Here is a 72,089-nt window from a genome sequence, read left to right as displayed (position 1 = left end):
GCTTTGATCTCAACAGTGTGTTGATGGTGTGGCGTGGTGGGTTGTGACAAGTCTCAACCCCCTCCTTAGACTTGGTGGTGGATTTCTCTACCGGTGGGCTCACAAGCCTTGATGAAGCCATGCTGCCCTTACTAAAAGCTGTGATTATTTGTACATTACTGATAGCAAGGTGAATATGCTGTGAGTCATAGTTGACATTACAATGTGCTTGCTTTTGAAAGAGCATCCTAACAGCGATTCTTGACCAGCATCCTTTGCATTCGGTAGCACATAAAAGATTATGGGCATGCTTTCAAACTCGATAGAGGCTATGAATTTGCACTTTCCTAGAAGGGCATACGATCGACATCCAAATAGGCTAAGTTTGGCATTGGTAGGTTGTAGTTGTGGGCGGCCAATTTGAGTCCAATGATCGTGAGTTAAGATATTGAAATCAGCTCCCTCATTGATCAATGTGTCAAAGGTATATGTCTGTTGGGTAGTGGCTATTATGCACATGTAAGCGGGTGCTACTGCCTCTTCATCTTCCTCCTCAATTTCTATTATTGTGGCGACTTTGAATTTTACAAGGGACTGTAGCATGGGAGGCTTGTGTAGTGGATGCGTGGGAGGGTAGTATTTCTTTATGCGACTCTTGTTGAAGAAGTCTATGCCCTCTCCATCCAGGGTCTCAAGCTCTGCATTGCCGGTTGATAGTGTGGACTTGAAAAGGCCCTAATCCCCTAAACTTCATCTTCTATTTATGGCCTTTTATTGAGTACAACAATACTAAGTCACCTTGTTCAAATTCTTGCTGCTTGATGTGCTTATCAAACCAACTCTTGCAGCGTGCCTTTTCGCAAATCAGTGCATGGGTGGCTAGAAGTCGAGTCTCTGATAAGCATTCTAGCTCAATTAGGCAGTGCAAACCTTGTAGGCTATCGTGCCACTAAAGTGTCCCCGTAAAATTCCTCTATGTGCTTCTGCAAGTGCGTCATGCATCTCATGTTCACATACGTATCTACGTAGCAAGCCGTCATGCCCTAGCCTATAGAGTTGTCCTTCTATCAACAACTGATAGGGTTGTATTTTAAGGATGATTAGCCTAAGTCAGGCCTCCTCGATGGATCTTTCAAGTAGTCCATGCTCAAGCACTTGGACTATGTTGTCTACCCAGTATGGCATCAAGTCAGCTCTAAACAAGTCCCTTTTGTTGGATAGGTTAAACAGATGCACGTCAGGCAAGTCGTCTGTGATGCCTTGTCTAGTGGCTTCTCCTATGGATATGCAAGACATATGGTCGGCCATGTAGTGTTGCTTCCTTTGCATACAACCACAGAGAAGTCAAACTCGAGAAGCAGAAGTAACCATCAAGCCATGCGTCCCGTAGCACAAGGTTTGTTAACAAGATAAAGCAAGGCTTAATGGTTAACAAAGAAGACAAAAGGTGTGGCCAAAAGGTAATGTTGACATTTTCTTACAACAAATACCATGGCTAACCCTTCCCTCTCCATGGTGGAGTAGTTCATCTTAGTATCCGTGAGTTGTCTACTAGCAAAGCTCAATGGATAGTCTAAATTGTGTTCTACTTGTTGAGATATCGAGCTCCACTCATGATATGCCAGGGTGACCGTTGTGCATTTATGTCACCGACTTGTTAGCTGCAGATGCGGTTGGTACACCGCCCATGAATAATAGCTCGATGACAGCTATCCTTATCTACTCTAGTTCATGGCTCAGTTAGTATGCCACCTTAGTTAGTTGAGTTTGGTTTGAGACCCATATATAGGGTTCTTCCATTTTCTATGTACTAGAGTTCTTTTTGGCTTACACAACTAAGAAGAGGAAAACTGTTTTCAGCCTCCACCTGTGTGTGTATTCCCCCATTGTGCAAGCAAGAAAGCTACAAGTGAGGCTCCTTTCTTCTCTCCCACAATCTTGACATGGTATCAGAGCCTGGTTCGTGGTAAGGAGCTCAAGAAAGCAAGCCAAGTACGCAGTGTTCTGGTAAGAGGACTAGTGTTGCTTTCATTTTTCGAGTTTGGGAGCAAGTCTCTGCAGGTAGCACAGTCGAAAAGTGCAAGAGTGCATTGTCTCAAATTGAGACGCCCTTCGCGGTGAAGCAAGAGGGCAGTATATGCTACGTGCAAGGGGCTTTAGCCCTCAGATACCCTGTTTTTTTAATTTGAGGCCATTTCGGGGCCTGTTTTGGAGGCGAAAGTTTTCTGCAAGTACTCAAGAAAAGGTCCTGTTTTTTGCTGTGCGACCATTGTTCTACAGGTCGGTGAAAAGTTACTGTAGAAATTTCATCATATGCCTATGCTCAGAGACATTGGGAGTTACAGAATCATCCTTGTTGCCTGTTGATGCAAAATCGTCACTAGGAAGTGACTGTGTGGTCAAATATCACTTTCGTCATTTTTGCAGATTTGTCCTTGTGAGGCTGAAGCTGTGTTTTTTGCAGTGATAGAATTTTTTGCAGTGTTCTGTAATGGTGTCTGATTCTCTTTCACAGATTGTCACTGAAAAGCTTGACAAGAACAACTTCCAAGAATGGAAGTTTAGGATGACGAATTTCCTTATGGAAAAAGGATATTGGGAATTTGTTGCAGGAAATGAAGAAGAATCAGTTCTTCCTGATGTTCCCAATCAACAGCAAATGCAGGCATTTAAAGGATGGCGAGAGAGCCAAAAAAGTTATGTATTGGTTGTCTATCAGTATTTCAGACTCTATGATTGTGCATATTCAGGATGCAAGTATGCTAAAGGAGGCATGGGATACTTTGTCAAAAATGTATAGCACAAATACGCAAGTCAGGAAAATGCAGCTCAAGCAAGAGTTGCACAATGTGCAAAGAGAAAGTATGAGCATCAATGACTACCACATGAAGGTGAAGAAGATTGCAGATGCACTTGCTTCCATTGGGTCACCAGTGGAAGATGATGATTTAGTTTCTGTGACATTGAATGGTCTAGGAAAGGATTATGCACAGTTTCGAACATCCATTTTCGTCCGTGAAAGATTTCCTGATTTTGAGGAGTTGATTGCTCTTCTAATTTTTGAGGAGCAGAGAAATGGTGGTGCATCTTCTTCAGGAGGAACTTCAAAAGAAGCTGTCTTCTACTCAAATGCTAGAAGAGGTAGAGGCAGAGGTAGAGGAGGTTGATCTGGAGGCCGTGGTAGAAATCAGAATATGCAGCAAACTCAAGAAAACCAGTCCTATGGAGGAGGACGTGGTAACTCTAGAGGCAGGGGGAGCCAAAGAGGTCGTGGTGGATGGCAAAGAGGCCAAAATGCAAACAACAATGTTGAATGCTACTACTATGGTAAAATGGGTCATATGGCTAAAGACTGCTATAAAAAGCAGAATGACATTATGAATGGAAAATTGCAATAAGGTAATTATGCAACTTCTAGTAGACAGGGTGATGACAGAAATGAGCACTTGTTTATGGTGCAGCACATGACGAATTCTATGACAAGTGCAGAAGAAAGCAATGATATGTGGTACGTTGACTCAGGTGCATCAAACCACATGACAGGTCATGTATAATGGATGCAGGATGCAAGGAAAATGGAAAAACAAGGATTTGTGGAGACTGGTGATGATATTGCACATCCTATTGTGCAGATTGAAAATATTCCTTTGTCTATGCAGGATAGGAAAAAGAAATACGTGTTGGATGTATTTCATGTCCCAAATATCACAAAGAACCTGGTTTATGTTGGTCAAATGGTTGAGCAGGGCTTGCAAGTCAGATTTAATTCCCATGGATGCTTTGTTGAGGATATGAAAAATAAAGGTCGCTTGATAGCAAAAGGAAAGAAGAAGGGCAGAATGTTGTGGGAGAGGGTCTTACTAGGTCTTATTGATCTAGTTTATGTCAGCACAGAGGATCAGGTAGTTGACGTATTCACGAAGGCATTGGGCGTAGAGAAGCTGCGCAATTTTAGAGACCTGCTTGGTGTGCAGGAATTGGGATTGAGCTCGAGGGGGAGTGTTGAGATATCGAGCTCCACTCATGATATGCCAGGGTGACCATTGTGCATTTATGTCACCAACTTGTTAGCTGCAGATGCGGTTGGTACACCGCCCATGAATAATAGCTAGATGACAGCTATCCTTATCTACTCTAGTTCGTGGCTCAGTTAGTATGCCACCTTAGTTAGTTGAGTTTGGTTTGAGACCCATATATAGGGTTCTTCTATTTTCTATGTACTAGAGTTCTTTTTGGCTTACACAACTAAGAAGAGGAAAACTGTTTTCAGCCTCCACTTGTGTGTGTATTCTCCCATTGTGCAAGCAAAGAAAGCTACAAGTGAGGCTCCTTCCTTCTCTCCCACAATCTTGACACTACTGTGCTCGGAGCTTGCCCTAGGTGTGCCTTCCAATTAGAGTGGACACATAAATCATCATCAAATACCTCTAACTCTTGCCTAAGCATGTCCTTGAAAATGGCACACATGAGCCTTTGAAATGTGGTTGGTGCGTTTGTCAACCCAAAGGGTATGACTACGTAGGCAAAGATGCCCCACTTGGTGGTGCGCAGATCGGTCGCAGAATGCTCACGTAGTGAATCCCTGAAGGTCCCCAAGAACAATGAACTCTACCTTTTTGCACAAAAAACAATGTAAAAGCATGAACGACAAGAGGCAAGAGACAAATTGGGTTCAATCTCCCCCATGCCTTGTGTGAGCGCTTCACAAAGCATGTATTTTATGTATATTTCAATCTTCATGCTCAATAATAGCCCAATTTACAAAAATATGACAAGCTTTTAGCTTTTGAGTTTGCTTTCTACAAAAATAGGAAAATAAAGCTAATGGACGGTGCCCATAGAGTCTGGCACACCCAATCTCAATGTCCAAATAGAAATAACATATCCGTGCCCGTAGGCACATACAAAATAATAATAAATAATCGATGTCTCAATAGACATAACCAAAATATAGGCGTGGCGCCTATCAAAATATAATCCAAAAGTTGAATACTCGCTAAACTCCAATGCTTTCCTTCGCCACTGCTGCTATCTCTACACATCAACTGAAGCATTCACAATCGTTAGTAAAATAATACAATTAAACCGACAAAAGTGAATACCTAGCAGTCTTCAGCTACATAAATAAATCAACTGACTAGAAATAAATCCTAACCTTAATTTATTACGAATGCGCACTCTAAACTCATAAACGTTTATTAATTTAATATGCATTTTGCGGAATCACCCGCTATGGAATCACCCATGTACACACTAAATTAATGAAACGCCCGAAAAGGACAGGCGTCCCCATCAACTTCTCGCACAAAGAATCCTCTTTGTGTATGAGCCCCGATCATCTAAGTTTACGGAATCCACCGTAAAACCTCACGGAATCCACCGTGGAATATGCCTCCTGGCATCACTTGGTAGCAAATGCAGTTCTGTGCCTATCATTTGGATACACTTGCACTTGATTGTATCCAGAGAAGCCATCCACGAAATTGTAGGCCTCTTTACTTACCACACTCCCAAGCATATGTTCAGTGTATGATAGTGGATAATTGTCTCTGTTTATGGCAGCATTGACTTTCTTAAAATTGATACACACTCTGATCTTTCCATTCTTCTTCATTACAATCACTATGGGTGACACCCAGTCTGTGTGCTCGATTTCATAAATGAATCCTACTCTTAGCAACTTATCGATTTTCTCTTTGATAGCATGAGCATGCTTGGGATTCATCAAATATAGTCACTACTGCTTGATCGGCATTGCATCGGGTGTCATCGGGATGCTATGAGTCACTACACTCGGATCTATCCCTTTTAGCTCATTGAGGGACCAAATGAACATGTCTATGTACTCTCACAAGAGAGAAATAAGGGTTTCCTCCTCTTCCTCAGTCAAGTCGTCGACCATAAAAATAGGTCAGGTCGTCTCCTCGTCCTCAACTAGATTGACCTCCTTGACTTTGGTGGGTCCTTCTATAGGCTTGCTTGCTTGCCCTCATCTTTTAGCTCCTAGAAAGGCCACTACCCTCTCGCATTTCTTAAACCTCATGAATCATTTTGGCAGGTCTTGTGGTTTCCTCTGCTCCTCATCTTGTAGATCCCTAGGTCGTTTCCTCTTTTCCTCCTTCAATCTTCGGTGCCTTAGGTGGACTGGTAGGTCTCCCCTGGTGCGTTTGGTCTTAGGTGGTTGGGGTATCTCAGGATCATTGCTTGAGCTTACTTCTCACTTATAATTGAACTCTCCATCTTTGCTAGAATGGTGATTTCATTTTGAATAATGGTGCTACACTTGATTGGGCAAGACCTGCTCCTTCATAATCAATCACTCCTATGTCCTCCAACCAGGTGTGATCGCAACCCATTTGCATGATTTCTTTCTCGATTCTGAAGATGCTCTTCTTCTATGGTTTGGAGTCTATCCATATTTGTTCAATCTCATGCCCCTTAGTGTCGTACTCTATCATGTTGATCTCTTCTTTACTCTCATCATTGAAGGAACGGTAGTCTTCATACTCATCATTGGAATCGTCCACATCTGACTGCTCATCATCTCCTAAGTGCGGCTCCTTATCATCATCGGAATTGTCCCCATCTGACTGCTCATCATCTCCTAAGTGTGGCTCCTTTTCATTGGGGCCAAGGCCCAATTGTACATCAAGTTTAGGTCATGCACCTTGGTCCATTGCCACTTGGGTTCATCTAAGAGATCCTTGAGCAGTTTAAGAATTGCAGTTGGGTTACCAGGTAATTTGTCCGTTAGGTGCTCTAGGATCTCGTGGAGTTCTCGTTTGTTGTTTGGGATGTGGAATGTGATAGAGTCGGGTTGCCCATGTGAGCTCCTAGTAGCCATCATGCAAATTGGTACTAAGGGTGTGTCTCTAGGCTTACCAACTGCTTTAGCAGCTTACTCGTATTCCTCATTATCTGAGAATGGTAGATCAATTGTGGTTAGCACATGCATCCAATCTCGCTCATCCTCAGGGCAAGGGATATACTTAGTTAATGGACTGTAAGATTTCCTGATTTGAGCATTGCCCTTCAACATGGCTAAGATGGTGTCTAGGTCAACTGGTGTAGTCTTCCAAGTATCCATCTCCACTCTTACCGCTTTCGTTTGATTGCCTAGGAAGATCAAACTATTGCCCCAGTCTTCTATGACTCATGTGTTATGCATCCATGGTCAACCTAATAGGATATCGTAGTCCACTCCTTTCATGACTATAAAGTCCATAGAGAACCAGACTCCTATGATCTTCAATGGCCAATTTTTCAGCACTCTAGATGGCTTCACCTTTGTTTCATTAGCCAACGGCATGACGTTAAACCTAGCATCCTTGATAGGTGGGTTACCCCAAGCCTAGATTACTACATAGCTAAGTATATTAACTCACGCCCCCGTGTCTACAATCCCTTTCCTCGTGGTATCACCTAGAGCTAGGACTGGCAAAGACTTGGGTACTAAATGTAGTGTCAGGCTCAATATTTGTGTTACTGCATCGTAGTCTTACAAGTCAATGGCAGCTTGCTTCATCGATCCCTCCACCAATTGCTTTAGCTCCTGCCATAGCGTTGGATACTGCCTCTCCTAGGCTTAAAGTTACAAGGGTGGCCAGTAGCATTGTGAGAAGATTGCTAGTTGCTTGCTTGTTTCATAATTCTGTGCTTCTTGGCCAATGGCCTTGATTGGTTTACTGGCCCATGGCATTCAAGCTCTGTCTAGACAGCATGATTTGAGGTGCAAACATATCTCTCGGTCGTGTGGGAGAGATTGGTGTGCTCACACTAGAGAGATCATCGATCTCATCCTCCAAGATGGACTTAGTATCCTTTAGGTGTTCCTAGGCTTCTCTCACCCACTTCTATGGCTTTGAGTTGGCGCTTCGGGTTGGGGTACTCCCCTACCTTAGCACTCCTTTTCTCAATAGTCTTTGGAGCATATGTTTTTGCCTCAATGCCAGTGACTTTCTTTGCGAGATAAGCAGTGTCGTTGCACTTTTGGTTTTCAATGTGACCTTTGCTTTGCTTTTCTTCTTTCTTCGCATACAACTTTTATTTCCAATTGAGGCTGCATCCATGTTACTAGGCTGCATCATCTGCGTACGGGTCATAACATGCAATGGGATGGGCATGGCCTCCTCGTCGAGTGTCTCGATACTAAACATTCCCAATGGAACTGATGGTACCATTGCCAAACTAGAGGATGGTCTCTACATAGGGCAATCAGAAAAAAGGTGGGTGATTCCACACTCAACACATTTGAGATCAGCCTTATCTCGATTGGCTTGCTCCCTCTTGGGGCATCGCGTGAAGAGATGTATCCTGGGTGACCACAAGTCCAATAAGAAATTGGCTCTTGGGTTTTCCCTCCTAAGCCTCTGCCTCTCCCTCTTCCTAATTCCATCATCAACACTAGTTGATAGTCCATGAGAACTAGATTGCCCTCTTTGTTGTATGAGATGTAGGGGTTCACGTAAGGCTCCTCATCGTTTGGTTCCTCCATGGATTGGAGCGTCACTCGGTGGATGGGTTACATAAGGTCCATGCAACCTAGGTATGCTTGTGGGATTGATTTCCATCCTAGGGATGGTTGGCTTTGCATCGTTAGGTGCCAAAAGGGCCAACAAGGCTCCTCTCCCAAAGAAATTTGAAGGCCTATTCCTTAGGTAAGGCTCGTTGTAAGGCTATGAGTATGGGAGTCTCCTCGACAGTTTGCAATGCATGGCATTGTGGCTGATGATCCTACTGCAACTGGTGCAAGGTCGGGACCTAGGGTCCTGACACTCAGTTGGAAGGTGGTTTTTGCCACAATACACACATTGGACATGTGACCATGTAGATATTATCATAATCTCTTGTAGTCTGGCCAACTCCATTTTCATCTCTACTAGCTCCGAGCTTGGGTCATTACCCTTCCCTTTATCTTGGTTGCTTGGGCATGATCGTTTGCTCAATGTTATTTTCCTTTTTGGGATTCTAGAGTCGGCTTCATCTCAATTTGAAGAGCTCCTAGAGCTTCTCTACTTAAGGTAGTTGTCCACTCGTATGGCCTCTTCAAAGGCCCTAGCTAGTGCGTCTCTCTACAAGCTTGAGTTGCCTGCCAAGGCCTTGTAGAGTTCCTCACTGCATATTTTGTTGATGAACATGGCTGCTCTCTTAGTGGGTCATTCGTTAGTGGGGATTCTCTTATAGAGACTTTGCACGTGAGTAATGTAGTCCCTAATGTCCTCTTTGTCCCCCTGCTTGACATTCATCGGCCACACTATAAGATTATCGGAGTACCCGGCCTTCGAGAATCTCTTAATGAAGAGGCTCTTGAGGTCATTGAAATTGTTGCACTCCACTGTATCTAAGCTTGTGTACCACATCCTATCCTTATCGCCTAAGCATAGGTCAAAAGCTTGTGAGCACTGAGCGAGATCTATGAGGCCATTAGCCTCATAGATCTTCTCAAACTGTTCTACAAAAATGTACTACTCAACTAGAACTTGTCGTTGCTCAGCTGGTACAAAAATGTGCAGGTCATTGCTCAGCTGGCACTTCTCTAGCTGTTTCGCAACTGCGGGGATCCTCAATTCTTTCGTGCCTTTGTATTTACAGAAAACATACTTTCAAGTATGGTCCAAGCTGCATATGCATTCTCTGCATTTCTAATGTGTCCCAACATATTATTGTCAATTACTACAGATAACCAATACATGACCTTCTTGTCTTTTGCATTCCATTCCTTTCGTGTCTTTGTCTCTTCTGCAGTTGGAGGATCACTCACCTCCGGCTCCTTTTCTTCACTTGAAAGGAACTCGTAGAGGCCTTTTCCAATAAGGAAGTTCGTGACACGGGACTTCCATGAAGGGTAGTTGTTCTTGTCGAGATTATCAATGATGGGGCTTCCAATATTCTCTGCCATTATCACAAGAATAATACCAAACAGCAAGCAAATCTTCTGCAACCCTCGACCTGTAGTGCACAGCAATACACTAGAAAGCCTTTTTCACTGTCTGCTCAATAATACATGCAATCTGCAACCTGTTTGCAGATAAATCTTGTGTTTACTCACTGGTAAACACCTTTGAACTTACAAATCTGAAATATGTAACCTACGCACCCACGTTCGGTCAATACAGTCGAAGTCACAGTGTACCCTGAAACTGCTGTCCGCAACCTTGTGGCTCCAAAACGGGCCCTGAAACGGCCTCAGATGCCCAAAATCTCTACGAGAAAGCCCTAAATGACTTATTCGCAGAATACACAACGCTCTTTGTGCACACCAAATCTCACTGCAATTTGAGATTTTTGCTCTGCCCTGCTTCTGGTGCCTCCACAGGCACTATCCAAGAGAAGGAGTGGAAGAATGGGAGAGATTCTTACCCGTAGCTTACTTGCTCAATCCTTGCTTCTTCTCCTTCAATTCAGCCTTCAAAATCAGCCTCTCTTAGTGGCGCGGCTCTGATACCATGTCAAGAATCGCGTGGTAGGGGGAATTGCTCAAGATGCTGCGCCGAACACACACAGAATGCACAAGGAGAAGCTCACTCAAGAGACAAGAAGAGAGATGGAGGCCAAAACGTTTTCTTGCTTATTTCTTCTTCTTCTTCCACCTACTTTTACAATGTACACAAAGTATAGATAAGATACAACATAAAATGAAAGTGGCCTACTAAGTTAAACAATGCATAACTGACTACACTAGTCGACTGGCGCTATAACTATGCCAGCTGTAAATAGGTGTAACAACCTGAATATAATAAGTAATGAGTCAGTGGCTATGTGCGAGTCATAATGATCACCGACGTGCTAAGTGTAGACGTGTGGACCCATCTAACTAGGCGGTCCATCATCAATGTCCGCATGTGTTGAGCTTGTCATCTCAACAACAACTGGCATATTTATAGTGCCAATCGATTAGTATAGTTAGTTATGCACTATTTGACTTTGTAAGCCACTTTCCTTTATGCTGTATCTTATCTATACTTTGTGTACATTGTATTTTATGTGGAAGAAGAAGAAACCAGCAAGAAAACTTTTTTGCTTCCATCTCTCTTCTTATGTTCTTGAGTGAGCTTCTTCTTGTGTGTATGGTGTGTGTTTTTGGCACATAAGATCAACCAAGTCGTCCTTCCCACTACATGATTCTTGACATGGTATCAAAATGGTACCATTGAGAGAGGCTAGTTTTGAAGGCTTAAGTAAAGGAAAAGAAGCAAGGATTTGAGTAAGAAAGCATTGTGTAAGAAACTCTCCCATTCTTCCACTCCTTCTCTTGGATAGTACCTATGGAGGCATCGGAAGCACGACAAAGTGAAAATCTCAAATTGTTGTGAGATTTGGTATACAACTAGAGCACTACGTATTCTGCATATAGATAGTTTAGGGCTTTTTCACAGGTTTTTCGGCCATCTAAGGCTGTTTTTGGCCCCATTTTGGACACGCAAGGTTGCGGATAGTAGTTTCGGGGTTTTGGCTGTGTTGGTTGAAATTGGGTGCATAGTGTGGGAGCTTTGGCTCGATCGCCAAGACCTATGGACTGCTTATTGCTTCAAGCGTTTCAAGCTGAAGCCTATGGCTACCTCTCACATAGTTGTACTATGTACTCTCAACCCTATGAGTGTAGTGATCTTACCTTAATGCTCGATTGAGTAGCCTCCTCCCTCAAACACTCCGATAGCTCCACAATCCAAGATGCGAGCTCAAGCAAGCTCAATCCTCTACCTCCAAGCTCCATCCTCCATAGCCGCACGTGAGAGACAAGAGAAGAGAAGAGAAGAGGAGAAGATGGAGAGCTTCTCCAACACAGTCCCTCACCCTCACACACTCACTCCCTCACACTCCCACACTCCCTCTCTCAAACACAAGCACAAGCACAAGCACATGTAAGGAGAAGAGAAGAAGAGAGCCGCTTTAGCCACACACCAAGAATGAGCTTCTCTATTCACTTTTTGACTTTTATACATGCCCTCATCCCTTTGGGCACCCATCCCTTTTTAACATGACCGACCATTTTAGCCAAGGTCTTCTTTCCTCATGCCTTTCTTCTTCTCACGGTTCTTTTGCATGTGCCCTTCTACCTTTACAATTCACATAGGAGGGAGTCTGGTGCTCTTTTACAAAATGAATTACATTGCGCCCTGCACTTTCTTTGGTAGAATATTTGATGCACCTTGCTAGAATATTTGGTGCACTCATTGTTGTGTACTTCTTACATTTTTTTTGAGATTTCCTTATTTTCTACCTTTCTCGTCTGGTGTCATCTTCCATTTCTGACTTGGGCTTCCTTTGTCTTCCTGTTTGGGCTGTATGGGTTGTAACATTACCCCCCTCCTTGTCGAGTGCCAGTCCCATGGCACTTGTGGGTATGGGCTTGGGTGGCTGAAGGTTTACCTTGTGGGTTAGTGATGGGCCTTTTGTGAGAATTGGACGTGGGAGAGAAGCATGTGAAAATGGTTGAGGTTGTGGAGATCAAGGGTATAGGGAATGTGGGTGCTTTGAGTGGTTGACAAGGGCCTTCGATGCTCGTGATTGGTCGCATCTACATTTACTTGAAAAGGAAAAGAAAAGTGCACTGCCTAGGGGGTATGTCTACCTTACCGTATGGTGCATTGTGTTTGTGCTAGTGGATCTGGGAGTTGGGTTTGAGCCTGGGGTGTTGTTCCACACTTGAGGACCCAGTTCATGCGTAGGGAAGGTGTGATGAGTGTATCTTAGGGAGGCAATTCTTGTTGAGATATTTGTAATCACATCTAATGTAGCCTCTTTGTATGAGATAGTTCTGGGCTTAGGACATGCAGGCAGACTGAATCCCATATGCAGAGAGAGAGAAACTGCTACCCATCTAGCAACTAAGCATTGTACTTGACTACCACGTTTTCATATATGATGAATACAATATCATGATGCTTTTCCATTTTAGTTAGTGTCTTGTTCATTGTCATTCTTATATACAAGATTGTGTTTATGAGTCCAAGTCTCAATCTTGGAATCTAATTCACTTGTGTAACAGGTCAAGTCTTTGTCTACCATCATGAGCTTAATCTTCATCTTCGATCCACCATAGCTATTGCCATGCTCTAGATCCTGCATCTTTTGACATGGTATTGGAGCTCAGCTGAGTATGGCACTGCCTCTTTGATCATCTCTGCCCAGCTCACATCCAACTCAGTTCTTCATTTTCAATTGACCTTGAGTCTGCCATAGCCAAACAACACATATCTCTGTTGGAGCTTCTTGATCTCCTCATCTAGGCCATAACTCTTGAAGCTTTCTTCTAGGAATATCTTCCCTAGGTCAAGGCACTCCTCCCTGGCCCATCAAAGCTTGACATTACTCATCGTTGAGCCCAGCATTGCGCGAATTCCAGCTCGCAGTTCTGTTTTGCACCGCCTATAGTTCGTACATCCTAGCTCCCTGTACGCAGTGTGATCTGGTCTGTGACCATAGGGCTTTTGAAGCCCATGAGACAAGCTTCATTCCCATATAAAAAGTTTTAAAAATGATCAAGTATCCATCTCACACACAGAACAAAAAACCAGGGCTGCCCAAAAACCCTAACTGCAGACTCCATAGTTAGTGGAACTCAATCTTCAATTTTCTTCATTTTCTCACTCCTCTTGGTACACTGAAGTTACTACCTCTCTGATTTGAAGATTCCAACAAGGATTGATAGAAGACATTGAGAATGGCCAAAAAGAGTTGTGTAGTTTTGGAATTGCATTATCCAAAGGCTTCATTGCACTTCTAATCTCCTTTAGGCATCTAACATGTTGTGACATCATCAAAGGAGACTGTGCCTGCAGCCCATTTTTTTACAGAAGCTATATCTTGCTATAGAAATGGATTTTGGAGAAATGACCTGCGATTCTTAACCGTTTCAACTTGGTCTACAACTTTGCAGAAGAAAGTTTTTCAAATTCTTCACAAATTTTGAGATATTTAGCACAAACCTATATAGAATGGTTGTTTACTGCAGTAAACAGCAGGTGGTTCCAAGGCATTGGTGGCTTTCATCCTAACAATGTATATGCCCTTATTCTCATGCATTTGAGCATGGTTGTGGAGTGTTAAATGCTCAGTTTTGGAGCTTATTTGCAAGCTAGAAACAGTGAACTAGTTGATGTCCTGAATTTGGAAACAGTATACATATAGGCTTGAAGTATATGTGATGCTTATTTGCTACTGATGACAAATGCTTGAATCATACCACTTGAGTGGTAGATGCTTTTTAGGATACTGTGAGTGTTGAAAGCCCAAATTTTGGACTGATTTGTTGCTGGTTATACCGGGGCATTGATTGGTTATTGTTTGTAGGAAGGATACTTATCATCTTCACTTAACATACATGCAGTCTATTTTGACCAGTTGGACATGTATCAACTCTTGCATAGAGTGGCAACAACTAAATGAGATGTTTTGGGGTTGTTTTGAGATCTGAATACTCTTGTTTTAGCAGAGAAAATATTGCTACTTATAGTAGTGGACTAGCTATAAACAACATGTGGTTCAAGTATTTGGTACTGCTACTTGCATACAATACAAACATTGCTGCTTGTTTGGTCACATATTGAATCCCCAATGTACTGGGACATGTATATGGTGGTTTGAGGACATTTTTGAACTGAAAATACCTTGATTATTGCAGAGTTTATGCTGCTGGTCATAACAAGCTGCTTGCTTGTCATAGACTATGGGAAAGTCTAGTGAATGGACATGTTAGCATAAGTTCTATGCATCTATTGATGCTTTATGGACATAGTTTGTTGCTGGGATGTTTTGCCACTACCATAGAATATTTTGAACTAATTTGAGCTTGATTTATGCTCAGTTGATTGTGTTTTTTCATTGTTGGAATACAGTTTATAGCAAGTAGGTTGTCAGGAAACTCTACTTGAAGAATTGTAGGAAACTGGTCATGAACAATAGGAAAATGGTCCTGAACTGCAGGAAACTGGCCCTAAACTCCAGACTCTTCCTGAACTGTAGGAAGACTGTTTTTGAACTGCAAAAATTCTGTTCATGAACTACAGGAAAACTGTTCTTGAACTGCAAAAAGTCTTTTCTTGAACTACAATGAGTCAAGCACTTACATATTGTATATATCATTGAATACCTTAGTTGCAAATATGGCAAATGCTCAAGGCACTGACAATATCACTCAAATTTTAGGAGAGAAGCTTGATAACAAAAAATTCACTTTATGGAAGTTCAGGATGCAAAATTTCTTGATTGGCAGAGGTTATTGGGATTTATGTACGGGGGCTGAAGCTGAACCTAAATTTCCTGAACGGAATCCTACATAAAAATAGCCCCGGAGAGCTCACTAACAATGGTCAGAAAGAGCTAGTAAAGTACTACATTGGTTTTCTTTATGCATTTCTGATGCAATGGCTATGGAGATTACCATTTGCTATTCCCCAAAGGATGCTTGGGATGCACTCATGAAGAATTATGGTAATGTCATGCATGCAAGGAAGATATAGTTGAAGTAGTAGTTCAACAACATGTCTAGGAATGTCATGAGCATTCAAGCATACACGATGGAAACAAAGACCATAGCTGACCAATTGGCTACTATTGGATCTCATGTTTCAAAGGATGATATGATTGCAATGACATTGAATGGGTTAGGGAAGGAGTATAAGGCATTTGATACGTCCATTTCTGTGAGAGCAGAACCCCCCGATTGGGATGAGTTACTTGCATTACTGCTACATGAAGAAGTAAAGCTTGGTGTAAATACATGTTCAAGCACACCTCAGGGGTAGAGACACTATCTTTTACTCTAGTCAGCGAGCTAGAGATGGTAGAGCTCGTGGAGCTTTTCGGTGGGGTCGAGGAGATACTCGAAACACACATGGACAGCAACAACAAAATGCTTGGCATAGCTCAAATACGCAAGGACAACAAGGATCTAGATTGCCATAAAAAGCAAGCTGATATGCAAAAGGCAGGCAATATGGACATTATGCATCTTCCAATGGTACTCAAGATGACCAGGGAGATAGACTGTTTGCTATGCAACATGTATCAAAGAATATGTCTAAGCAAGGCAAAGATGAGAAATGATACATAGACTCAGGAGCATCCAATCATATGACTCCTCATGGTGAATGGTTTGATGAGTTAGTAGTAGGGTCTCATGGATTTGTATGTACTGGTGATGATACACATCATGATATTCAGCATACAGGTGTAGTTTCATTGTTCATGCCCGATGGCAGAAAGAAGACCCTACATGATGTACTACATGTACCTTCTATTACCAAGAATTTATTGTCGGTTGGACAGATGACCTACAAGTTAGATTCAATAGGGATGGTTGTTTTATTGAAGAATATAGCAATAGCTATAAATTGATTGCAAAAGGCAAGAGAGATGGCAGAAAGTTTACATTGGATGCATCTATCATGGAATTGAAGGTAGCCATGTTTGACCATGATAAGGGCATAGTTTGGGATGTAGAAATCTAGCACAAACACAACGGTCATGTTAATGTACAAAGGCTGAAAAATATGCAACAGAAAGAGGTTGTACTTGGCTTGCCACCGAAGTTCAAGTACACTGATCTTGAACATGTATGCTCTGCTTGTCAGTTTGGGAAACAACGAGATTCCCATTTATGAGACATGCCAGAAACAGTTCTCAACCTTTGCAGTTGATACATTCAGATGTATGGGGTCCTATCCACAATGCGTCTTTTGGTGGTGCCAACTATTATGTATCCTTCATTGATGATTTCAGCCGATACACATGGCTATATATTCTGAAGCACAAGGATGAGGTGCTTGATGTCTCTAAGGACTTTAAGAAGCATGCTGAAAATGAACTTGGATATTATATTTCATGTCTGAGATCTGATGGAGGTGGAGAATATGTATCTAGAGAGTTTGACATGTACCTTGCTAAATATGGCATAAAAAGGCAGCTCACATACAGTTATACACCTCAGCAAAATGGTGTAGCAGAGAGGAAAAATCGGTTGCTTATGGAAGCTGCCATGACAATGCTTAATGAAAAGAATTTGCCAAATGCTTATTGGGCTGAAGTAGTGGTTACTGCAGTTTATGTGTTGAATCGAACACCTACAGTTGGGGTTCATGATTTGACTCCGTATGAGAAATTGTATGGGCACAAGCCTGACATTAGTCACCTAAAAGTATTTGGCTTCATTGCCTACGTACATGTGCCTGATGAAAAGAGGAAGAAGTTAGACCCGAAACCTGTCAAAAGTGTTTTTCTTGGCTATGCACAAGAGAGAAAGGCTTATGAATGCTATGATCCATCCAGTCGGGAAACCCTGATCAGTAGCACGGATGTAGTTTTTGATGAGCTAGTCTCATGGTATGGTAATCCGAATGCAGTGGTCTTTGATGGACCAACTAGCCCTACTTATGCTGAAAATTACCCTTCAACTAGTAGGTCTATGAGTGGCCCAATAGGTGATGGTTCAGTCCTTGGATAGAACGACTCGCAGTCGTACTACTGTATCCACTGACACGGATATGTCAGTGAGGGGGAGATTGGATAAAGGCAAAGAAAAGATGTTTGATGATGTGACTGGCCCACTTACAGCTGGATATGAGTCACCTAGTAGTGACAATCTTGATAGTGAATTGGGCATACCATCAATTATGATGCCTTGTGCGAGGCAAAGCAAGTATGTGCCGCCTCATGAGAGGCAAGCCCAGAGTGCACCGCAGTTGAGGAGGTATGAAAGGGTTAGAAAACCAATTGATATGCTAACATACAGTGGGTATTCAGCTAGACATTATGCATATATGACTAAAGTGTCAGGCCACAGAGAACCTACGAAGTTCAGTGAGGCAGTTACATATAAGAATTGGTGTGCTGCCATGGATGAGGAATATGCAGCATTGGCTAAAAATGAGACATGGGAATTGGTCTGTTTGCCTAAAGGAAAAGTACCCATTGGCTGCAAATGGGCTTATAAAGTGAAATACAAGTCAGATGGTTTGTTGGAAAGGTATAAAGCCCGGCTGGTTGCAAAGGGATATGCATAGTAGTACGACCTAGATTATGAGGAGACTTTCAGCCTGGTTGCCAAGATGGCAATGGTGAGAACATTTATTGCATTAGCAGCTTCTAAGGGCTTGAAATTATGGCAGATGGATGTCAATAATGCATTCTTGAATGGTGACTTCCTTGAAGAGGTATATATGGAGCATATTGAGATTATGTACACCATGATTATTTGACATATGTGTGTAAGCTGAAAGAGGCCTTGTATGGGGGGCTGAAACAGGCACCAAGAGCATGGAATGCGCACATAAGCACTTATTTGCAACAGCTTGGTTTTCAGATAGGTCATATAGATCATAGTTTGTTTACAAAGAAGACAGAGCATGATTATGTTTTTTTGGTGGTTTATGTCGATGTTTTGATCATCACTGGAGATGATGATCATGGGATTGCTGAAATTAAAGCAATGTTACAAGCTGAATTCAAAGTCAAGGATCTTGGTGAGTTGAAGTACTTTCTTGGGATTGAGGTTGTATCTCCACCTCAAGGCATATGGCTATTACAAAAACAATATGCTCATGATATGTTGCTGAAATATGGCATGATGGAGTGTAAAGCCATGGAAACACCATTGGATTAGAATGTCAAACTTGCAGTTGGTATTGGGACTGAGATCGAGAATGTCACTACGTACAGACAGATGGTGGGTAGCATGATTTACCTTACTATTACCCATCCTGACTTGAGTTATGCAATGGGGGCTAATTAGCCAGTTTATGTAGAAATCTCGTAAGCCACACTTAGATACAGTTAGGAGGATTATGCGGTACGTGAAGGGTACTGTTGATTATGGGTTGTTTGATGAGCATGGGAAATCATTCGACTTGACAGGTTAGACGAATGCTGATTGGGATGGTCATCTCTATGACAAGAGGTCAACCAATGGTTATGCTTTCAGTTTGGGCATCAGTATGATCAGTTGGAGTAGTAAGAAGCAGCCGACATCTAGTACAGAGGCAAAATATAGGGGTGCAGCCTTAAAAGCATGCAAAGTAGTTTGGCTTGTGAAACTGCTACATGATTGGATAGCAAAGTCACATTGCATTGTGACAATCTCAGTAGTGTGATGCTGGCTAACAACCCTGTCTATTATGATAGATCCAAACACATAGAAGTTCATTACCATTTTATCAAGGAGATGGTACTTGCTGGAAAGATTGATCTACTCCATGTGAAGACAGAAGACCATGTAGTAGATATCTTTACCAAATCACTTGGTAAAGAGAAGTTTGTGCATTTCAGGGAGCTACTTGGAGTTAGTAGTTAGCTTGAGCTTGAGGGGGAGTGTTGAGAATCAAGCTCGTGATCAGTATCACCGATATGACCTGACCTTATCTAGACATATGTCATCTTAGCTGTCACTCTACATGTGTATTGTAATAACTAAGTCGATCAAACTCAACTACAGTTAGTGGTACAGTCACTTAGTGACCTAGTGTGTTTATTAGTTATGTGTGATTAGACTTTAGTAAGCATTATGGAAGAATGAGAAGAAGAAAACAATGGGATTCCACTACTCTTTGTTATAGATCCATGTCTTTATCTCTCTCTCTCCCTCTGAATCTTGAATAGGAAGGTATATCTCAACACTCTCCCTCAAGCTCAACTATATCTCTACAACTCCAAGTAAGCTTTGAAACTTTCGAAGCTACTCTACACCCAATGCCTTTGTGAAAATGTTAGCTATATGATCCTGTGTGCTGACATGTACCAAGTCAATCTCTCCTGCAAGTACCTTCTCTCTCACAAAGTGGTAGTGCACCTAGATGTCTTGCATGAGTCATATGGATCAATTATAATGGATGCTCAAGCAAGGACAATCCTTGCTTCATATGCAAGCTGGGACAGCAACCCCTGGTTCCATGAAGATTCTAGGAGATTCTAGAATTTTCTAGAAGATATATGCATCATCTCTTATGTCGTCTCACTGATGTTAGTATGCCATGTGCTACCATGAAGATTCTAGAATATTCTAGAAGATATCTACATCATCACTTATATAATCACTGATGTCAACATGCCATGTATCAATATGTATGCCATGCCATGTGTTGACATGCATGCCATACCATGTGGCATCCTCTTGTAATGGCATGTGTTCCCCTTAACCTCCCTTGGCTATAGTATAAATAAGAGTCATGGTCTACAAGCCCTTCAATCTTGCCAACACTAGTTCTTAGGCTCTTGCAAGGCAAGCCCTCTTCTAGTTCTTGTCTGGTTCTAGTCTTGTCTTGTATTGAGTCTTGTCTTGTAATCAAGCCATGCTCTTGTGAGCATTCTCTTGTAATCAAGTTCTCTTATAATTGGGTTATCTTGCAATCAAGTTCTAGTTCAATTTCTCTTTCAAGTTCTTCTCTTATAAGTTGTGAGAGAAATATCCTCAATCTCGGAGTTCGAAGAGCACTTATCATGCCCATAACAGTTTGGCAAGGCTCTCCTACCACAATCTTAATTAGGTGATGGATTCCATGATGAAATATACTATTGCTTCCTTACAAAGCATCCACTAGAAAATCTAAGAGCTTCAAGAAAGTAATGCAAAGCTATTATTAGATCAACCACAAGCTTTGGGATTAGCTGTGTAAGACCTACAATGACAACTTCAAGAAATTCAAGAGACCAACCTACATCAAGTCAAAGGTCTATCAGCCCTATTGGAAACCTTCATGATCGACATAAGAAAGGAGGAAAGGTCAGTCTTCTACAAAAATTTCATGGAACAATGTCAAAATTTAGAGGTCTTCTCCAACATGTACAATTGTTTATACATATGCAACCAGATCATTATCGAAATGATACTTCTCATGTCGGCCTTGTAGGAACTCTTCTTTCAAGTACAACTTTCTCTTGGTTTTTCCCCTTCCTTGAGAAGGAATCCCCATTCCTATATAATTTTAAGGCCTTCATATAAGAGTTATCTGCCACATTTGGAGAATTAGATAGAGCAAGAGTAGCTAAAACAAACATTAGAAATCTACACCAAGGGTCAAGACCCATGTCGATATATGCATCAAAATTTTGGCAACTCATATGCAATTTAACATGGCATTAAGATTAGTTTATTAGTCAATTTTGTTGGGGATTGAAAGATGATGTTAAAGATCTTTAGCTCACTATGCCAAAGGTGCATACACTTAGTGAATTTCTCTCTCAAGCAATTGAATGTGGCATTTTCACATTTGAGAGAAGATAAGAAAGATGTCGAGGAGTTGCCTCGAATTCAAGAAGGACAAATATTTTGAAGACCCAACTAGCCAAGATGACCAAGCATCTGAGGTAGAGCCTTTGCAAATTGATATGATGCAGTTCAAGCCATTGACAACTCAAGAAAAACAAATGCAATGCATTAATGGATTATGCATGTATTGTGACTAGGACACATACCTAATATTGTCCTAACAAAGGAAGTATGAGATTTCATGGCACCACTACTCCGTTGTTGGAAACGTCGACGTCTAGTCTTAGTAGAGACCATATGACTTGGAGCTCCAAGAGAAACATCAAGAAAAACGGGGAATCTATTGAAAGAAAAACTATCTTCTATCATCAACAAGCATATTCTTCATATTTTAATCAAGCAAAAAAAGGAAAACAACACCAATCTTTTCAAATCTTCACATAGCATCATATAACAATTATCCCACAGATTTATCACAACAAAACTTCAATACATTCTTCATATTCTTCATCAAAAGAACAAGAGAACACAAAGGAATGCTCCACTTTGAATGGAAATCATCACATAGTATTCATCTTCAATAGCTTCATAGTCTTCATAACCTCTCTCTTTATCTCTCATACATTGTTTTTTCATAAAAATTGGCTATCTCTCACTCTCTATCTCTCTCATATACGCTCTCTCTCAATAGTACATTGGCATAATCAAGAATAATATCCATAACCCTTCTTTGGTCCTAGGTACCCCTCCCAAGAGGTATGTCTGACATGAAGGGTCACTAGAGCCACTACATTGTCCTTTCGCAACTCAATAGTATTACTGTCACTTCAATCTTCACTTGAGTCTTTAGTAGCTGCTTCTTCCACTTCTTTGAGCTATTTTGAACTTAGATTCATCTCTTCCTAAGATTACAAAACTTCCCCAAGCTACACATTTATCCAACATAATACTTACAAATGCATACAAAGCAAAATGAGAATAAAGACAAAGGCTCTATAAAGACTCAGCAGAAGCTTAATAGAAAGCATTCAGCTCAACTAAAACCATTCAAAACCATCAAGAATCATTCAATAAGCTTTCAAACACTCTCAAACTCCATCAATCATCATTCCAACCTCTCATACAGAAAGAAAACAGAATAAAACAGAAGCTCAACAAAACCAATCAGAACCTATTATGCACTCAACATAACCTTTTAGCATATCATATCTCCACTAAAAGCATCATGAGCTTCTCAAGCCTATTCAACCTTTTCCAAAACTCTCTCAAATACTTCTAAAACAATCAATCATCATTCAAATCATACAACAATCATCCAAAAATCCAACAAAAAAACAGTAAAAAACACAATCATATCAATCCTCAACATATCCCCACACTTAATTAGGGAGAGTTCTCGTGATGTTAGAAAAAGAGAATAGAAATTCAAAATATAGCTCAGCTTGATCTTCCACAATAACTTTAGAAAACACCATCCAAGCACGTCTCTAACTTATAACTTGCATCTAATAAAGAATTGTGATGAAAGAAAAACACCTTTATTGATTAAACGAGCTTAGAAACAGAAAAGCATGACAAACTTTTAAAGGATATAAGAGGTTGCTCTTGCAATAAGCATTCATCCATTAGATAGAATCACAAACCACCATCAATCAACTTCTCGATCAACTCCATCTTCATCTTCAACTCCACGCAAGAAGGATAAAACACCACATATACATAATAGAACATACACAAAACTCAGACTGACACAAGACTATGTAGTCTAAATGGCACATGCTCCCAAAACATGGAGAGCAAAGAGAAAGATTTTCATTAAAAAGATTAGTACAACCAAAAGAGTATCCACATGCTATCCAGGATGGAGATATTTTTTCTTGAACTTCATACTCAGCTTGAGATGTTCCGGACTCTTATTCTCATCCACAAAATATAGAGACACATTCTTGAGAAACTGTAAACAACACATTCTTTTCAACAGGATAATAAACCTAGTGGGAAAAGATTATGCAAATAATATAAGACATCCATCTAGGCAACAATCACATTCTTATGATTAATCATCAAATTTGGAATACTCTTCTGAATATTGAGATAATTGTTGATGCATAAAAGCCAAATACCAACAAAAATGAGACACCAAGCGTATTGATGTATCCTCAGAACAAGCATGTGCTCTAGCAAATTGAAGATAAGAAGTAGAATATTGTGTAGAAGTGTCCCAGGACCCAACAATGATAGGCCGAAGTCCTGTCAAAGAATCGTTCAATGTCCACTGCCTCGTCGATGGAGGATATCACTATCATATACCCAAGAGTATCCATCACTGATTGTGGAGGAAAATTAATATAGTCAAATGAAGATAGCAAGGAAATAAGAGGGGAATAGTGAAGAGATGGAGATAAATCACAAAAAGAAGATATTTAAAGGGATAATCATAATGGGAAATAAGGGAAAGAAAGTAAATTTTTTTTAAGGGATTCTGCTTGAAAATCAAAGGGAATAGATGTGACAACAAGAGTAGGTTCAATAGGAGTAGGCGAAGATATATGATCAACAATAATGGGTAAGTAGTAAAAACTGAAATCTAAGGGAAAACTAGAGGGGTAAATATAAGAAAGGGATACTATTTGGATTAGAAGTGAGGATGCCAATATACAAGGGTAATCGATAAGAAATTAGGGAATAAGATAGGATATCATGAGGATCATATGGGTAGATGGAACATAAAAAATCAAAAGCTGAAAAGAAATTTTCAGTAATATGGTTCAATACTTGGGATCGCAATGGCTAAATATCTGACTTATGAAAGACACTCCGCCGATAGCAAGGTTCCAGAACATCATCCTCCAAAGGAGTATTCCAAGCATAGCCTCTACACCACAATGTCTATTGATGATAATTCTTCAGGCCATCGACCAAAGTCATTTCAACAGAGAATGCACATACATGACTGCTTGTAAAATCACATCTCCTACATAAAGATTCATGTCCTCCTCATCAGGGATGTGCAAATCTCCTTGAAGATATATAAAAGACAATAACTGGGCTTCATGAGAGATTAACTCATCAACAAATCTATTAAACACTGCTTTGACTAAATTTGCAGACCACATGTTCTGCCACCCATTCTCTGGAGGTTCGAAGTCCACATTACTCAAGGATGATGGAGGTGACACCAATTCATCATAGTAGACAAAATCTTCTTGAACACAATTTGTACGCTGCTAAAGGTGCTCTACCTTGGCAGAGAACCCATCACACAGTTTAGCTTTTTTGGTTAAGTTCTTCAATAAGCTTCTTTTGCAACTCTACAGTTTCTCGGGAATGCTGCAATTGGCCCTCACATATACCAAGCTTACAAGATGATTCTATCATTTCCTCAAGAGTTGCATTTTTCTCCTTGGTTCATGACACATTCTCTTCTTCTAAAGTGGCAACTTTGGTTTCTAACTCCTTAATTATGGCTTTCTGTGAATCCATCAAAGCTGTAGCTCCAGTCATTTGTGTATGGATATAACTCAAAGAAGCCTTCTCACAGAAGCTAAATTTTCCAAAGCCTTGCTAAGTTGACTGGTTAAAGAGTCCACTTTGTCTTGCAATGAGGTGTACACTCCTATATAGATTGTTTGAAGACAAGAAGTCATGGAGGTCTCCAAAGCAAATTGAACACTAGAAACTAGCTGTGAAAGCATAGATCCAAAAAGCATTGTTTCCAAAGAAGGAGGAATCTGTGGATCCAGTTGTCCTCTCCATTGTGCTACAAAGAGGTGGGTACACAATAAGAACAAGGGAAGGGAACTACTCGACACTTTAGGTATTAGAATCTATACCACAAGGGTTGGAACATGGAGATGATCAGGACCCTGTGTGCGGTGCTTCTTTTTCTAATGATTCTGACAAGGGTACATTTGCTAAACCTAAATTGGCTTCCATAGGTGCATTCACACGGAGGATCAGCAAAATGATAAAACAACTGAAAGGGCAAGGGAAGACCACATGAATGGGTTAGAGTAGGGTGGGTGGGTGAGGAAGGAACCTCAACAAGAAATAAGAAATTTAAAAAAATATCATATCGTGTAAGGATCAATAAGCACGGTGTTCATGAATATATGCAAACCAAGATGTGCATGGATGCATCCCCACACTTAAGACATGAATAGATCAGGTTGACTAATCAATAGGGGCCTAACATGTGACCATGACCCATATCCATACATCTCCACACTTAAAACATGACACACACATAAATGAATGCAAGAGGTAGGGTTAGAAACACTTGGCCCATTTAGTTGGTTGATGTAGATCATTGACACGTGCTAAGGAGTCAAAGTCATCCACCACAAGAGGTACCAAGGCTCGCCACAACATACTTGTGACATGGTAGGAATCATGCAGCAACACCCAAGGAGGTAGCATTGTCAATGAAGTTCTAGTAACCTGTCAATGGCGAGGTATATATCACTTAATCTCGATAATCACTCATGTTGGAATGATAGATAAGGTACTCACCCCCATAGCTCACATCACTCGAATAGAATGATTGAAATCCATATCTCACATCCGGTTTAGAAATCAATAAGAAGGATGGTTTAGAAGGAGTATGCCAACATGCACAGTTGATGGTGCATCAGTGTGTCCTAATCCATATGGCACAGGTACAAGAAGAAAGGCCAGGGAGCCTTATAGTGCAATGCATCGAACAAAGTGATATGTGTAGTAATAGGGGAAGTCCATCCCGTGTATGCAAAGGAAAATGAAAATGTACTTGACACCAATTGTCGTAATCTCCCTCAATCCTCACCTCTCAGTTGATGGAAGGAAAAGCAATCATGCTCAGCTCCTCCCTGTCCCATACTCTGTTGACGAATATAGGAGGGCAATTGAGTTTCTCACTTTGTGCATTGAGAGGCCCAACTCGTGCGTGCAACACTCCATTCACACATCTCACCTCTTTGTTGGACTTAAAAGGACAAAGGCTGGTCAATAAAGGACAAAGGCTGGTCACTCACCCTACCCTCTGTCTCACACTCGTCTTATAAATGTAGAGGGCAACCCATACTCACATCCCCATCCAGTTAGGATGAAAGCTCACATTAATCAAAGAATTGTTGATGAAGATTGGCTTCGACTAGTTGATGATGTCAACTTGTATCTGTTGATGAAGAGGCATATCCAAGGAGGTAGCCAACAAATCCGGACTTTCGATTTGCAGGTGAAAGATATCGACTGCTGTAGGAATCAGATCTGATGGAGTTGTAGGATATATCACACCAAAGGGAGGCGACTTCGGAACTACATCATGGAAGCTCGCCTAAAGAATCAATTGATCTGTACTACAGGGTGTCGCCACCTTTTTCATAGCTTCTGCTAAGGATATTTGCCACCTTTTCTTGGAACAAGGCCTATTATGACAAGGAATTTTTTCATTTTCTCACATAACATAGTGTTTATTATTATTTTTTCTTTTTCTCTCCTCCTGAGGATGTTTCCACCTTTTCTCAAAGAGTAGGTCGGCATGATAGGGATCAAAGTCTTTTTCTCCCATGACCGATATATATTTATATTTTTTGTTTTTTATTTTTTATTTTTTATTTTTTAATGTTTATTTCCAAGAGGAGAATGGCAAGAATATCATGTATCAAAACCATCCTCGCCACCTCTACTAGATCATACAAGAAGGGAGCAAAGTAGGGGTAGAAGGTGGCTGTGAGGGGCTAGAAGAATGAGGCCACCTCATCAAGATAAGCAGGAGGGCTATCAGTAGTAATAGGCAAAGCTTACCAGTTGATGCGCAAGGATGAAGGGGCTATCAATGGTGATTGTCAAGATCCCCAAGGAGGGTAATACTTCTTTAGGAAATAGACATTAATCAAGAAGGGATCATCAAAAGCATCAACAGTCTATGTTTAGATAGAGCCATTAGGGTTGACATTAAGTGCTTTGTAGGGGCCCATCTAGCATTGTTGAAGCTTTCATGTAAACTTGCCAAATCTTGAGTCATAGGCCAGGACTAAGTCATCTTCCTTAAATTCCTTATGCTTGATGAAGCTATCGTGATAGGCCTTTTGTCGAGCATGGGTGGATTCCATGCACTGTAGGGCTATTCTACGAGTCTCATCCAAACATTCCAAGTGTAGGAGATAGTGGTGCAAGGACTCATTATTTCCTAGGATATCTTTGATAGCCATGTGCAAAGAGAGTATCTCTAACTCAACAGGAAAAATGGCTTTTATACCATACATCAACTGAAAAGTACTTGTCCTGTAGTAGCCTTATGAGAGGTTCTATATGTCCAGAGGGCCTCTCTAAGTTGATCGTCCTAATCACGGTTATGTGCAACAATCATCCTTGTCAAGATCGAACAAGGATGCAATTGGTAACTTTGAATTGGCCATTGGCTCTAGGGTATTAATGCATGGACTTGCGATGGCAAATCTTGTACATTTCTATCAATTCTTCCATAATCTTATTGAGAAAGTGAGTACCTTTGTCACTTACTAGCTCTAGGGGACTACCAAAAAGGGTGATGATGTTCTCATATAGCAACAAGGCCATGTTTTTGCATTCATCCTGCTTAAGAGCATTGGCTTTACACCACTTCATCACATAGTCCGTACAAACCAAAATATATCTATTCTACTTCCTTCTAGTTGGCAGATCGATGGGGCTGATAAAGACGATTCTCCATTTCTTGAACGACTTTAGGGGAAGGATGGGTTGTAGGAACATAGCACTAGTTTTGGTAGGCTTTTCCATCTGCTAACAAGCATTATAACATTTTAAATAGTCATAGGCATCCTTGTGGAGGGTCAGTCACCAATATCCTACAAGCAGAGACTTTTTGGGTGTTGCTTCTCCTGCAAAGTATCCTCCATACAGGGCTCGTCATGGCATGCTTTTAGAACTATCCCAATCTCGTCTCTTGACATACATCTTTGCAATACTTCATCTTTTCCTCTCTTGTACAGAGCGCCACCTAACAGGTGTAAGGGTCTGATTCCAATAGAAGCTTCTTTTTCTCACAGCTAGAGATACCAGGAGGATATTGTTGAGTTTCCAAGAGGTTGCGATGTCTGCATACCATGGGGTTGTAGTTTCAACTAAAAAGAGGGAAGCATCAGGAAGGTCTGGATCATCTTGCTCCTCTTTGTTACTCTGAGGGATTCACAACAAATGATCAACCAGGACATGAGAGCAACCAGGTTTGGTAAACCACTTCAAAGTCGAACTCCTAGAATATGAGCCATCTCATCATTCTTGGTTTTTTCATCGAGAAAAGGATAGGGCATCATGGTCCACATAGAATTTGAAGTGCATCGATAGTAGGTAATGTCCAAATTTTTCCAAGGCAAGCACCATTGCTATTGCATTTGAGCTCTGTTACTGTGAAGTTTCTTTCTCGATCAGTTACTTTTCGGCTTGCATAGTAATAGATAGGTTGATCTAGCTTTGAGGAGCCTTTTTGGCATAGGATTGCTCCTAGATCTTCTACAGATGCATCAGTATATATACATGAAATTTCTTCATCCAATCAGAAGGTTATAGGATGGGTGCTTCAATCAGACACCGCTTCAAAGTGTTAAATGCATCATCACAATCAATAGTCCATGTAAACTCTTCATCTTTCCTCATAAGCTTTTGCAAGGGGGCTGCCTTTGTCACAAAGTATGCAATGAACCATCTATAACAACCGACATGGTCGAGAATCCCCTCAACTGTTTGAGGTTGGTTGGCATTGTTAAAGCTATAATCTTCTCAATCTTTGCAAGATCTGTTGCTATCCCTTGTGCAGAGGCAATGGGGCCTAGAAGAACTCCTGAAAAGACTCCAAAGATGCATTTGTTGGGGTTGAGAGAGATCCCATACTCTCAGCATCCGTCAAAGCATTGCTCTAGTTGTCCCCAATGCTCACGGATTAGGCTACAGACATAGAAGTCATTTAGGTATATCTCAATGAAATCATATAAGTGATTGTGGAATGCGGCCATTATCACTTGTTGGAAGATAGCAGGAGCATTACAGAGCCCAAACGACATTACTCTATAAGCATAGGTTTCCCATTCTATTGTGAAGGTTGTTTTGGATTGATCTTCTTTTGTGATTTGGACTTAGTTATATCCACTGAATCCATCCAAGAGGGAATAGAGTTCATGTCCAACCACTATGTCCAACAATTGGTCTGTGAAAGGGATAGGGAAATGATCTTTCTTTGTCTGCCCCTTACTATTCGGCCACTTGGCCCGAAACCCTAGTCGGCCCACCCTCGGGGCCCTCCCTCGGACCGCGAGGCAACTGTCTGAGTCAACCCACTCGGTCGTCTGAGTCAAAGCTCTTTGCCACATGGCACATCTGCCATTCGGCCCGTCGGAGCGACCCGTCCGAGTCCCAAATTCGGAACTCGACCACACCCGAGATTCGGCCCTCGACCAAGTGCCGTTCGGCCCATCCGAATTACCCTGTCCAAACCTGCCATTCGGCCCGTTTGAATAAAAACCGTTCGAGTCAAATCCAGAGATTTGGCCCTTGACCTCATGCTTCGGCTCGTCTGAGTGACCTACTTGGACCCTGCAATTCGGACCAATTGGTCCGAGTGCAACTTTTTGTCAAATCTATTAGAAATTTGACCCGACCCAGCAAATACGCATTGGCGCAACTTGTCAAAACCCTTCGGACGCTCAGAACTTGATTCTGGCACACGGGATAAGAGAAATTGTAGTACACAGCCGCTTAGCAGTTAGCAGTAGGCAGTTGAGGGACCCAAGGATTCGGATGCGAGCCGATGAACCATAAAACCTGATCGATCAAAAGCGAACAAGGCAACGTACAAGGAAACCCTAAGCCCTGACTAAATGGCTAGAAAATGGACCTACAAGCCTATCAGGCCCAAAATGAGCGAGAGTGAGTAAGACGCCGGGGAATTGCTTCCGGCACTCACATTGAATTTCCGCACTTGAAGTACACGTAAGAAAGCTAAAAGCCTGATTGGGCACAAGTGCATGAGAAACAACACACTCACCGAGTGACCCTAAATTGAGGTTTGTATTCAATAATAAAAGGAACTCACTTAGATAAATTGCTTAAGGAACCCACTAGTAGGAGAAGACCCCAAGACTTAGACAGGTGCTTGAGTGCCCTACTAGTAGGACTTGGAGAAGGCACGAAGACACGAAAAGCAACAATATAGAGGACTGGATGCTGCCGGAGCTGCTTGGATTGATTGACAACCTCGTGGAGCTAGAAGCAGAAACAATGTCGGAATCAAGAGGCGAACGAGGAGAGGACTAATTAGACTTAGGATAATTTCCAACCTCAGTCCAAGAATTGGTCCACGACTACGATCTACTCACCAAGACCGTGATCTAGGGCAGACATGTAGAGGAAGTGGTAGCTAACGTGGAAGAAGAGAGAAGAGCTATCAAGGGAGCGCTGGAAGGCATAATTGCCTATAACCATGAGCAAAGGACTAGAAGGCTGCAGCAAGATGTAGATATGTACGAGGCTAGACCTAGCTGGAGCAGCCAAATCTGGACCTAATGTAGAGCGGGAACGGGCAGCAGAGGCTGACATGACATTGAGCGAACTGGTAGCAAAGCGACTCTTGGACAACACGTCTGTTGAGCAGAGCACTACGGCCCTAGCCACCGTGCTACTATCGGGATTGGGAGTCATACAAGGGGCTAAAGGGCATGCTAGAATCCCCATAGTAGCAAAACAACTAGCTAGATACAAACCTAGCAGTGACCTGTACAGCTTCATGGAGCAGTTCGAGCAAGTCTGTGAGGCAAATGGTCTTACTAACCCTGCACAGTGAGCTCAAGCTTTCGGCTTGTTCTTAGGCGATAAGAGAAGGACCTGGTATTCTAGTCTGGATGATGCAGAACGTACGAACTTTGCTCGCCTTAAGGACCTATTCATCAAGAGGTTTTCGGAGGCTGGGTATTCGAATAACCTCATCGTTAGGTTGATGAATATCAGTCAAAGGGAGAAGGAGGACGTTAGGTATTACGTCACTCAGGTGTGTAGCCTCTACAAGAGAATCCCTGCCAATGAGCGACCTACCGAGTGGGCAGTGTCTATAGTGTTCATGAACGGGATTCGGAGCGAGGAGCTCTACAAGGCTTTGGCTAGTAACTCCACCTTGCAACAAGATGTTCTAGCTAGAGTTTTCGAGGAGGCAATACATGTAGATGATCAACTCAGGGAATGCAGCATGAGGACTACCAACCGAGAAAGTGCAAGCTAGAGGGACCCTGAGAGATCAACCACTTCGGGGGAAAAAGCAATTGCTAGTATGTAGGATAAGGGAAAGAGTGTAGACCACGACCAAGGGATGGCAGAGATGAGAATGGAGATTGCATGGTTGCAAGAGCTCATGAGGAAGCCTGTGAGATTGCATGTACAATGTATATACTGCGGCGGCAATCACCTCCCAGTTGAGTGCCAAGATCCTAGATCTCAGCCGTGCTCAAATTGCGGTAGATTCGGGCATAATGCAGTGCATTGTAGAATGCCGAGGAGATTCCCATATGCACAGCAGTACAACCCTCCATACTTAGGTAATAGGCCACCCAATTTCTTTTGGATGGGAGCCCAGTTAGCTCTTCCAGCACCGACTGACTCAAGACCTGCCGTGCTTAGGTTGGAGATGAACCCAACTGGTATACCCAGGCCACCAGGGCCTTTTGTAACTCACCCATCTAGCGATGCTCCTGTTCACTTTGTGGAGGAGCCTAATGAGGAAGAAACATATGTCAACCCGTACATATCCTATGACGAGGAGGGCAACCCAGTCCTGATGGACTATCGGCCAGTGCCAGTGATGGCTTTAGGAAGAGGAAGAGGTAGAGGCTTTGGAGGGCCCCAACCAGGATCCAGTCACATGCTGGACTTGCGGCCACCCAGGCCACATTTCATCACGCTGCCCAAAACGAGAACAAGCTAACAAGGACAAAGCGGATCTCCGATGCACAGAGTGTGGAATCACACATCTGTTTCCTGACTGTCCTAGGCGGAAGCCATCAACCAACTTTGCCAACATGCCATCGGTGCCTTTGGGGCTCTTTGGAGTGGAAACCTTTGGGAGTGAGGATACACCCATCCCACTACATGCTATGACGCAAGCTCAAACAAAGCAGGCAGGCATCTCCTTGCCAGGGCCAAGTAACCTTGACACAACCTCAATAGGAAAGAAAAGCCGGAGGAGACGGAAAAAGAGAACGGAGGCAAAGATAACTCTTAAAACCGAGGAAGCGACTACGTTAGTAACGGGAAAGAAGGTCACAGACGCAGAGACGGAGACCTCAGCTCCTAAGACAGCTGAGCTAGGGAGTGCCAAGGTAGGGGAATATCCCCACCCCAAACGGTAGCTCGAGGCTATAGCTAAGGTCAAGGAGCGGGTCAAGGACACCCAAAAGCACCTCAAGGATGTTGAACCCATATTGGAAGATCCTATTGACGATTGCTCCAGTGTGAGCACACCAGTATCACCTTCAAAACCACAAGCTGCGAGCATACCTGCCCCACTGGGAGCAACTCAGTAGCAAGGTCAGGGGGAAGCTTGCCAGGGCAGACAGAACACATGGCCTAGAAACGCTAGCCTCAGGGGAAGACAAGAGCCTAGTAACCTCCTCACAACCTTGTTGTCTACTCCAGTAACTCTAAGCTTGGAAGATCTGCTTAGGTAAAATCATTCCTTGTGGCAAGAGTTAAAAGACTTGATGGAGGGACACACAGGACTTGTAGGTGCTGATCCGCAAGAGCATGACGCAGTTACACAGATCCCAAGTCTAACTCTACACTCAAAACCTAAGTCTTTGCACATCAATGCTTTTTGGGAAGGCATTGAAATGCACGCAGTTTTGCCCGTCCTAGCCTTAGGAGATATGACTCGAAAAGGAATTGTAGACACAAGCGCAGGTGTTAGCGTACTAAACCATGCAGTCTTAGAGGCATGGGGAAACCCTCCTGTAGAGACTGCCAAGTTTAACATCACGTTAGCAAATGGAATGAAGGTAAGACCATTCGGGGTCTTAAAGAATTGGCCAGTAAAGATTGCCGGTGTGCAATTTTCGGTAAACTTCATTGTCATGAAGGGAGTGGATTACGACATACTATTAGGCCGACCTTGGATGAAGAATGCGTGTGTCATTGAGGACTGGGGCAATGGTTTGCTTTTCCTAGGGAACAGAGCTAGTTTAGTAAGGGTAGAGATGGACACTTGGAAGACGATCTTTGTTGACCTAGATGCCGTCTCAGCTATGCTAAAAGGCGGTACTCAAACGACCAAACCCTATGGATCACTCACTAAATATATTCCTTGCCCTGAGGATGAGAGGGATTGGATGCACGTTTTGGCAACCATTGACCTACCATTCTCGGATGAGGAAGAATTATATCAGCAGGCTGCTAAATCCGCAACCATGCCAATTGAGGAGCCACTGGTGCCATTTTGCATGATGGCAGGAAGCTCACTCAACCCAAACAAACCAGCCTTGTTCCATATCCCTAGCAACAAACTAGAGCTTCAGGAAATCATAGAGTATCTGACCAATAAACTAAAAGGCAACCTGGCTGCTAACTTAAAACCTCTACGTGATCTATTAGCTAAGCCAGAGTAGAAATGGACCAAGGTCCATGACTTGAATTTGTTATATACCTGGGCTTTAGTTACTGATGACATGAAGACTAGAGAGGAAAACTTGGGTGATGATGAGTAGTCAGAAGGACAGGACTCTGATGATGAGGAGTATGAGGACTGTTGCTCTACGAGAGAGGAGAGTGAAGAAGAGATAGATACAATAGAGTACGACACAGAAGGAAAAGTGATAGAACAAATCAGGGCAGACTCGAGGCCTAGGAAAGGAAGGACCAATCAGAATGAAAAAGGAGTCATGCGAATGGAGTGTGACAGATCCTGGCTAGAACACATAGGAGCCATGGACTACGAGCAAGCCAGAGTAGCACAACCATGGGTAATCCCAGTGCTAAAGACAGATGCACCTACTGAACTACGACCCCCTAGGGAAACACCTTTTTCAAGTGAGGGATGCGAGTTTAACTCAGAGTCGGAAGTCAGCACTGAGAGTGATCCCGAGATACCGCAACTTTCTAAGGTCAAACGCACCAAGGGAGACTTGCCAGTCCACCTGAGGTGCACGAGGCTAAAAGAGGAGGCCATGAAGCAAGCAAGGGACTCAGAAGCAGAAAGGCAAAAGAAACCGCAGGAGCTACCCAAACGGTTTACAAAATTTAAAAAGGGTGACAGAGTGGTGATTATGCTAGGTGTGAAAAGACAAGGCCAAACTAATGAACCAATCAAGGGACCCACCAAAGTCAAGGAAGTTAACTTGGATGGGGAATGTGAAAATCCAAGATCGGTGTTCATTTCAAATGACTTGACGGAGGATGAGGAGACCAAACTCGTTGCGCTCTTGCAAGAGTACATTGACGTGTTTGCCTAGACATTGGACGAACTTAAGGGAGTCGACCCTAGGGTGGTGACTCATAATATCCCAATGGTCCCTGATTGATGGGACCTAACACAGGCCAGCACTGGCTCATGCACTAGCCGGACCTCTATCATGCGCTCAACAATCCCACGGCCTCGCAGACCAGGAACGTTGATGACACATACATCATCTTCCTAAACATTTTGCGTTTGTATCACGTCTCGTAGTCCAACTCTAACCCAATTAACACTCCTCAGAGGGAGTCCCTAGCACATTGCCAAATGGCACGAAGTACAAACATAGGAGGTCCTCCCACGGCTGACTGTCGCTACCTCACTGTGACTCTCCTACATCTTGGGGATTGGCCCCTCGATGCGTCGCTCAACATAAGACACAATATTGCACATATTTCCACTCAAGGTACCAATTGATCGTATCCAAGAATGTACCATTTTCCTCACTTTCTTTCCCCTAGGACCCACGTCTACCTACAGCTTGGGATATCCTATCTCTCACTCAACGTGGGTCATGTTCCTTTAGAAAGCAATTGCCATGCATCCAGGAGGTATTGTCTGATATCTGTTATCATTCTATGCTTCATGCAAATTGTGAATGTCCATGTGCTCAAACAATTAAGAAAATCAGCATTTGTGCACATGTGGAAAATATTTCTTTCAATGATTTTGACTATCGCTCGTATACAGCGTTGCATGAACCTAGCACCGAGGAGACCTCGTGCTACTAGATCCTTATTTTAAATTAACGACCAATCTATATGATATGCACAAATGAAAACAATCAGCCTTTTCTTTTTCTCAGCACTTAAATACCACTCTCATTCTCTTTACCCCCTCACCGTTTAGATTGTGCACAATGCATAGGTTTAGGGTAATATTTTCCATGTTTTTATTGTATAAAAAGCAATAAAAACTCACTAAAACATAAAGGTAGGGCTAAACTGAGGCTAAACCTCATGCTTTAGACCCCCCATACATACACAAACATGAATCTTATTTTTTAGTATTTTTCGCACACTCAAAACTTATTTTTTCCTTATTTTTACCCATTGTTCCTATTTTTCTTGTATTTTTTTGCAATGTTAAATAATTAAAAATGCAAAATAGATTGTGGGCTGTGGCCCTTAGGTTCATTTGCAGCAAAAACACAAATTTAGTTGGTGTATCTTATTATATTTTCCATTTATATATCAAAAACACCCAAGTTTTCCCTATTTCGTGTGTTTTACGGATTTTATACCAACACTTATGATTTTTTTATTTTCTGAGCATAAACTGATCAAACTCGTAGCAAACATCAACATAATACACAATCATCCCATGGGAACAAATATTCATGAAGCAAATTGCATAAAACATCACTTTCCTTTGTAAAAATGAAATTACCGGTCTTTGTGGGTTGCGGGTTTTTATTTGCCATGTCTCGGGACTGATTTCTAGCAGCCATTAATGTCCACGACAGTCCACAATCAGCAATCTTCATTCCTCTTGAACCACGGAGCAATCTGGTCTTCAATGGACAAGCATCCGTCAACCATTCTTCTTCTTCTTCTTCACCGCATGAATCTGCCCTTAGAGGAGAGAGAAGGAGGAGAGAGAAAGACTGATTTCTGTCCTCTCTCTATAGCCCACCATTGGACACGCGAGAGACGGCGATACGGAGCGGAGAAGGAGTAGATCAGCCTTGGCTTGTCATTGATATGGCCTACTCTCAGCCCAAAATCTCATCCATGGGGGGGGGAGGGGGATTTTTTTCCTGCGTGCGCTGCCTGCACGCTACCCTCCTCTTCTTGCGTTTAATTTTGGGGGATAGGGGGTCCCAAGAGGCATCCCCTTTGGCCCCCTCCTTGGCCACCCTTTCATTTTTGGCCCTTTTTTGGGCCCTCCCGGGTTTTTCCATATCTCTCGTGTCCGACGTCCGATTCGAGCCCGAAAAAATCATGTGCGACTGTCTTGAGACCACGAACTAACTGGAAACTTCCGTCACTTGCACAGGCGCACGAAAAAATTACTAAAAATCCGCAAGTGTTGCACGGGCGTCCTTAGAGCACTTTTACGCTTAAAATCGTCCTAGATCGAGCTGCCGCCTTCGACGTTGAATATTTTTCCCTTGATATTCATAATTTTTAGCTATTTTTAAGCACTTCTCGGCATCAAAATTCCGCTCTCATTGGCGACCATGGGATAGGGCGACTCAGCCCGTCGAATCCCACAGTAGATCTGCACAAAACAACAAAAGGAAGCATCAAGCTGATACAAAATAGATACATATTAAACACACAGCACAGTGCTCACCCTACCTCCTGACAGAACCAAGGCATGACATCCACAAGGAGTAGGCCTAGCATAATCTGATAGAAGGTCCCAAGCTAGTCATTAACCGACTACTCCAACACGGCCAAACTAAAAAGAACTATCAAAGAGGTTGGCCTAAGTGGTGGTCTGAACTACCTACCTAACTAAGGACAACACAACCAGGAGCTCCTACTAGGCGAGGACTCCTATAGCCTGATCAAGAAGTATTTTCTTTCAGCACATTTCTTCATTTAGGGTTTTATTTTATTGACATACTTGGGCATGTAAAAAGGAGGGAGCTAAGCGTAGTGACCCAAGGAGAACAGGGCATCGGCCTCACGTCCTGTCTTGGTACCCAAGAACCTACCAAGCCCTCGCAAGGCGACACTTAATCCTTTTCTAACGCTCACTTTTATTTTCGCTCCAACCTTCCTTAGTTTCTTCTTTTCTAGCAAGATGCCACCCCTGGGAAGACAAGGTATCGGCCCTGGGTCTGACTCGTCCCCAGGAACCTACCAGACTTTCGCAAGGCAATGATCATCTGCTCATAAATTTTCCTTTCTTTTCTTGTCTATTTTTATAGGGGTTAGAATCCCTTTTTACACACCTTCGTATATTTTTATTGTCTTATGAGATATTCAGGGTTTTTTTCCTTTATCATCATTATTTTTCTTCTGCAGGCTTCTTTAACTGCCTCACAACTAACAAAAACCCCTAGAACGGCTGCCTAGCAGGCTAGCAGAATAGGGTCACTAGGACTCGCGTCTAAAACAGGTCCTTCAATGCCTGACAATGTCTTTACAAGAGGCAATGACTACTCAAACCTCCCTCAAACATACTTAACCTAAACCTCGGGACTTCATGCCTTGGACGCCGGTCCCCAATAAGAAACGAAAAAACCCTTAACAAGTACACATACATAGATAGTATAAAAACCACGGTACTCATAAAGGAGAGATATCACCTGGATAGGGCCACAAGAAGCTTTCACGCAACAAAAGGCTCCTTCCAAGCTCTTTTTCGAACCTGTCTAGCACAGAACTAAAACAAGAAACCATTAACCGCACCTGCCTAAACATACAATTGGCCCTCTTGGCCTAATGAAATAAATCACTTCACCACAAAAAAGAGTCGGCCCTCTTGGCCTAACGAAATAAAATAGTAAAACCTCGCAAACCGGGCCCTCTTGGCCTAACGAGATCAAATAGAATAGCACCTATACATCCTTCCCTGGAATAGCACATATATACAATAATAGACTCCTTTTCAAGGAGGAAAAACAGGCTCGTGGCCCTAAACTAAATTAAGGTTATGACCCATCCCTCCTGCATATATAGCAAGAGGCATACGCATAACATGTTGTCTAATTAACCTATGGGTCCAAGATAATAACGGCAGATTGGTCTCGGCTACTCTTTGCATCACCCATATCAACCATCGTCTACCATATATTGCATGCTCTGATAACATTCACCATAAGCGATCGGGTCCTGTTTCATCATTGATAACAATATCCAGACTAGGACCACAATTAAAGAAGAGGTCTTCTTCATAAGCAAGGTTTGCCAATGAATTCGCAAACTGATTCCAGTAACGTGGAATCAGCTGAAAAGACACTCTCTCAAACTCCTCAAGTAGGGTCATCGCAGTTCGATGACACATAAAAAGAATGGGATTCCGCACTGTGTATGTCCCATCTAGCTGATTCAGGATCAAATGGGAATCCCCTTTTTACTAACAACTGACGAATACCACCTTGTTTGGCAATATGCAGTCCCATAATCAAGGCTTTATACTCTGCCATATTGTTAGTGAATCCTACCCCGAGATAAGTAGCTAACTTCATCGTAACTCTACGTCGGGGATCTCGGATTACTACTCCAACACTTCCTTTTTTATTAGGGCCCCTGGACGCTCCATCAAAATATAATGTATATGTCCACAATGGGTTTATACAGCCTGCTATCAAGAACTCCTCTACTCGTAGTTATGATAATCAAAGTTTAGCATGTTAAGAGGATGAACTGACGGCTCCATCCCACCTTCTTTATTGAACTCAACAGGGATACTCGTCAACAGTCGTAAGCAGTGATGGTAGAAGACTTTGATCTTCCACACAAAGGTTTCGTCTTCTTTCTCAATCACTTTATATCCTTTGCTCCACCATATAAGTTTCCCCTGATGGTATCTCTGCTCCAGATATGGGTGCTCCAAATAAGGGATTAACCGACCCATCAACCAACTTTAAGCTCTTTTCTGCAGGTCTCAAATCATCCCTAGCATTGACCTGCAATGCATTTTTCTTTGTATTAGTATACTTAGAAATAATAAGGTTTAATCTTATTAAGATTAACCTTATTTTTAAACTCTACTCCCTGTAAATCAGCTAATGGGGCCGTAGACCTATTTTCCCCTAACCTGACAATCTTGTAGGGGCCATCCCATTTAGGTTCCAGCTTTCCTAGAAACAACTCCCTATGCGCATCGTAATAAAGGACTAACTGTCCTTTTTTAAAGGTATATTTCTTCCCTCTAAGGTCATGCAGTTGCTTCATCCGATGCTTGGCTACCTCCTGGTGTAGTAAGCTCTATAACTTCAGCTCATCCAGGTGGGCTATAGTCGTGAAATGTTCAAAAAGGGAATCCTTATCTCCCAATGAATGGTTAATTGCAAACCGTATGGTTGGCAACTCAATTTCAAGGGGTAACACACACTCTTCTCCATAAACCAATTTGAATGGAGTATGGCCAGTAGCTCGCTTGAACGTGGTATTATACGCCCATACTTCCACATACAGCTTCTTGTCCCAGTCTCGTTTCTTCTTAGAGACTATCTTAGACAAGATCCCCACAACCTGTTTATTAGTACTTTCAACTTTCCCATTTGCTTGCAGATTATAAGGAGTCGTTTTATTGTGCTTGATTTGCCAAGCCTCTGTCAAGCTTTTAATCACCTTATTCAGAAAATGGGTTCCACGGTCCGACACCAATTCCCTCGGTGGACCAAAGCGGCAGATAATCTACTCTAGCAGGAAACTTGCAGTCTCTTTTGCATTGTCCTACCTCGTCACCCTCGCTTCTGACCATTTTGTGAAATAATCAGTGGCTACTATAATATACCTCTTCTGGGTAGTAGACGACGGGGTAATAGGACCCACAAAATCAATGCCCCACTTCTCAAATGGAAGGATAGCCATGATAAGCGTAAGTGAACGTTTCCTATTCTCTCTACTGTCATGTCTCTGACAGGTATCACATCTCTTTACATACTCAAAAGAATCTTGGAAGATGGACGGCCACCAATATCCAGCTCTTAACGCTTTCTGCGCCGTCAATCGTCCTGCGAAGTGCCCTCCACATGCAGAGTCATGACACTCCTCCAAGATAAAAGGAACCTCGTCATGCATCACACATCGGCGATAGATATCATCAACACCATGCCGATATAGTGTCCTTGCAATCAAAGAAAACTTCAAAGCTTGCTTTTTGATTTTCCTCTTTTCGGACTTTGACAAACCAGCTCCCGTCTCTCCTGTTGATAAATAATGCGTAATAGCAGCATACCAAGATGGAATGGAAGCTGTATCAATTTTAAAAATTTCCTCAATATCGCTTCCTTCAGCCAAAGTCTCTTTCGGCTCCCCAAAATCCACAAGGCATTCCACAATACCCTGCAACCTCAGTGGCTTACTCTTAATGTCATAATCAAACTCTTGCAAAGTGATTAACTACTTTGCCAAACGATCAGGCAACTGTAGCTTGTTCATAAGCAATCTAAGTCCTTCCGCCTTCGTATAGAACACTACCTTTTCATAGAGGATGTAGTGCTTGAATTTCTTAGTCCCAAAGACCATCGCAAGACACAACTTCTCCATGTAGGTATAATTAATCTCTGAAACGCCCAATTTTTGACTAGCAAAAGCTATTGGATGATACCACTTTTCCTCCTAGATTTGGGCTAAACAGCAGCTGATACTATGCATGGTAGCTGCTGAAACTATATAGAGCACCTCTCCTCTTTTAGGTGCTTTTAAAACGGGTGCTTTTACTAGCTCGTGTTTCACATCCTCAAAAGCTACCTTATAAGGGTCGCTCCACTCAAATGAACAGCTAAAGGATAATGAATTCGTTAATGGCAACGTTCTTTCTGCCAAGGCATTTATAAATCTCCGATAGTACCCTATCGATGACAAAAAGCTGTGTACCTCTTTTGGAGTATGTGGCAGACCCATAGCGACTATGACCTTGATGTTTTCAGGGTCAGTTGCTATCCCTACTGAACTGACCACATGGCCTAGCAATAGCCCATAAGGTACTCCAAAAATACACTTCCGTGGGTTAAGAGCGATGCAAAATTGTTTGCAGCATTCAAAGCACTTTCTCAAAATAATCAACATCCTTCCCCTTACAGTGGCTGCCCCCAAGTCATCAATAAATACTTTCAACTCATCTGGGGAGATGTCACCAAAGGTCTTGTCTGCTTTTTGTTGCCACTATCCAGGTGCATTGCATAAACCAAGGGCCATCACATGGTATGCAGAAGTACCAAAGACAGTAATAAAAGTTTTTTTCAACTTGTCTTCCTTTGCAATTTCCATCTGGTTATATCCTGCAAAGCAATCCATAAACGAATATATCTCCCTACCCGCTAATTGATCCAAAATCTGGTCAATAAACGACAACGGGTAGTAATCCTTAACTGTCTGCTTATTCAGCTCTCTAAAATCCACACATAATCAGATCTGGTTGTTTTTCTTCTTCCTGATAACAACAGGTGAACACCATTCTGTGTGTTGTATAGGGAAGATCAAACCAGCTTTCCTTAACTTCTACAACTCTTCAAACAGCCCATCCCTCAATTCAAAAGGCATGCGCCTTACCTTTTCACGCACAGGACGACTGCCTTCTTTTACAGGAATAGTATGAACAACTAGGTTGGGAGGGATGCCTCTCAGCTCATCATAACTCCAAGCAAAGATATCGTGGAATTCTTGAATCAAGGACACATAGTCCTCCCTTTCTGCTGAACTGAGCATGGAACCTAATTTAATTGGCCACGAATCATTCGGCGTGCCAAGGTCCAACTCAATCACATCTGCGTCTCTTATCCTATCTTGCGGCTCTATCGGCTCATTTAGAGTTATCTAATAGATATCCTCTGTAGTGGACCCCTCTTTAGATTCATCGCTGGATGACGTCTCACTACCAGATGGATCATCTACTATCTCTAATTCCGTAGAAGATAAAGGAGCTCTCTCACTTTGAGGAGACTCAGGATAAGCATCAACTATTACTCGATTAGCACCTCTACCTAGAACCACTCAATCGGCGGGTATATCGACTTGACAGTCTGTTCGTAAGATCCAAGGTCTACCTAGCAAAACTCGATAGCTAGGACGTCCTGCAAATCTTATCACCCTAAAGTCCAAGAAGCATTCTACACTTGCAACTGTAACATGGACCTTAGTAACGCAACCTTTTGGTTGTCTTAGACTATCATCAGCCATTCTCAGAAGGGTGGAGCTGTCTTTCTGGATGCCTAGACCCAGCCTCTCCATCAATTCTGAACTCATGATATTGACAGAGGATCCAGTGTCTACAATGGCATGTTCCACTAATATTCCATCTACATAAGCTGGAACCCTAGGGCAGTTCTTTTCAGCATGGTCAAACCAATCTTCCCCTACTCGTGCTATGCCTAGAGGTTCCACAATATACCTGATACACAGGATCTTCTTAAATTCCTTGCGTACTCCTGGAGATAATTTGATCAATTGTAAGAGGTTCACATCTGGTTTAACTTTGCAAAGAGAACTCGCTAAATCAAAGTCATGATAAGTAGCCAAAGCTCTCTTTTCTCACCACCTCTCTTTTGGTCTTTGGACCGGTTTTGGTGCTTCTTTCTTGGCTCTTTCCTTCTTTCTTGGCAATGTCTCATCCTTCTTAGGGTCGCCTTTCTTGTCAATCGGCCTTAGCGGTTCCCCTTCTATGCTAGGATTCTGGACTTGTGTCCCCTTATCCCCTTGTTTAGGGTTTACCTCAACCGGTTTTGTATTATCTTTGTCAACCTCTTTAGCCTTTTGGCCTCTTGTCATGGCTCTTAAGTTAGAGGTTTCAGCATCATTGACTCGTACAGCCTCAATAAGGCTGACTCCGTTGCCTTGTGGCAACTCTTCTATAGTTGTTTTTCCCCTCTGCAATATTTGCCTAGGTGCATCATTCTGCTGCAAGTTATTTCCTTGCGCTCTATGATTCACTAGGCCCGGCTGTTTACTCCCTTGTTGGAGAGAGCTAATCTTACTCCAACAGGTAGCAGCTAGATGGCCCGACTTCCCACAAATGTCACATTTCACATTTGGACAGTTTATGGGGAAGTGTTGTCCACCACACCATTTACAACTAAATCTAGAGGGTCCACCCTCTTCAGGGCGTCGACTCCCTATCATATTTTGTTGCTTCTTCAAGAAATTAACGTCGACGGATATTTGTCGATATTGTTCGGAAATCATATTGGTATAATGCTTCATCATGTCTTTAACTTCGCCAAGGACATTAGATGCACTCGACTCATAGCCTTGATCGTCGACCCGTGGTTCCATTGGCCTGACAATTTGATTTGGCATTGGCTGTTGACCCACAGGAACAACATTAGAATTCAAAACTTGGCCTCCAACATTTGATAGAGCCAACTGACTTGCCATAGGCATAGTCACACTGGGAGGAGCCGGTAATAAAGGTACATTTGAAACCATACTCCCTCTCCCAATAGGGTTAGTCATAGGCATCCCTTGACTTCCATTCGTCAATGATGGATTGCCACTAGGTACTAAACCCCCATTAACATTCATTCGAGAGGAGTAGGCCGTTTGTAATCGTGAGCGGTGTCTATATCTGCCAAGGCCACACTACTCAATTGTACTTGGATATTAAAGTCCAACCCATGCAAAAAGTATTGCAATTGGGCAGCCGACGGAATGGGAATGTAAGTTTGCAACTTACGGAATACTTCCTTCAACTTCTTAGCATATGATTTTACATTCTTGTGAGGATCTTGACGTGTTACATTCAAGACCCGCAACCAATATTGGCCACCTCTTTCAGGGGCATATTCCACTCGGAAAGCTGCATAGAATTGATCAATGGTGGTTATGGTTCCAGACTCTATGCTATGATACCAAACTGCAACCCTTCCTTTTAACGTCATATTGAAGAACATCATGAGATGTCCCTCATCCTGGATGTGATAATTGAACATCAATCTCTGAAATTCACATCTGTGAAATTCTGCATCCTCTTCCGCTAACCCATTAAAAATGGACAAGGGAACTTCTAAGGCTGGTAAATCCGGCATCCCTGCAGGAATCGCAATAGGCTGTGCCATGGTGACAATCGGATTAGCAGTAGGAGCTTGAAATGACGGATTTACACCCCCACTTGAAGTGGGTAAACTCGGTGGGGAAGAGGAAGAACTTATGCTTCAACCTGCCCCTAATGGAATAGGTGGAGTAGTTAAATGACTAAGACCACCGCTTTGTATACATATTGGACTACTCCTTTGAGGAGAATAACGGCTTACGATCTCTAACTGCCGCCTAGCCCTCTCAACACATTCAGCTTTCTAGATTTCGGCTTGACAGTCCTTGTCAAAGGACATAAACCAACATCCTTTTGGTCCCTAGAAACCCTAAATCCGAAAACCACCACTTATAAGTGGCTCCCGACAGACGTACCACTGATGGGACCTAACACGGGCCAGAACTGGCTCATGCACTAGCCGGACCTCTATCATGTGCTCAACAACCCCACGGCCTCGCGGACCAGGAGCGTTGATGACACATCCATCATCTTCCTAAACATTTTGCGTTTGTATCACGTCTCGTAGTCCAACTCTAACCCAATTAACACTCCTCAGAGGGAGTCCCTAGCACATTGCCAAATGGCACGAAGTACAAACATAGGAGGTCCTCCCAGGCTGGCTGCCGCTACCTCACTGCGACTCTTCTACATCTTGGGGATTGGCCCCTCGATGCGTCGCTCAACATAAAACACAATATCGCACATATTTCCACTCAAGGTACCAATTGATCGTATCCAAGAATGTACCATTTTTCTCACTTTCTTTCCCCTAGGACCCATGTCTACCTACAGCTTGGGATATCCTGTCTCTCACTCAATGCGGGTCATGTTCCTCTAGAAAGCAATTGCAATGCATCCAGGAGGTATTGTCTGATACCTGTTATCATTCTATGCTTCATGCAAATTGTGAATGTCCATGTGCTCAAACAATTAAGAAAATCAACATTTGTGCACATGTGGAAAACATTTCTTTCAATGATTTTGACTATCGCTCGTATGCGGCGTTGCATGAACCTAGCACCGAGAAGACCTCATGCTATTAGATTCTTATTTTAAATTAACGACCAATCTATATGATATGCACAAATGAAAAAAATCAGCCTTTTCTTTTTCTCAGCACTTAAACACCACTCTCATTCTCTTTACCCCCTCACCGTTTAGATTATGCACAATGCATAGGTTTAGGGTAATATTTTCCATGTTTTTATTGTATAAAAAGCAATAAAAACTCACTAAAACATAAAGGTAGGTCCAAACTGAGGCTAAACCTCATGCTTCAGACCTCCCATACATACACAAACATAAATCTTATTTTTTAGTATTTTTTGCACACTCAAAACCTATTTTTCCCTTATTTTTACCCATTTTCCCTATTTTTCTTGTATTTTTTGAAATGTTAAATAACTAAAAATGCAAAATCGATTGTGGGCTATGGCCCTTAGATTCATTTGTAGCAAAAACACAAATTTAGTTTGTGTGTCTTATTATATTTTCCATTTATATATAAAAAACACCCAATTTTTCCCTATTTCGCGTATTTTACGGGTTTTACACCATTAATTTCAGTCACAAAACTTATGATTTTTTGATTTTCTGAGCATAAACTGATCAAACTCATAGCAAACATCAACATAACGCACCATCATCCCATGGAAACAAATATTCATGAAGCAAATTGCATAAAACATCAATTTCCTTTGTAAAAATGAAATTATCGGTCTTTGCGGGTTGCGAGTTTTTATTTGCCATGTCTCGGGACTGATTTCTAGCAGCCATTAATGTCCATGACAGTCCACAATTAGCAATCTTCATTCCTCTTGAACCACGGAGCAATCTGGTCTTCAATGGACAAGCATCCATCAACCATTCTTCTTTTTCTTCTTCACCGCATGAATCTGCCCTTAGAGGAGAGAGAGGGAGGAGAGAGAAAGACTGATTTCTGTCCTCTCTCTACAGCCTGCCATTGGACGCGAGAGATGGCGATACGGAGCGGAGAAGGAGTAGATCAGCCTTGGCTTGTCATTGATATGGCCTACTCTCAGCCCAAAATCTCATCCATGGGGGAGGGGGGGGGGGAGGGGACGTTTTTTCTACGTGCGCTGCCTGCACGCCACCCTCCTCTTCTTGCGTTTAATTTTGGGGGATAGGGGATTCCAAGAGGCACCCCCTTTGGCCCGCTCCTTGGGCACCCTTTCATTTCTGGCCCTTTTTTGGCCACCCTCCCGGGTTTTTCCATATCTCCCGTGTCCGACATCCGATTCGAGCCCGGAAAAATCCTCGCAACCGTCTTGAGACCACGAACTGACCGGCAACTTCCTTCACATGCACAGCGCACGGAAAAATTACTAAAAATCCGCAAGTGTTGCACGGGCGTCCTTAGAGCACTTTGACGCTTAAAATCGTCCTAGATCGAGTCGTTGCCTTCGACATTGAATATTTTTCCCTTGATATTCGTAATTTTTAGCTATTTTTAAGCACTTCTCGGCATCAAAATTCCGCTCTCACTGATGTGGTGCCAACGAAACAACGACCTTACCCCATGAATCCCAAACACGCCCATGTAGTAAAAGAGGAGATTGATAAACTCATGAGGGCAGGATTCATATATGAGATCGAGCACACGGACTGGGTATCACCTATCGTGATTGTCATGAAGAAAAATAGAAAAATCCGAGTGTGCGTGAACTACAAGAAAGTGAATGCTGCTACAAAGAGGGATAACTATCCTTTACCTTACACCGAGCACATGCTTGAGAGGGTAGCAGGTAAAGAAGCCTACAGTTTTCTGGATGGTTTCTCGGGCTATAATCAAGTGCAAGTGCACCCCGATGACAGGCACAAGACTGCCTTCGCCATGGAATGGGGTGTATTCACCTACATTGTCATGCCTTTTGGGCTAATGAACGCACCTGCAACTTTTCAATGCCTAATGTGCACTATCTTTAAGGACATGCTTAGGCGCGAACTGGAAGTGTTTGTAAACAACTTATGCTTACACTCTAGTTGGGCCGAACACTTAGAGAAATTGAGAGCTATCTTTGAAAGGTGTAGGTTGTACCACCTCTCGTTGAACCCCTTAAAGTGCCAGTTCTGGGTGAAACACGGATGCATCTTAGGGCATGTAGTGTCAAGGAACAGCATTGCCACTGACTTTTCCAAGGTCAGAGTCATTGTTGACTTACCGCCACCCGATAACTACAAGGGAGTTCAGTGCTTCTTAGGACACACTGGATATTACCAACGCTTTGTACTAAATTATGCACTAATTGCTAGACCATTGTACAAGCTGTTGATAGTGTTCGAGTGGACGGAGGAATGCCAGTGCACATATGAGGAGTTGAAAAAGGCTCTTACGACTGCACCAATCTTACGAGCCCCAGACTGGAACATAACGTTCCATGTACACATAGACGCCTCTAAGTTCACTATTGGAGCCGTGCTATGCCAGCCTGGTGAACATAACTTAGATTACCTGGTGAGTTTTGCCAACAGGCAGCTCACAGAGACTGAGATGAACTATTCCACGACAGAAAGGGAGGGGTTGGCCATGGTATTTGCGGTAAAGAAATTTAGGCATTACCTATTGGCCACTCCCTTTGTCTTCTTTGTTGACCATCAAGCATTGCTATATCTTGTAAACAAGCCTTGCGCTACAGGACACATAGCTAGATGGTTACTCCTTCTACTAGAGTTTGACTTCTCTGTGGTTGTATGCAAAGGAAAGTAGCATTACATGGCTGACCACGTGTCCCGCATACCCACAAGAGAAGCTGCTGGACAAGGCATACCTGACGATTTACTGGATGCTCATCTCTTTAACGTGTCTAGTGAGAGAGAATTATTTAAAGCTGATCTGACGCCGTATTGGGCCAATGTGCTAGAAAACGGACTACCTGAGCGACCCATTGAGAAGGCAAGGCTGAGGAGACTTATCCTAAAAATTCAGCCATACCAACTGATAGAGCCGGGCAACTCTACAGGTTGGGACAAGACGGTTTATTGCGCAGATGTGTATGTGAGCATGAGATGCACGACACATTGAAAGAAGCACATGGCGGAATCGCTGGAGGACACTTTAGCGGGGACACAACAGCTCAAAAGGTGCTACAATCCCAACTATGGTGGCCCACCCTTTTCCGTGATGCAGCTAAATTCGTAAAGCACTATGATGAGTGCCAAAGGACCAAAGTTCCGGTGTGGAAAGACAAAATGGAGTTGACCCCAGTCATAGCCCGACAACCCTTTGAAAAATGGGGCATCGATTTTATTGGACCTATCAGTCATGTGGCACAATATTCCCAAGCTCGCTACATCATAGTGGCAACCGATTATCTAACGAAGTGGGCAGAGCCACGAGCCACGAGGAAGAATGATGCTAGAACCATTGCAAAGTTCTTGTGGGAGCAGGTCATTTCATGGTTTGGTTGTCCAATCGAACTTGTAAGCGACCAAGGCACGCACTTTATTAATGAGGTGATTTCCCACTTGCTCTCTACCTTCCTAATAATTCATCGGAAGTCCTCTCCCTATTACCCTCAGGCTAATGGCCAGGCCGAATCCACAAATAAAATCTTAGTCAACGTGCTTACAAAGGTCGTGTCTACTTCAAGAAGTGACTGGGAAAACAAGCTAATGGTGGCCTTGTGGGCGTATCGCACAGCTTATAAAACGGCTGTAGGACAGATGCCTTTTAGGCTGGCGTACGGAACTGAAGCCATTTTACCCTTAGAATTCTTCATCCCTAGCTTAAGGCTAGCAATCTAGGAGCGTTGGGAGGGAAGAGAGGCTTGGACCAATCGCTTAGTGGAGCTAGAGCGCCTAACGGAGACCCGACTCCTCGCCACTCACTCTATGATTTGTGAGAAGGTTCGACGAAAGATGTGGTTTGACAAGCATGTCAAACAGCGAGACTTTGAACAAGGGGACCTTGTTCTGCTATACTCTGTAAAGGGACATAAACAGAAGATGAAGTTTCGGGGGCTAGGGCCTTTCAGAGTACGCATGATTGGTGGAATAGGGAATGTTGAGTTGGAGACGAAGGTGAAGGAATAGGCTTTTTAATGGTAGCCGCATAAAGAAGTACTATCCTCCTTCCCATCTATTACATGAGCCACCCATGCTAGAACCCCCAATAAACATCTGCATGGCTATTGTAACTGACCTTACAGATCAGGACGAAGATGCAGTAGCACTGGCGTATCTACGAATCATAGTCACAGCAAGAGCGACGTATTCTTTCGATGCCTTGATTGATGAAGGTGTCGACTACAACATCTTGACGCATGACCATTGGACATGCATTGGTCAACCGAAACTACAGCCCACTAATGCCAAACTCACCCCGTTTGGGGGTAATTTTTATCCACTCCTAGGGAAGTGCAAGGTAGTCGTTTCTGTCGATGAAAGTTTACCAGCTTTCTTCCATGTGTTGCTTGACACTAAAGGAGCTGGTAATATGTCACTACAGAAGCAAACGAACTGTAATGTGGATTACAACCTAAACTGCATTCATCTTGCTATAGGCAATGTGCGTATAGTGGCGACTTTCAGTAAGGGCTGTCCCAACTCCTCCAACATTACAAAGCCACCGGTAGAAACCTCTATGACCACGCTTCAGCCCGAGTCTAAACAGATGAAACCTAAGGCCTCATGTCAGGCTCTCGATCCTAGGCCCAAACCCACCAAGAGTGCTCACAAGGCCAAGGAGTGCAAGCTTATATGGGTGCCAAAATGGCACAGACCACATCCGGGTAGACCACCCAAATGTGATTCTAAATGCCAAAATAATCAGCCCATCACAGCCTAAGAAGCAGTCAAGGCGCTATCGACGTAGACACACAACCACACCGCGATGGATACCCAAAGATCTCTTGCGAGCACAAGGATACTACGAGGGCAACCCCTGGATTTGGGTGCCTAAAAATGGCAAGTTAAAAAGCTCATCTACAAGCAATCTCACCCCAGTGAGGGAGGCTTGCACGCATGGTGCCCAGGGCATAGTCAGCAAACCATTGCCTGTTGTGGCTAGTAAGCCCCAGCTCATCTATCGACCAAAGCAAATGCCACAAGCCTTATACTTACCTAATCCAGAGAACTTAAAAACCCCCATGACTGCTCACTCAGAACCCAGCACAACTTCCATGGCCCCAGAACTTCCTACAGCACCTCAAAGTGCTTCAGAGTGCAAAGCCCAACCTGTGACACCAATGATGGAGTCACCACTATCCAGTCCATTTGCACCATCCCCACAAGCAGGTCTTAAACCTTCCTACGCGGTACGACCCTTCCTCTCCTTGGCTAAAGACCTCGCCGCGACTTCTGGGGATGACTTAATAACCTGCATCAAGATGTTGGACGAAACTTTCACTACATTCTCTAAAAGTTATGAGAGGCTAGACCTCGGCTTTCTTTACAAAACACTTGCTTCGGATGTTCGTGCATTACCATACACTTGGGAAGAATACGAACTTATGACCACTAAATTTCCCAAAATTGCTGCCGACGACGAAATCTCAAAGGAGCAAGCTGCCCTTAGAAGACTAATCACTTCATATCGTAAGCCTTCTCGTTCTGTTCCTGCACACGATTTGCAAGAGCTCACGTAGATGGCAAGCTCGCCTTCCACGTTCTTGCAGCAGTGGTTTGCTCTGAGAATCCAATGAGAGAAAAAAGGTTTTCGGATAATGACCAATGCTGAGCAACGCAAGGCAGTTAAAACCATCGAATATGACCCTACTTACGTGGCACCTATCTCGTTTAGGGTTTTGGCCATCACCCGCAATCAACATTTAGACGACCATGTGCTCGCTCACCCCTACATCGACCAATTCCTCACAGAAGAGGAATTACATGTTGCCAGCCGCCTTAATACTAGAGATCTCTTTCATGATGTCTTGACCTACATCTCCCAAGTCTCCATCCAACCGTCTGCTCTTGATTGTCATGCTCAACAGGAATACAATCCAAAATTCTACAGGTGGCTTCTTCACACGTAACTCCTACCCCAAAAATTCCAAATCCCTTTACCTTTTAACCCCCAATCCTAGGAAGGATTCTTTTCTAAGCCGCAAGAGGAGGGGGTATGTGGGTACGTGGCGAAGATGAAAAGAATCAGATAGGAAATGAATAACAAGGGGGTACAGTAAAGTAAAGGTAGCGAAAAGCATAAGCATATAGTATGGAAAAAATGGCTTTCTAAACAATTCATTCAAGAGTTTTTATTCTCACATAAACAGCAAAGTGATATGTGGAAAATGCTAATGAAAGTTACGAATTATGGCAGGAATAGAAAATGTCACAGCAAGACCGCACCCATCGACTCCCATTCACAGACGAGGAAAGGGAGCAACATCACATCCACCTAGAGAACCGTGCCTTTGGCCAGCTCAAGTTTCGAACCATCCATAACATCGAAGTCGTGGTGGCCAAGGAGGAAGCAGCCAGGAGGGTAGTGGAACAGTGCAACCTTACAAAGTATATTGAAAAATTCTCGCAAGAGCTGGATCACTTAAAATGCATAGAATTCCTCAGAACATACAATCCGGACCAAGAAGGTGGCATTGTAACAGTGGGCCGAGGAGAGGGTGCAAAGCAGGTGCAAGTCCAGTTGGATCCAGCCTTGATGGAAAAGGCTTTGGGGATTGGTACCAAGGACAGAAAGGAGACAAAAAAGGGATGTTTATGCCTTGCTGAAAATGAAGAAGGAAGAGGTACTCACGAACGACGGCATAAGAATCCAGGACATCCCTAACACAGAAGCTAGGTTGCAGGCCAAGTTGGTGCACGTGCTCTTCTCCAGCCAACGTTACAATGCCTTAATGCATCGAATTAGCGTGCCAGTGCTGGAGAATGTAGCAGCCCACATCCTAGACGAGGTGGATTGGAATGGGTACGTGCGGAAGATGATTAATCAAGCGGCCAAGGCGCTAGCCCTGGGAAGTGCACCAAGAGGAGGAGAGTCCCCGGCTTCTAAGGTTACGGAAAGGAAGAAAGCCTCCTCCAAGGCCTCTTTCATCGGATACGGAGGAGTCTTGACTGCACTCATTTAGGAGGGAATAAACGAAGCACATGAGGCATAGGAGGGAGAAGGAGAAATGCCGGAGAGGTCACCTCCTCGCCAGGACAAAGACAAGTCCACCGATAGAACGAAAACAAAAGAAGAAGAAAAGGGGCAGACTAGCAAGAAGACAATCGGGACAACGAAGAAGAAGGCAACGCAGAGGAATAAGAAGAATGACGAGGGCAGGAAGAAGGAAAAGGAAGACTTGGAAAGGGCGAAGAAGGAATCCCTGAGGAGAGAAGCAAAGGAGAGAGAGAGAACAAAGAGACAGGAGGAGGAGAGGGAAAGAGAGGAGTTACAGAAAGCAAAGGAGGTGTCAAAACAAGAAGTTGAAGAGGAGAAAAGGAGGGAAAGAGAACAGAAAGGGAAAAAGAAGGAGGAGCAAAAAAAAAGAGAGGAGGAAAGGAAGAGAAAAGCGGATGAGGAAGAGGAGGAGCTACGAAGAAAGGAGGAAGAGGACCTAGCGGAGGCCACCCCCGCCGGTCCATTGGATAACAGTGCCGAGCAGATGAACTAAGGAACCTGAGCCTGTGCAGAGAAGAGGCGCCAGGGTCTAGCACACAGGGGCCAAAGTTCGTGCCACCTCCAGTCCCTAAAGGCAAGGGCAATGCCCCGCTCCATCCGATCCCTACCCTCCTGGTGCCTCCCACGGAACTCACCACCATCACGCCCAACATCCCGACTAGCGCAGATGTGTCAAATTTCGTGGTGTGGATGCAGTATTTCATCAACAAGGAGATGGGCCAGGGGCAGAGCACGGAGACTACGGCCACAGGTCAAAAGAGGCCAGCCACGGATGCAGAGTCCAGGCAAGAGCCCAAAAATCAAAAAGTCGAAGCCTCAACCTCGCCCATTCACACAACGATGACGCCATCGGCTAATTATGATGAATACGTCACCGAGCTGCTCTCCCAATTGGAGAGAGCGAAGAAGGAACGCAAGATAGCGATGGCTGAGTTGGCAGCCGAGAAGGAAACAGTGGCCGCCTTCCAGCTGGACAAGACAAGAATGATAGCCTTGTAGCATTGCGAGATTGCAGATCTGAGACAAGAACTGAAGGCTAGGGATGAGAGGGAGGAACACTGGAGGCAGCTGCTCAAAAACAAGACTCAAGAGTTAGTAAATATGCAAAGAGAGCACAAGCTCTTAATAGTGCAGTACCAAGAGCTTGCTGCGCAATCTGCTCAGATTGATGCACTCGAGACGGAGCTAAATGCCAGGGACGAAGAAAGAAAACGAGGCATGGACAAGCAACAAGAGGAACTCAAGCACCTGACAGATCAGCTGACCTTTGAAAGAGGAGAACAAGAGAGGCTAGTCAGGGAGCTAGAGGATTATGAGCAAAAAATCATGATGCTGACCTTAAGACAGGGAGAGGGCTTGGAAGTAATGAACAAAAGGGCAGAGGAGTGGGCTGCACACAACAAAAAGAGGGTGAAGACACTAGCGTGGCGCCTTGCTCTGAAGAAAAGGAGAAAATCATCGCAGAGAGCAAGGCAGAGGCAGCCCAAGTGGCCTTCAGCACTCAACAGAAGGCCTTCCTCGACACTATCCTAGACACAATGCACGCAGCGCAAGGGGAGCCACTGGAGGCAATGCAAAGAAAGCTCAGCATGGCAAGAAGAGCCCTACACGCTGGACTACAGATGCCACCATTACCTGCGGAGGTTAGGCTGAGTTTGGATGAACAGCGAAAATACCTAATGCTGGCTGGCCTAACCCCCCAGGAGATAGACGCCCTAGGATTTGAGGAAGAAGTAGCACACGTAGAATAGCAGGGGGAAGAAGCAGAGCTGGAAATCGATGTGAATCAATTCAAGAAAGACGTAGTCCCACAACCCCCCTTGCCGCAGGCCCAAGACCTGCCACAAGAAGACCCAGCTCTGCAGAAAGAAAAGCTGTCTCTAAAGAGAGACGCAAAAAGCTGGTGGAGGAGGCCAGACAAAAACTGAGCCAAGCCAGCCGTGCTACCGCCCGTGCCACTCCCTCCATGCCCAAATGATCTTCCCGCAGGATTCCATGCAAAACTGGTGGTGTGGAGGTACAGGAACTAGGAAAGGATCCATTCTCCTTCAGTTTCCTCCTACCCAACAGTCTGCGGAGGGTCCTGCCACTCAAAGTGATGGACGAGGTGATTAGGTCGGTGGCCGGTTGGGGAAAAAATGGCTGGAAGAGCGGGAAAAGACCCCAACCTCTTGGGGCACCAAAGCGGTTGACTGGCAAGATAAGGTTTTTGAAATCCCCCACACTGTACAAAACTACAAAAGTCAACCCCTGTGGAGGAGGCGAGTATGCGACATAAGCATACTCGCTTAGATGCGATTTTGTAATACCCTGCCATTCGAGCGGAACGACCCTACCTACATGGCGTACCCTCGAAGGGTAGGGGTAGATTTTGATGCCACCCTCCACGGGCAGTATGACTTTCCCATTATTTATAACTCCACCGTAGTATCCTTTGAGCATGCCCTCCTTTTTACCGTAGAAAGCCTAGACGAGTCTATGATGCGCTTCTTGGCGGACTTCTCCTCATGTCCTGAACCCGCTTTTATAATCACTTGTAATTATCTTAGGTTACTTAGGCTACTTCTTAAGCAGGACCCGACTCCATAAGAGCGCAGCCTGCCTCCCCTATTCTTTGACCCTAACGCCATAGATAACTGCGCCATGGCTCGTCTCATGATGAGGGCTAGTCTCCTTCCCTCTTTTTTCCTAGCCCTCCTAGAAGACATGAACGATAGCCAATTTACTAGATGCAACCACCCCTTCCTCTCCACCACCTCCCTTCATGTACGCATGAATCTGAAAGATTACATGTAGAGTCGCCAGTTTTTGAGCAAGTCTATTCGACCCCCTTCTCCTCCTCATTCCGACCAAGACAATTAGGCCTATGTATCATTTCACCAAAAGAAGAAGAAGAAGAAGAAGAAGAAGAAGAAGAAGCAGAAGCACCACAGTCACTGCACCTAGGGTTCTCCCTAGCCCCCTCCCCCACTTCACGCTTAGGGCACATCAAGGGCAGGACTTTCAGACATGTCACCCTAAGACTCACACCGCACCTCCACCGAAGCACGAACTGGGTCCTCAAGTGTGGGACGTTACCAAGGGCTTACCCAAGGTTAGACCCATCTCCCAGTTCCACTGCCATGAGCACCACACACTACACGGCGAGCAGACACACCCCTTGGGGAGTGCACAATTTTTCTTGCAGGTTATGTTCGTGCCTCAAGACATGGCTATCCGTGGAAGAGGATCGCCCACGACATCCTTTAATGATCAAAACTTCTTTTCCTGTATCGGCATCCGGCCATCTGCCTGCTGATGGCTACCCTGATTGAACTAAGTCATGGTAGAACTACCATTGGCATAGATCTTGGAACCTCATCATCCAAAGATCCATGCCCAATGCCTCAAGATCCATGGATCTCTTATTGATTCCACCAGCCTGAAGACCTTCAACTCAAAACTGAAGACTTTCAACTCAAAGACAAGGATCTTCAATCAAAGCCACGGGTTTTCAAGACACATAGCGTTTGGGGGGTTTCTCCAGAATAAATCCCTCCAATACCACCCTCCTAAGGGATTTCTTATTGCTTCAAGCATTTCTGATACTCAAAAAAAGGGGCGCCACAACAGTGTAAAAGATACCGAGCCTCTTCATGGAGCCTAAAGCACGCCGAAATCTTTCCTGGTCGTCGTCCCCAACCTCATCACCTAATCATTCCCCCAACCACCCACCTACCTGTTCCACCCCGCAACCGACCTAACTAGCCACTCCGTCCCACCACAATGCCATGGGACTGGCACTTGGCTAGGAGGGGCGTAATGTTACCGTGTTTCCGCAACACAAAGGAGCGGAAAATGGAAAAAATAGAAATAGCAAAAAAGGCACAGGATAAAAGCAGAAAAAGGCGCCTTGACCAAGAGCCAGTCCTCCCTGAAAAATTCAAATGTTCGGGCACGACCCTCAGGAAGCTTCAGTGTCGGCCCGAGGCAACAAAAGAATTAAAATGTGGAAGCGCCCCCCGAATATTTGTAAAAGAGTGCCAGGTTCACTCCTGTGCAAAGTGTATGCATTAGTTGGGAATAGGATAAATTAGAATGGTGGGAAATGGGAAAAAGAGCCTAGGCTACGGTCGGCCATGTAAAAGAGGGAAAAGGGGATGACCGCCCAAAAAGGATTTAGGGCTTTGTATATAAAGTTGAAAAGTGAATGAGAAGCTCATTCTTTGGTGTGTGGCAAAAAGAGTCTTCTTCTTCCTCTCTTCTTCTCTCATTCTTGCTTGTGTGTGTGTGCTCTTGAGAGAGGGAGTGTGAGGGCGTGAGGGAGTGAATGTGTGTGAGAGTGAGGGATCAAGAGGGTGAAGCTCTTCACCATCTCCTCTCCTCTTCTTCTCTTCTCTTCTCTTCTCTTCTCTTCCGCGCGCGGATATGGAAGATGGAGCTTGGAGATGGAGGAGGCTTGAGGATGCTTGAGCTAGCATCAAGAATCGTGGAGCTACCGGAGTGTAATAGAGAGGAGGGTACTCAATCAGGCATCAAGGTAAGCTCACTACACTCGTAGGATCGACGATGCATTGGCTAGGTGAGAGATAGCCATTAGAGCTCGCTTGTAACGCTTAAAACAATAAGCGGTCCATGGGTCTTGGCGGTTGAGTGAAAGCTCCCACAACAGGAATGATACTTTTGTAAGTGTGGAGAGGAACATTTTGCTCCAGATACATCATTGCTGAGGATAGAAAGAGCCTCAGGAGATGGTACCATTTGGGGCTGATCGGATCTAGATCGCTATACTTTGCCTAAAGCTGAAATTGCATCACAAAAACCTTTTGAACACATATGCATTCGACTTAGCATGTGGAGGAACAATGATTATGGTCATTATGTGTGATCAGGTCACCCGCCACCATAGGGTATACGGTGGTCATACTCAGAGCTATTAGAGGTGGATACTAACATCCTACTCTACAATCAACTTCCAGTGTACAAAATTTGAGATAGTCAAAATAATAAAAATAGATACCAAGATACTCAACCAAGGAAATTTCCAAATATGTATTGCTAGATGAAACCAATACAATAGTCTCAATAGAGGCAAAAATGATAGTGATTAAATACTTAGAAATAATCAATGGAGGAACAACATAATCTTATAGACCTAAGACAACCAATGATACATAGACAATGGCAGTACTATTTCTAGAAGCTGTGAGTTTGGATATACACAAGAGACACTCCAGTACTATTGTAGCACTCAAGATGCTAGTCAAAGGACTAGTCAAAGGGATACATAGAAAATCTAGAAATCGAGTCTTGATCCCTTGGTCCCTCTCAAACCTTTTGCTTAGGTAGAACTCTCCCTTATATAGCATGTTGCCTATTGTGATATTCTCTCTATCCGCGTACCATGCCAATGGTCTTAACTACTCCTACACCCATCGGCTCATTAATGCATTGTTGGCGGCCCTTGCTTTAATGTCACTACTATCACATCCTTTAACAATGATAGTGACATGGATTTGGATTTAGACATAAAGGACAACAAGAACAGTGATGAGGACTTTGAGAAAAGACAAGGAAGAAGCCCAAGAAGTCAAAGTAGAAGGAAAAGGACCAAAAATCCTAAAAGGGTGCTTGCAAATCTACCTCAAAGCTCCCTCTCTCAAAGACCCTCTATGTTGGGGGTAAAGGGGCCTCTGCCTAGCCGTCCGTGTATTACTACACTGATAGTCACCGCCACTGCACATTGTAGGTGGCGGGCGCCCATCATCGTCACTTTATTCTTTATTCTTTTAGTGACAGTTTGAATAAAGGAAGGCCCGGTCACACATTGTGACTGTTGGAGTTCCCATTTCTTGTCTCTCTCTTTCTTGCTTTTGCTCTCCCGCCATAGCTCTCGCGTGCAAGCTTCAATCCTTCTCACCTTTCAATTGGTATCAGACCTCAGCTTCCCAAATCTTGAGCTTGGCTTGTGGCATTCTTAGCTTTCCATCGACTCCCCAGTCGCATTGGGTCTCCTTCCCGACAGCCATATCCGACTCCTTCGAGCTCCCGTCACTCTCCAGCTTCCTGAGCACCTTCCCGGCCCCTTTGGTACCCTCAAGGCATTCACATAGAGGTATTTCTTCACTCTTTATGGGGTTTACCTTAGTTTTCAGCCCTCTTGAGACATGGCATCCATTACACTCCCAGCTCTCATTTCATATGTGGGCTGCTCTCCCCCTGCTGGAGCTTGTTTGAGGCCTTCCTTGGCTTTAACCAAACCCCTCCAAAGCTTGGACACCATTTTTTGCAGCCCCAGGACCAGCATTTATAGTTGGCGCAATCATGTAGCCCTCCCATATGTGCCTTCAGCATTGACAATCACAACAACAGCTCTCCCCCTCCATTGGCACTTGGAAAGGCTCCATTTCGGGCATATGAACATACTTTGATGCTTGGTTTTGATGGTTGATGTGTTGGCATAGAATTTTGACTGATTTAACATTGTTTTGGGACTATCATAATAGTCCACATGTAGTTTATGATAGTGTTACACTGACATTTGATGCTACAGCTTGTTTGGCATTGTCATTTGAGGCCCGATTGGTCCCGTTTGATGCCCGGATGTTAGGGGAATGTATGCCTATTGTTTGGCAACCATTTGGAGATGATTTTGGTGCTAAAATTCTCAGTTTTGAACAGTAAATCACTGCTGTACACAGTTGGGCTGAAGTCATTTTACTCATGTATACTTATGCCTATGCTTTTCGGGCTATGTTTCGGGCATATATGGTGATGTATTGACACTTGGGGCTTGACATAGTGCTTGCTTTTGATTTGGGATCATTGATTGAGCTTGAGCTCGCTTTGCAAATCATTTGGATGCTCTGTCTTGGATATATTTATGGCATATATGTTGCTTATGTCTGACCGGTCTTGACATGCTTAGCCTATGCCATTACTACATGCTAGTTACCTTGTTTGGAGCCTATTGCTATTGGAGCTCGGAGCTTGGATTCCTAGAGCTTGACCTTGGATTCCCAGAGCTTACTTGAGCTAGTTATTGGCTTGCCAGAGTTGTATCTTGGGATGTACTTGATGTCTTGCATGCTTATGGATGCTACATACGGATGCTATATCGCCTACATGTCTGGGATGTACCATTGATGCTTGATCTTGGACACTTGTCACTGGTACTTACACATGCTTTGTTCGAGCTTTGTTGCTTGATATTTATGGCTTTTGTGCCAGTGAGAGTGTCTTTGGATGCTTGACAACCATTGAACAGACGGTCTATGCTCTTTGAGCTTTTGAGACTATTTGGGATCTTTTGCCCTTCAGGATGATGCATGGTTCATATGTCTTGGTTCCTCTGATGCTTATGAGCTGACTCTTTGCTTTGGGTCCCTCTCTTTGTGAGTTGACATCTACTTGTGTCAAGTTTTGGTAGTGGCAGGAACACTTTGCCCGTTGACTAAGGGGTGTGCCTACTCACTGACAGATGTTTGTATGACATGTTTGGGTGTTGGATTCATGCTTATCGACTGTCATATGACTATGTTATGCCCACATGATACCGGCTTTGGTCTTGGCAGTATCTGATTGACCTAGGATCCGATTTTGGCACTATTAGCTCTCATTTACTGAAATCTTTTATTTATTATAGCAAGCATATATGTATGGGCTAACATGGATTTTTCATGCTAAAATATTCTGAAATGATGTACTTTCACTAGTACTTGGTGGGCAGCAGCTTTGGTTACACTTTTCTTGCCATTTTCTCTCGATTTTGGTGATTTTTTTGTCATTTTCTGGAGTAAACAACAAACAATTTTGAACTGTCTATAGTCTTCCAGCCTGCATTATGGCAAGTTCGTCCACTGAACATGCTATTTTCAACATCACTAAGCTTGATGGTACGAATTACTCTTATTGGAAGAGCCAGGTTTGGCAGGTGTTGGTGCAAAAATCGCAGATCAAACCTTTGAGGTTGAGCGGGCATCCGCCTACAACTATGCCAGATGAGGAATGGCTTGAGCTTGATGAGTTATGCAAGTCCACTATTGTATTATCTCTCATAGAACAGGTTCATTACAATGTCTTTGAGGAAGAACAAAGTGCATGGCAGTTGTGGGATAAAATCAAGAATCTCTATGACAAGAAAAGTCCAGCAGAGCGAGTCAGATGTATTGGCTGAAGCAGCTTATGGATCTGCGCATGAAGGAGAATGTGACTATGTCTGCTCACTTGAGCTAGTTCCATGCTATACTCAAGAACTTGACTTTGCAGGACATCACTTTTGTAGAGGATGTCACTCCTCTTTTCTTGCTTGGTACTCTTAATGAGTCATGGGATGTATTCCACACTGCATTGGGTGCCTCTACTGCTACCTTGAAATTATCTGATGTTGAGAGTGCTCTTCTGCAGGAACGTTCGCTTTCATGGATGCAGATAGAGAGCAACACAGAGTGAAGCAACATGCTTCCTCTCTCATTCTTCTCTTTTACTAAAAGAACATAAGTCAAGTATTTACAAGTCATGAAGGACCATTCACACCAACCATAAAGACTAGAGTACTGACTTATTTAATATACCTGACTAATATAGCTAGACTAGCTGTGTCCAGCCGGTCAAACACACATGAAAGAGCTTGATTTTCTAACACTCCCCCTCAAGATCAAGACAACATCTGTACACCAAGCATCTGCCTAAAACCACAGAATTTATCTTTACCCAAGGACTTGGTAAAGATATCCGCAACTTGTTCATCTGTCTTTACATGCATAAGATCAACTCGTCCTGCAAGAACCATCTCTCTGATGAAATGGTAGTGTACCTCTATGTGTTTTGTCTTGGCATGATAGACTGGATTCATAGCCAAGAGTACACTACTCAGATTATCACATAGTAACTTCATTGGAGCATCTACCTGTATGTCCAAATCAACCATAAGCTTAAGCAGCCATGAAATCTCACATGCTACCAATGCAGCACCTCTATACTCTGCCTCAGTACTCAACAAAGCAACCGTAGGCTGCTTCTTGCTGCTCCAGCTAATCATACCGCTACCAAATCCAAATGCATATCCACTCGTAGATCTATAGTCATATGAGCAACCTGCCCAATCTGCATCTGTGTATCCAGTCAATGTCAAGGGCTTATCTCTGACATAGGACAGCCCATACTCTACGGTGGACTTAACATATCTCATAATGCATCTAACTGCATCCAAGTGCGGCTTTCTAGGCTTCTGCATAAACTGGCTCATGAGCCCTATAGCATAGCTCAAATCAGGCCTAGTGATGGTCAAGTAAATCAAGCTACCAACCATCTGCCTGTACATAGTCACATCCTCTACTTCAGCCCCAATGTTCATGTCTAACTTGACATTCTGATCAAGAGGTGTATCCAACGGTTTGCATTCAGCCATGCCATACTTCTTCAGCATCTCCATGGTATAGTGCTTCTGCATCAACCATAAACCATTTTCAGCTGGAACTACTGTTGAGATGACAAGCTCAACACATGCGGACATTGATGATGGACCACCTGGTTAGATGGGTCCACACGTCTACACTTAGCACTCGGTGGTCATTATGCATCTCACATGGCCACTGACTCATTACTTATTATATTCAGGTCGTTACACCTCTTTACAGCTGGCATAGTTATAGCGCCAGTCGACTAGTGTAGTCGGTTATGCATTGTTTGACTTAGTAGGCCACTTTCCTTTATGTTGCATCTCATCTATACTTTGTGTATATTGTAAAGTGTGTGAAAGAAGAAGAAAAAAACCAGCAAGAAAACGTTTTGGCCTCCATCTCTCTTCTTGTCTATTGAGTGAGCTTCTCCTTGTGCATTCTGTGTGTGTTCGGCGCAGCATCTTGAGCAACCCCCTCCACCACGCGATTCTTGACATGGTATCAGAGCCGCGCCATTGAGAGAGGCTGATTTCGAAGGTTGAAGCAAAGGAGAAGAAGCAAGGTTCGAGCAAGCAAGCCACGGATAAGAAGCTCTCCCATCCTTCAACTCTTTCTCTTGGATAGTACCTGTGGAGGCATCGGAAGCAAGGTAGAGCAAAAATCTCAGATTGCAGTGAGATTTAGTGTGCGCGAAGAGCGCTGTATATTTTGCAAATAAGCCCTTTAGGCCTTTTCCGCAGTTATTTTGGGCATTTGAGGCCGTTTCAGGGCCCGTTTTAGAGCCGCAAGGTTGCGGACAGCAGTTTCAGGGTACACTGTGACTTCGACTGTATCGACCGAACGTGAGTGCACAGGTTACAGATTTCAGATCTGTAAGTTCAAAGGTGTTTACCAGTGAGTAAACACAAGGTTTATCTGCAAACTGGTTGCAGATTGCATGTATTGTTGAGCAGACAGTGAAAAAGGCTGTTTGGTGTATTGCTGTGCACTACAGGTCCAGGGTTACAGAAGATTTGCTTGCTGTTGGTATTAGTTTTTGATAATGGCAGAGAATAGTGGAAGCCCCATCATTGAGAAGCTTGACAAGAATAACTACCCATCATGGAAGTTTCGTGTCACGAACTTCCTTATTGGAAAAGGCCTCTACGAGTTCGTTTCAGGTGAAGAAAAGGAGCCGGAGGTGAGTGATCCTCCAACTGCAGAAGAGACAAAGGCACGAAAGGAATGGAATGCAAAAGACAAGAAGGTCATGTATTGGTTGTCTGCAGTAATTGACAATAATATGCTGGGACACATTAGAAATGCAGAGAATGCATATGCAGTTTGGACCATACTTGAAAGTATGTTTTCTGTAAATACAAAGGCACGAAAGATTCAACTCAAGCAAGAGTTGAATACATTAAAGAAAGGGAAGATGTCTATCAATGAGTATGCATTGAAGGTAAGGAGCATTGTAGATGCATTGGCAGCGATTGATGCAATGCCTGATGATGATGATTTGGTGTCGTCTACCTTGGGTGGACTTAACAATGAAAAGGCTTGGAAGTCTTTTGTAACTTCCGTATATGTCAGAAAGCCATTTCCAGATTTCGTTGAGTTGGTCTCTCTAATGATCACTGAAGAAATCAACATGCAGAGTGAGACATCCAAAAGAAGTGGTGAACAGGTCCAGGCTTTCTACTCCAGTTCAGGAAGGGGACATGGCAGGTTCTCTTCAAGAGGCCGTGGTACAGGACGTGGTAGTGACAACCAGCAAAACAGATTGAATCAGCAATTTGGCGATATGCAGGTTTCAGGAGGTCATGGTAACTTTAGAGGCAGGGGGAGCTTTAGAGGAAGAGGTGGATGGCAGAACAGAGGTTCTAACAACTCTGGTATTGTGTGCCACTACTGTGGCAAAACAGGTCATATTGCAGCCCAATGTTATGCTAAGAAAGATGATATCCGCAGTGGTAAGTTGCAGCAAGGAAACTATGCATCGTCTTCACGACAGAATGAAGACAAAAATGAATGTTTGTTCGTTACGCAGCATATGCTGAATGCTGTTATAGGAAAGGGAACACATGAAGATGTTTGGTATGTTGATTCAGGTGCATCCAATCTTATGACTAGCCATGCAGAATGGTTTGGAGAGATGCAGGATTTGCAGAATGCAGGTTATGTGCGGACGGGTGATGACTCATGCCACCCAATTTCACACATTGGAAAAGTTCCCTTGTCCTTGCATGATGGTAAGACAAAGAGTCTTTCAGATGTATTACATGTGCCATCTATTACAAAGAACTTGGTGTCAGTCGGTCAAATGGTAGAGCAAGGGCTGCAAGTCAGATTTAATGCAAAGGGCTGCTTTGTAGAAGACTTCAATGACAAGTGCAGGTTGGTAGCAAAGGGAAGTAGAGTTGGACGTATGTTCACTCTAGATGCTGGAATTCCTACTATGAATGCTGCTATGTATGCCAAAGGAAAAGGTGTTGTTGCAGACATTGAAATTTGGCACAAACCATTGGACATGCAAATGTACAAAGGTTGAAATTAATGCAGTCCAAAGGGTTGGTTACAGGTTTGCCTACATTTAAAGTTGCTGAATTTCAGAAGGTATGTGAAGCATGTCAGTTTGGTAAGTAGGCAAGACAACCCTTTCCACATGACAGAGATGTAAGCAGAAATATCCTTGATGTTGTGCATACAGACATTTGGGGGCCTACACAAAATGTATCTCTTGGAGGTAGTTCATACTTCGTCACATTCATTGATGATTGTTCTAGAAAGCTGTGGGTATATTTTATGAAGGAAAAGAGTGAAGCTTTTGAGCACTTTAGAACTTTCAAGGCTGCAGTTGAAAGAGAAACAGGCTTGAAAGTAAAGTGCCTGAGGTCAGATGGAGGGGGAGAGTACCTCTCAAATGAGTTCAATGATTTTCTGAGGTCTCATGGGATAAAGAGATAGTTCACATGCAGGTATACCCCACAGCAAAATGGGGTTGCAGAAAGGAAAAACAGGCATATTGCAGAAGTTGCACGTGCCTTGATGGCTGAAAAGAATATGCCTAAGCATTTTTGGTCTGAGGCTATTCATACTATTGTTTATATTATGAACAGAACTCCCACAGCTGCAGTTCATGGTATGACCCCCGAAGAATGTTTTACAGGTAAGAAGCCTGATGTTTCACACTTGAAAGTATTTGGCTGCATTGCGTATGTTCATGTGCCAGATGAGTTGCGGAAGAAACTGGATCCAAAGGCTGAAAAGTGTGTCTTTATTGGATACTCTTTAGAGCAGAAAGGGTATCGCTGTTACAATTCTGTCACATGTAAGTTCAGAGTGAGCATGGATGTCATCTTTGATGAAATGAGCAGTTGGTATGCATCTAGTGGTGATGCATTGGATGATGATGATGATCATGACACTCATGTGCAGGCTGAAAAGCAAGAATCACGAACTCTTAGTAGACCAGAGACATCATCTGGTAGTCCTTGGTCTGGGAGACTAAGGAGTACCTCTACATCTTCGGGTGCATCTAGTAGCACTACAGGTAAAGACAAAGGAAAGAATAAAGTGTCAGAAGGCATTGATGCAGCTCTTGATGGAGACTCCAGTGGCTCAGAGAGCTTGGATGATGAGCTTGGCATTCCTTCAGTGAGGACTCCAGGTGTGCAGAGAGCACGTGTTAATGCAAAGACTCCATTGATTGATCCAGTGGTACGCAGGTCTAGCAGGGTGAGATACCCTGTTAAAAGATTTGGTTTTGAAGGTTATGCAGCTCACCATTATGCTTATATGGTGAAACTAGTTGAGGATGTTGAGCCCACATGTTTTGAGGAGGCTGTTGGTCATGCTCATTGGGATGCAGCAATGGATGAGGAGATGGCTGCATTAGAGGCCAATAAGACTTGGGATCTAGTATCATTGCCGAAGGGAAAGAAAGCTATTGGATGTAAGTGGGTTTATAAGATTAAGCACAATGCAGATGGTTCTATTAGCAGGTACAAAGCTAGGCTAGTTGCAAAAGGCTATGCCCAGACATATGGCATAGATTATGATGAAACCTTCAGTCCAGTTGCTAGGATGGCAACTGTCACATGTGTGATTGCTTTGGCAGTAGCCAAAGGTTGGAGGTTGCAGCAAATGGATGTAAAGAATGCCTTCTTGCATGGTGATTTGCAGGAAGAAGTGTATATGGATCAGCCAGCAGGTTATGAAGATTTAGAGCATCCCACGTATGTGTGCAGGTTGAAGAAGGTACTCTATGGGCTCAAGCAAGCACCTAGAGCATGGTCTGACAAGATTAGAGAGTATCTTGTCAATATTGGCTTTTATGTTTCTGATGCTGATCACTCACTTTATGTGAGAAAGGGAGATGCAGGTTTGGTCATCATAGTCATCTATGTGGATGACTTGATTATTATAGGTGATAGTGATAGTGGGATTGCTGAAGTCAAGGGCTGTTTGAAGATGAAGTTTGAGATGAAGGATTTAGGTGAGCTAAGGTACTTCCTTGGCATTGAGGTGATCAGATGTGATGATGGTATATGGCTGTCCCAAAGACAGTATGGCTTGGATATGTTGTCCAAGTATGGTATGACTACATGCAAACCACTTTCAGTCCCGTTGGAGCAGAATGTAAAGCTGAGTGCTGATGTTGGGGATGAGATAGAAGACCCTACTATGTTCAGGAGGATAGTGGGGAGTTTGATCTACATGACCATTACAAGGCCAGACTTGAGCTACGATGTTGGTCTTGTGAGTCAGTTTATGCAAGTACCTAGAAAGCCACATTTGGATGCAGTCAGACGCATATTGAGATATGTGAAGTCCACATTACATTATGGACTTTTCTATGAGGCAGGTACAGATGTACAGGTATTTGGATACACAGATGCAGATTGGGCTGGTAGTATGTCTGATAGAAGATCTACCAGCGGATACATGTTCTCTCTTGGTAGTGCAACAGTTGCATGGAGCAGCAAAAAGCAATCTACAGTTGCTTTGTCGAGTACAGAGGCTGAGTATAGAGGTGCTGCTGTTGCAGCATGTGAGGTAGTATGGCTGCAAAAGCTATTGGCTGATTTGGATGTCTAGGTGGAAGGTCCAGTTGTCATTTATTGTGACAACATGAGCAGTATACAGTTGGCTAGGAACCCTGTGTTCCATGCCAGGACAAAACATATTGAGGTACACTACCACTTTGTGAGAGAGAAGGTACTAGCAGGTGAGATTGACTTGGTGTATGTCATCACACAGGATCATATAGCTGACATCTTCATGAAGGCATTGGGTACAGAGAAGCTTCAAAAGTTTCGAAGCTTACTTGGAGTTGCAGAGATGCAGTTGAGCTTGAGGGGGAGTGTTGAGATGACAAGCTCAACACATGCGGACATTGATGATGGACCGCTTGGTTAGATGGGTCCACATGTCTACACTTAGCACGTCGGTGGTCATTATGCATCTCACATGGCCACTGACTCATTACTTATTATATTCAGGTCGTTACACCTATTTACATCTGGCATAGTTATAGCGCCAGTCGACTAGTGTAGTCGGTTATGCATTGTTTGACTTATTAGGCCACTTTCCTTTATGTTGCATCTCATCTATACTTTGTGTATATTGTAAAGTGTGTGAAAGAAGAAGAAAAAAACCAGCAAGAAAACGTTTTGGCCTCCATCTCTCTTCTTGTATCTTGAGTGAGCTTCTCCTTGTGCATTCTGTGTGTGTTCGGCGCAGCATCTTGAGCAACCCCCTCCACCACGCGATTCTTGACAACTACCTCAATGCCCAAGAAATACTTCAGTTCTCCTAGGTCTTTCATGTTAAATTCAGATTTCAGCATCTTCATTACATGCTGTATGCCCAAGTCATCATCACCAGTGATTATCAAATCATCAACGTACATGACTAGCACTACCAAGCCACTGTCAGTCTTCTTTGTAAATAGGTTGTGATCAGCCCTGCCAACAGCAAAACCCAATCTATGCAAAATTAGTATTTGATCCTAGCATGCCAAGCTCTTGGAGCCTGCTTCAGCCCGTACAATGCCTTTTTCAGCCTGCATACATAATGCTGAAAATTAAGGTGAGCATATCCTTCCGGTTGAACCATATAGACATCCTCTGCTAGGTCACCGTTAAGAAATGCATTCTTAACGTCCATCTGCTGCAATTTCTAGCCTTTAGCAATAGCCAAGGCAATCACAATGCGTATGGTTGCCATCTTGGCAATAGGGCTGAATGTTTCCTCATAATCAAGTCTATACTGTTGGGCATACCCCTTTGTGACCAGCCTAGCTTTGTATCTCTCCACACTGCCATCTGACTTGCATTTGATTTTGTAGACCCATCCCATGTCTTATTTTCAGCCAAGGCATTCATTTCTTCATCCATGGCTACACACCAGTTCTCATCTTTCACTGCTTCAGCATACGTACTTGGTTCTTTGACCTCCATTACTTTTGTCATGTAAGCATGGCACTAAATCCCATGTCTTATTTTCAGCCAAGGCATTCATTTCTTCGTCCATGGCTACACACCAGTTCTCATCTTTCACTACTTCAGCATATGTACCTGGTTCTTTGACCTCCATCACTTTTGTCATGTAAGCATAATGCTTTGCGGAGTAGCCACTATATGTCAACTTGTCAACTGGGTATCTGACAGTGTCTAAGGTGTGGTGCACTACTCGATTCCCCTCTCTCATGAGGCGGAATATACCTGCTCTGCCTTGTGCCAGGCGTATAGACAATAGTCGGAATACCAAGTTCGTTGTCTAAAGTATCAGCAGACTCATAGCCAGAAGTCATTCTGCCAGGTGTCATCATACCAGATGCATCCTCAGTAGCTTTCTCTTTTCCTTTGCTGTCCAAGACATCATATCTCCCCCTCACTGACATAGTGGTGTCAGTGGATAGTGAGCTCCTCAATCTCCCTGTCCATGGGGATACTGTCTAACTACTAGGTCCTGTCATAGCAATGCTCTATTGTAAATCAACTGTAGAGACATGAGTGGAAAGCATATCCGATGGCACTGCAACTGGTGATATATACCAAGAGCCCATCTCATCAAAGATAACATCCCTACTCACCAAAGTCTCCCTGGTAGAGGGATCATAGCATTTCTATGCCTTCTTCTCCTGCGAATATCCAATGAAAACACACATGTGATTTGGGATCCAGCTTCTTCCTTTTCTCATCTGGAATATGTATATAAGCAAGACAACCAAAGACTTTTATGTGACTTACATCTGGCTTATAGCCATACAGCTTCTCAAACGGTGTCATCTCATAAATACCTGCAGTGGGAGTCCTGTTCAGAATGTATACGGCTGTCATAACAGCCTCTGCCCAATAGCAAAGCGGCATATGCTTTTCATTCATCATGGCCCTAGCAACTTCCATCAGAACCCTGTTCTTTCTTTCAGCTACTCCGTTCTGTGCGGAGTGTAGCTGCAGGTTAGCTGTCTATGAATGCCATTTTTAGCCAAGAAATCATCAAATTCATTTGATACATACTCTCCACCACTATCAAATCTCAAGCAAGAGATGTAGCATTGAAACTCCTTCTCAACCCGCGCTTTAAATTGTTGAAAAACAACAAAGACCTCATCTTTTGTTTTCAATATGTAAAGCCAGGTATAGCGACTGTAGTCGTCAATGAAAGATACATAATATCTGGAACCTCCCATAGATGCATTATGAGCTGGTTCCCAAACATCAGAGTGCACTAACTGCAATGGATGTGTACTCTGCCTTACATGCCTGACAAACGGCAATTTAGACTGCTTACCGAACTAGCAAGTATCGCATACATGACCAATATCTGAATATTGGAACTTGGATAAACCTGTAACCAGCTGTTTTTTCTGCATAATTTGCAGTCTTTGCAAATTGATATGCCCCACTCTCTTGTGCCATATTTCCAAATCCCTAACAGTGCCGCCAGAACCATGGGCAAACATAGCCGAATTCAACTCTGGCAAAGAAGCATCAAGAGTAAACATTCTACCATTCCTATGACCACGAGCTATCAACTTGCAGCCATTGCCAAACTCTTCAATAAAGCAGCCATGCTTATTGAATCTAACCTGCAAGTTCTGCTCTGTCATCTGACTGACAGACAATAAGTTCTTCGTAATTGAAGGGACATGCAAGACATCATGCAAATTTTCATTCCTGCCATCATGAGCCACAAGATGCACTTTGCCTTTATGCTCAATGCTATGCTACGTGTCATCACTTGTGCATACATAGCCATGCTTTTCAGCCACCATATCAGTGAACCAGTCACCGTGAGGGGTCATGTGATTCGACACCCCTGAGTCAATGTACCACACTGCATCATCAGATGATTTTTCAACAGCCTTATCTTTGACATATTGCATGGCAAATAGTCTATCACCAAAGTCATCTGCCTGACTAGACGTAGGATAGTGTCCATGCTATTTGCCCTTCTGGTTTCCCTGCTTCTTCCAGCATTCCTTTGCAATATGCCCATACTTTCCACAGTAATGACAATCCTTATCCTTGTTCGGATTGTGAGACGAATGTTGTTGCTGCCATGAGCCTCTGCCACGGGAGTTAGATCTTCCCCCTACCTCGAAAATTTCCACCACCTCTTGCATTTGATAACGGCTGATTGCTATTACCATAGGATGCATTCTGCTGGCCTCCTCTGCTAGATCCATAGCCCCTACCACGGCTGCCATGGCCACGCTGATTCGAGTAAAAAACTGCATCCTTATTCTTTGAACTGCTTGACCCTGTAGCTAAGCCAAGCTTCACCTCTTCATGAATCAATAATGCAACCAGCTCATTAAAGTCAAGCATTTCAGCCCGCAAAGACACTGAAGTGTCAAAAGACTTGTATTCAGGACCCAAGCCATTCAAAGTCACTGCAACCATATCTTCATCTTCAACCTGTGAACCAACAGATGCCAGCTGATCTGCTATGGTCTTAACCTCTGTGACATAATCCTATATGGATCTGCTCTTTCTCTCCATGTTATTGAATTTCTACTTCAATTGTATCTTCTTGGCACTTGTGGTTGTGCCATAATATTTGACCAATATGTTCCATGCATATGCTGGGGACTTACAGTTCATGATCTGCATCACCATAGCATCCGAGATGTATAATGACAGCTAATGTAAAACCTTGCGAGCTCTTTCCATCCAAGTTTGATGCGCTCGTCTTTGATCAGCTGTAGGATTCCTTTCTGGAACTTCAGGTTCAGCCTCAACACCTGTCACTAAGTCCCAGTATCCCTTGCCTATCAGAAAGTTCTCCATACGGAACTTCCATATTGCATAATTATTGCTATCAAGTTTTTCCCCCACAATCTGGGTTATGTTGTCAGTTCTATTTGCATTTGCCATTTTGTAGACACTGCCTGACTACCTGCAAACCAAGGTCTTCTTAACAGTTCAATTTCAGCCCGCAACTGTTTATGACAGTTTTTTGCAATTAATTGCAGTAAAAAACCAGGGTATTGCAGCCTACTGACAACCCAAAACAGGCCACAAACAAGTGGCCTAACCTGTAGGTAAAACAATCAATACATATGCTATGTATTTTCTTCAGTTTAAACTCCTGCAACCTCACTGCCAGGGTACATACATGCAGTCTGAAAATTGTAATCTGTGAGTGACCAACAGTGGTTTCAAGCCCAAAACTCAGTGGTATATGATCCAAAAATACACCTACAGCAGTTCAGATGTTAACCTTTGCATATGAGGTTCCAAACAAGTCAATCTGACACTTTATACATGTACTGCAAGTACAAAAGCATAGTAATCTAGTTGCAGGTTTCAATCAAACAAAGACATTCAATTACAGTGCGTGTATTTCAGTCCAAGAACTCCAAATACATTCCATACATTCAGTACTTGATGACCAATTCAATATATGAGCATTCGGGTAACCACAGACAACCCGTCTTCAAGGAGTCAAACCCGTCTTGAAGGAACCAAGTCAAGAGATGCATCAACTGTTTGTAACCAGCCCATACATTGTTATTACATTTATTCTCTACTCCAGATTTTAGTCTTTCAAGAGCATTCAATGCTCATCTCAGGTTGCATAGTAACTGTCAGACATATTTCAAGTCATACATCCGATTGACACCAACTAATGTAATGCAATGCTTCAGATGAAGACAATGCTTGTTGCCCACAAATTTTGACAATTTTCCAGCCAGTTTACACTTCCAGATCTGAGTATTTTCTTCAAGGAATTTCAGCTCAAAGGCATGAAGACAGATACATATGTCTTCCAGAGTGCATCTAGGCTTCAATGAAGTCCACAAAGCATGCCAGAGAGCTTCAAGCTCCAACCAAG

Source organism: Lygodium microphyllum, chromosome 12 (assembly GCF_053477565.2).
Source record: "Lygodium microphyllum isolate KBCC chromosome 12, Lygodium_microphyllum_v1.1.10, whole genome shotgun sequence".
NCBI classification, from domain to species: Eukaryota; Viridiplantae; Streptophyta; class Polypodiopsida; order Schizaeales; family Lygodiaceae; genus Lygodium; species Lygodium microphyllum.
The sequence above is the reverse complement of the archived record's forward strand: the minus strand, read 5'-3'. Positions refer to the sequence as shown.